We start from the raw sequence: 60,948 nt of genomic DNA, 5'->3' as shown, positions 1-60,948 counted from the left end.
CTATTCTATTTTATTTTGTTAGTATGTTTGGTTTTGTTCTCTGTCTCCCCCTTTTAGACTGTGAGCCCACTGTTGGGTAGCGACTGTCTCTATAAGTTGCCAACTTATACTTCCCAAGCGCTTAGTACAGTGCTCTGCACACAGTAAGCGCTCAATAAATACGATTGATTGATTGATTGATCGTTGGTGAAGGTATCTGATCAAAGACTCACCTAGAACATTCTGTGAGGTGTACAGGCCCAGCAGGAATACTGAAAAACAGCTGCCAATGTAAGCTACAGAGATTGAAGTGGCTAAACCATTGCTACCACCAGTCTGGTCATGGTGCTAAAACACAGTGTCAGCACTATGCTCTGGTCACTTTGGAGACATGTAGGCACTTGTTTTAGTGCCCCAGTATTGGGTGGAGGCTTGAGCCTTAATAATCATGATATTTGTAAAGTGCTTACTATGTGCCAGGCACTGTCCAAAGCTCTGGGGTGGAGACATGCAAATAGGATTGGACACAGTCCCTGTCCCACATGGGCTCATGATCTTAATCCTCATTTTACAGATGAGGTAACTGAGGCACAGAGAAGTGAAGTGACTTACCCAAGCTCACACCGCAGACAAGCGGCAGAGCTTGAATTAGAACCCAGGTCCTTCTGAGTCCCAGGCCCTTGCTGTATCCATTAAGCCATGCTGCCATGTAATAAAGATCATCTTCCAGATGAGTAGACTTGGTCCTTCTTTTCACAATCTGTTTAACTCTTTGGAGCCTACTTATTTATGGCCCTGAGCACTTTCTCCACTTTTCCATCCCACCCCTCTTCTCTAAGATGGCTCAGCGGCTGTACTGCCTTTGGGCTGATTCCTCAGAAGTAACTATTCCAATAAACGTTGAGAACAGGGAACCAGTGGCTGCTCTCATTGCCACTGTGTTGTGGTAGTCAAGGCTCTATTACTAAGTAACATATTCCACTTCGATGAATCGGTAGTATTTATTGAGTACCTACTGTGTGCAAAGCACACACTAACTGCATGCTTGGGAGAGGGCAATACGATTGTCATAACATAAATAATAAATAATGATAGCATTTGTTAAGAGTTTACTATGTGTCAAGCACTTTTCTAAGCACGGGGGCAGATACAAGGTAATAAGGTTATCCCATGTGGGGCTCACAATTGTAATCTCCATTTTACAGACGAGGTAACCGAGGCACAGAGAAGTTAAGTGACTTGCCCAAAGTCACACAGCAGACAAGTGGTGGAGCCGGGATTAAGACCCATGACCTCTGACTCTCAAGCCCGGGCTCTTTCCACCAACCATGTTTCATCTTGATTCTTGAGGCAGAAACACACTAGAACTAAAAACTTTGTTTCTAAGACTATTTCCCATTGAGCTACAGCCTTCCCAAAACTAGAACACTGAGAAAGTGAACTGCAGCCTACAATTTTTGAAAATGAATTTTCAAATTGAAATTATGACTGACCAGCTAAGCTCCTTGTGGGCAGGAATTGCATCTGCTGTATTGTACTCTTCCAAGCACTTAGTACAGTGCTCTGCACATTCATTCATTCATTCATTCAATCATATTTATGGAGCACTTACTGTGTGCAGAGCACCACAAGTTGGCAACATATAGAGATAATCCCTACCCAACAACGGGCTCACAGTTTAGAAGGGGGAGACAGACAACAAAACAAAACACATGGGAAGCACTCAATTAATTCCACTGATTGATTGACCATTCACATGTAGCAATAATTGTTCCACAACAAGAAAGGAAAACTTACCTTCTTTTGATGTTTTTAAAAGAACAAAATTAAAAAAAAAAATAACCAGGAGCTAGATATCAGAGTGCCCTAAAAGTAGATACGGATATGGAACAAACACAAACGCACAACCCAAATAAAACTAGACAGAGCACAAATGAAAAGGAACTTATAAAAATGCACAAGCACACGAGGAGAAATAAACATTTTACAGTGGAAAGGGATAATGGTAGTAAAGTCACTGAAGTTAAGAAAGTTAACCTTGGAAGAATTCATAAAAGAGGTGAATTTTTCATGTTGAAATTTACAAGCCGAAGGAGGGAGTTGAGAATTCTGATGCATGTAGTTCACAGAATGGGAAAGTCAAACAGGGAACAATAATGGGGTTTTTTTTTGCTGGAGCAAAGAGCTCCAGCAGTCTTGTACCAAGAGATGAAGGCACTTAAGTCAGGGTGGACCAGTTTGGGTTTTATCACACTGGTAATTGGAGACACAACCTGGTTTTCCTGTTCCAGGAGCTTTGTGGACTAGTGGGACGGCTACTGATCTGCAAGTCAGGAGTCTTCATTCATTTATTCATTCATTCATTGAATCGTATTTATTGAGCACTCACTCACTGAATGCAGAGCACTGTATTAAGCACTTGGAAAGTACAATTCTGCAACAGATAAAGACAATCCCTACCCAACAATGGGCTCACAGTCTAGAAGGGGGAGACAGACAACAAAACAAAACAAGTAGATAGACTTGAATAGCATCAAAATAGATAGAATTGTAGATATATACACATCAGTAATAAAATAAATAGAATAATATGTACAAATATGCACAAGTGCTGTGGGGCGGGGAAGGGGGTAGAGCAGTGGGAGGGAGTAGGGGTGATGGGGAGGGGAGGAGGAGCAGAGGAAAAGGGGGGCTGAGTCTGGGAAGATCTCCTGGAAGAGATGAGCTCTCAATAGGGCTTTGAAGGGGGAAGAGAGCTAATTTGGTGGATGTGAGGAGGGAGAGCATGCGAGGCCAGAGGTAGGGCATGGGCCGGGGGGTGATGGCGGAACAGGCAAGAACAAGGCATAGTTGAGCCCACTGTTGGGTAGGGACTGTCTCTATATGTTACCAACTTGTACTTCCCAAGCGCTTAGTACAGTGCTCTGCACACAGTAAGCGCTCAATAAATACGATTGATTGAGGAGGTTAGCGGCAGAGGAGTGGAGTGTGCGGGCTGGGCTGTAGAAGGAGCGAAGGGAAGTGAGGGAGGAGGGGGCAAGGTGATGGAGAGCTTTGAAGCCAATAGTGAGGAGTCTTCGGTTCTAATACTGGCTCCATCACTGTGACTCAGTTTCCTCATCTGTGAGAGGGACAGGGTCTGTATCCAACGTGATTAACTTGTAGATCTACCCCAGTGTTTAATACAGTGCTTGGCACATAGTAAATGCTTAATGATACCATTAACAAAAATATGGGAAAGGACCCAGATGGAGAAAAAACAGATGTGTGGAAGCAGTAGGCTAAAATTTACAACTAGAAAAGATTGTAATGATACTTGTCTCATTTATAGTTCATAGCATTAATGGACAGCTAAACTACATGGTAAGGAAGTGAATGTGAGCTGCTCTTGGGTAGGTAGGAGAGAGAGGTCTCAATAGAAGTGAATGCATGCCTCAGAGCTCACTTAGCTTACAGCTGGCCTTCCTCTTTGACAGAGAAATCCTGTCTTTGTGAAAGTGAGGCTGAACCCGACTCCCCTCCATACTGTTTGCACATGAAGATATATATCCCGTACTGAGCTAAAGGACTTTTTTATGGTATTTGTTGAGCGTTTACTATATGGCAGGCACTGTACTGTACTAAGCGCTGGGGTACGTACAAACTAATCAGGTTGGAAACAGTCCCTGTCCCACATAGGGCTCACAGTCTTAATTGCCATTTTCCAGATCAATCAATCAATTGGTAGTACTTAATTGTATCTACAGATGAGGCAACTGAGGCACAGAGGAGCTAGTGCCTTGCTCAAGGTCGCATGGCAGACTTGTTTCATACAGGACTTGTCTCTACTTTCAAACTTATGTCTCTGATCTCTGCAAATAATGATGGCATTTGTTAAGCGCTCACCATTCATTTCATTCAGTCATATTTATTGAGCACTTCCTGTGTGCAGGTGCAGAACACTGTACTAAGCGCTTGGGAAGTACAAATCGGCAACATATAGAGACGGTCCCTACCCAACAGTGGGCTCACAGTCTAGTATGTGCCAAGCATTGTTCTAAGCACTGGATCCTTTGCTTGAGGACAAAAATCCTGCTCCTGGATGCTCCTGGGAAGCAGCGTGGTTCAGTGGAAAGAGCACGGGCTTTGGAGTCAGAGGTCATGGGTTCAAGTCCCTGCACCGCCAGCTGTCAGCTGTGTGACTTTGGGCAAGTCACTTAACTTCTCTGTGCCTCAGTTCCCTCATCTGTAAAATGGGGATTAAAACTGTGATCTCTCTGTGGGACAACCTGATCATCTTGTACCTCGTAACTTCCCCAGTGCTTAGAACAGTGCTTTGCACAAAGTAAGCACTTAACAAATACCATCTTCATCTGGAAGGTCGGTCTGTTGCAGTGTTTTACCATCTGTTCACTGCTTCATGGCATTATTTGAGACTGGGCTTCGCTGTGTGGTTAAATCAATCATTCTTCTCCCTCTTCTCTTTCCCCTTCCCTACACCCCCCACCTCACTTGCCTGTATCCCCTTTCAGTTCCTCACTTGGCAGATGTTTGGGTATCCTGCTGTCATCATGCAGCTCACATATTCTGTCCCACGAAGCTGTGATGCTATGAGCAGCAGCGTGGTTTAGCAGCTGGACTTTGGAGTCAGAGGTCATGGGTTCAAATTCCATCCCTGACAATTGTCAGCTGTGTGACTTTGGGCAAGTCACTTAACTTCTCTGTGCCTCAGTTACCTCATCTGTAAAATGGGGATTAAGACTGTGAGCCCCCTTTGGGACAACCTGATCATCTTGTAGCTTCCCCAGCGCTCAGAACAGTGCTTTGCACATAGTAAGTGCTTAATAAATTCCATTATTATTATTATTATTATGAGCAAACCTTACATGCTGGTAGGCTTACTATAGGCCAGGTCCTCTTCACAGAGAATAGGAAAAAACCGATTCGGAATCTGCCCTTCTCCACACAGATCCGTAGATGTCAGGAATGGTTCATGTGTTGCCGGGAAGATTGGCTCTGGCCCAACCCAGGCCTTTTTCTTCTGCAACACAAAACTGAACGAAACAGACAAAAAACTGCATGGGACAATTCGGTTAAGGGAAATATAAACCCATTTGTTTCTGAAGACCTACACATAAGATTCTAAGAATGGGTTGTTTTTAAGTGAATCTACACCCAAGAGCCTTTGTTGACATTTTGGAGTAGGTTTTTTTTTTTTTAAAAAAAAGCCCTATTTTTATGGAATACTTTAAAATTGTGTCTGAAAAGGAACTTTGGGGTCACAAACTACCATTTGTTAGCATCTTAAATAAGGGATCGTTTTTGTTAAAAAAATTGGAATAATGTTACACCCATCAACTCTGAGTTATAAACTTTCGGTGATGGAGATTATTATTATTATAAACAATATTATGAACAGATATTATAAACAATATTTGTTTACTATGAGCCAAGAACCGTACTGGGTGCTGGGATAGATGCAAGATAATCAGTCCCTGTCCCACATGTTTATGGGTTGCCTGGAAAAAATGCCAGGTAAAATAAACATTTTTTCCCTAGGTTCCCATTCACTACATATAGATCTTCAAACACACATTTAATATGTTTTCTTGAGCTGCAGAGTGAGAATACCCATGGTATAAAATTCTCATCATAGACTTTAGCCTATTTAGTCTGGTTTCCCTATTTGCAGTCAATCATTACAATTTATAGAACACTTACTCTGTATGGAGTATGGTATTGAGTGCTTGGGAGAGCACAATAGAGTCAGTGAACATGTTCCTGGTCTTCATAAAGTTTATTCTAGTTGGGGAGACAGATTAAAACAAATCACAAGTTGGAGGAAGAAACAGAGTTTAAAGGACGGTACATAAATGTTGCGATGAGTGTTGTGGGTGGGGCAGAGGACCCAAATGCTTAGGAGAAGCAGAAATGCTGAAGTGGTGATAGTCAGTCAGTTGTATTTATTGAGCCCTTACTGTGTACAGAGCACTGTACTAAGCATTTGGGAGGCACAGTATAACAATATAATTGAACATTCCCTGCCCACAGTGAGCAGTAGATGGGTAAATAGAGTAGGGAGGTAAGAGATTAGTTAGGAGGGTTTCCCGGAGGAGCTGTAATTTTAGTAAGGTTTTGAAGATAGGGAGAGCAGTTGCCTGACAGATATCAAGGGGGAGGGAGGTTTTTTATGGTATTTCTTAAGCACTTGCTATGTACCAGGTACTGTCCTATGCAGTAGGGTAGATACAGGAGAAGCAGCATGGCTCAGTGGAAAGAGCAGGGGCTTTGGAGTCAGAGGTCATGGGTTCAAATTCTGGCCCTGCCAATTGTCAGCTGTGGGACCTTGGGCAAGTCACTTAACTTCTCTGTGACTCAGGTACCTCATCTGGAAAATGGGGATTAAGACTGTGAGACCCATGTGGGACAACCTGATTACCTTGTATCTCCCCCAGTGCTTAGAACAGTGTTTGGCACATAGTAAGCACTTAACAAATACCAAAATTATTATTATTATTATTGTTCATTCAATAGTATTTATTGAGTTCTTACTGTGTGCAGAGCACTGTACTAAGCGCTTGGGAAGTACAAGTTGGCATTATACAAGGCAATTGGATTGGGTATTGTTCCTGTCCCACTTGGGGCTTACAGATTTATATGCCCATTTTACAGATGAGGTCACTGAGGCTCAGAAAAGTTAAGTAACTTGCCCAAGGTCACACAGCAGACATGTGACAGAGGTAGGACTAGAACCCAGGCCCTTCCGAATCCCAGGCCCGTGCTCCATCCACTGGGCCATGCTGCTTCTCTTAGGTCATGTTGCTTCCCTAGATAGGAGGGAGGGTGAGAGCAAAAGCTCAGCAGTGAGAGAGATAAGAATGAGGCACAGTGAGTTCATTGGTTTGAGAAAAGCAATGTGTGTGAGCTGGGTTGTAGTGAGAGAGGAGAGAAGACAGTTGGGGGGTGGAGACACCTGATTGAGAGCCTTTAAGCCAATGCTGGTTGACTCCATTTTCTCTTACTCAAACCCTCTTCCCTCCAGTGCAGTGTCACCAAGGATGACTTAAAGTCTCACAGAGATGTCAGACACCCACCACACAGCCCAGAGAAGCCATGCCTCTCTATCCCTCTCACCTTCAGTCATCCCCCTCGCACGAATCTGTAATATATTTATTTATTTATTTATTCATTCATTCATTCAATTGTATTTATTGAGTGCTTACTGCGTGCAGAGCACTGTACTAAGTGCTTGGGAAGGACAAGTTGGCAACATGTAGAGACGGTCCCTACCCAACAATGGGCTCACAGTCTAGAAGGGGGAGACAGACAACAAAACAAAACATATTAACAAAATAAAATTAATAGAATAGCAAATATGTACAAGTAAAATAAATAGATTAATAAATCTGTACAAACATATATACAGGTGCTGTGGGGAGGGGAAGGAGGTAGGGCGGGGGGGATGGGGAGGGGGAGAGGAAGGAGGGGGCTCAGTCTGGGAAGGCCTCCTGGAGGAGGTGAGCTCTCAGTAGGGCTTTGAAGAGAGGAAGAGAGTTAGCTTGGCGGATGTGTGGAGGGAGGGCATTCCAGGCCAGGGGAAGGACGTGGGCCTTGGGTCGATGGCAAGACAGGAGAGAACGAGGTACAGTGAGGAGGTTAGCGGCAGAGGAGTGGAGGGTGCGGGCTGGGCTGTAGAAGGAAAGAAGGGAGGTGAGGTAGGAGGGGGCGAGGTGATGGAGAACCTTGAAGCCGAGAGTGAGGAGTTTTTGCCTGATGTGTAGGTTGACTGGTAGCCATTGGATATTTTTGAGGAGGGGAGTAACATGCCCAGAGCATTTCTGCACAAAGTGTCTGTCTCCCCCTCTAGACTGTAAGCTTACGGTGGGCAGGGGATGTGTCTATTGTTGTTTATATTCTCCCAGGTGCTCATACAGTGCTCTGTGCCCAATAAGTGCTCAATAAATACTATTGAATGAATAATGAATGAATGAATGAAAGAACGAACCTGAGCTGCACAGTCAAAGCCTGTTGTGGATGCAGGGCTGGGAGGGATAGTGTCCTTCTCCCAGGTGGGAAGATATGTATGTCCCCGGAGGCCTTACTGCTACCCCCTTGAGAAAGATGCAGTGCTCCTGTCCTTTGCTGGCCAGTCTGCTCAGCAAGGAAGAGATCACAGGGCTGTTGAACACCACCCTCTCACACGCCTAGGGCAAGGGGAGGGAAGGGGTTGGAAGGTGAGAGTAACCTTTGTTCATACAGCCCTAGCATGTTATTCTTTCCTTCTCCCCTCTTCTCTCCCTCCTTTCCCTGCCTCCTCCCCTTGCCTATCCTTCCTCTTCCTTACTCTGCTATTTCCCCTTCCTCTCCCCTTTTTTAAATGGCATTTATTAAGTGCTTACTGTGTGCAAAGCACTGTTCTAAGCGATGGGGAGGTTACTAGGCGATCAGGTTGTCCCACAGGGAGCTCACAGTCTTAATCCCCATTTTACAGATGCAGTAACTGAGGCACAGAGAAGTTAAGTAACTTCCCCAAAGTCACACAGCTGCAAATTGGCAGAGCCGGGATTTGAACCTATGACCTCTGGCTCCAAAGCCCGGGCTCTTTCCACTGAGCCATACTGCTTCCCTTCAGTTCCTCTCTCCTATCCCGTTAGCAGCAACAGCTGTCCCTTCGAAGCAGCTACACAGTGCAATGACATCATCACACTGAGCCATGTGTAGTGTGGCATAATGTTGTCGCTTGCTGTGTGGAAGGTCCCAGAAAATTGAGTAGCTCTGGGCTCCTGAGGAGGGAAGAGGTTAATTTTGCCCAGCTCAGTGCTTAGAACAGTGCTCAGCACATAGAAAGTGCTTAACAAATACCATTATTATTATTATTGTTATTATTATTATTACCACCTAGCAGACAAGGTGTATGATTGGGAGATGAGGTCATGGATTCTAATTCCTGCTCAGCCACTTTTCTGCAATGTGGCCCTGGACAAGTCACTTCACTTCTCAGCTGCCTCAGTTGCCTCATCTGTAAACTGAAGATTAAGACTGTGAACCTTATGAGGATAGGGACTATGTCCACCCCAGCTCTTAGTTCAGTGTCCTGCACATAAATACCAGAATTATTATTATTTAAACTGTTAGATTCAAAACGACATAATCTAGGTACATGAGGGCTTAAATAGCATGATTGGCTCTTTGTGCACTACTTGCTCCAAGTTTCCATTTTGTGTGGCTCTTTTACACTACCAATCAAATGTATTTGATAGAGAAGCAGTGTGGCTCAGTGGAAAGAGCCCGGGCTTGGGAGTCAGAGGTCTTGGGTTCTAATCCCGGCTCCGCCACTTGTCGGCTGTGTGACTTTGGGCAAGTCACTTAACTTCTCTGGGCCTCAGTTACCTCATCTGTAAAATGGGGATTAAGATTGTGAGCCCCACATGGGACAACCTGATCACCTTGTATTCCCCCAGCACTTAGAACAGTGCTTTGCACATAGTAAGTGCTTAACAAATACCATCATTATTATTATTATTTATTCAGCACTTACTGTGTGCAGAGCACTGTACTAAGTGCTTGGGAGGGTACAATATAATAATAGACACATTCCCTGCCCACAATGAGCTTACAGTCTGTAATGGAAGACAGACATTAATATAAATAAATTACAAATATGTACATAAGTGCTGTGCGGCTGAGAGGAGCATGAATAAAGGGAGCAAAGCAGGGTGATGTAGAAAGGAGTGGGAGAAAAGGAAAGGCACATATGCATTTCCAACTCCTATTTTATCCTACAGTTAATTATCCCAGGGATTTGGGAAGAAGACTGTCCTGGGTCTCCTAGTCAGAAGGAGCCCAGTGTCAAGGAATACTGCTATTAGAGTGGACTGTAATGGCCCTTGTGGGTATTGAACACTCAGGAACACATGACATGAAATGTATGTGGGCACACAGCATTACTGCATGGAGTCATATGTAACATTTTTCAGATGTCAACAAGAATCTAGTCATTCTCTGGAGAGGACCCTGACCCTGGGTTTTTTTTCTTTCTTTTAAAATCTCCAGAGAAGGAAACCTTTACAATTCCCTTTGGCAATGTATTTCAGTGTTTCAGAGCCCTAATAGGTCTGGAAGTACTTAACGACTGCCTGATTTTTAAAAAATGGTATTTATTGAGAGCTTACTGTGTACTGTATTATTTTACTAAGTGCATGGGAGAGTACAGTATAACAAAACTGGTAGACATGTTTCCTGTCTACAAGGAGCTTACAGTATTTAGGGGGGAGAGACAGACATTAATATAATTGAATCAATTACAGATGCGTTCAAAAGTGTCGTGCTACTGCTTAGAGGATTTAAGCACTTGATAATTTGAGGGAGAATTTCCTGTCCCAGAAACAGTTAAGTTGATTTTGGGCTTTTGGAGTCTAACCAGGAAACCTGGAAGAAATGTCATTTCACATCTTCCTCTCCATCTGCTTAACCACATTGCCACAGTAGAGCAGAGTCTTCTTGAGTTTAACTGCTTTTCATTTCTTAGAAATCTAAGAACATCAACAACGCAGTTACTGGCTTAGAGGCAACAGTGGTCTGCTCAGACTAGTGTTTTTCCTCTGATAGTATCCCCAGGGGTTGTTTGGAGATACAGTGTTGTTCTTCTTGACCTCCGAGCCACTTACACAACAGCTGAAAAATGTGAAGTCCGCAGGTCCTCCCTCCCACACTTCCCATGCATCTCAAATCCATGTTTTAGTAATGAAGAGAACTATGTTTCACCTCTTCCATAAAGATTCTGAGGTGAACAAGGTTAATGACACTTGAAATACCTTTGAGATCCAAGGAATGCTATGGGGTTGGTGGGGGAGAGAGTTGGGGGGAGGGTATGTGTTTGTGTGTGGGGGGGGGGAGGCAGCATGGTGTAGTGGATAGAGCATGGGTCTGAGAGTTAGAAGGTCATGGGTTCTAATCCCGGCTCTGACACTTGTCTGCTGTGTGACCTTGGGCAAGTCATTTGATTTCTCTGGGCCTCAGTTACCTCATCTGTAAAATGGGGATTGAAACATTGAGCCTCTTGTGGGAAAGGGACTGTATCCAATCCAATTTGCTTATATCCACCCCCTCGCTTAATACAATGTCTGGAACCTAGTAAGCACGTAACAAATACCACAATTATTATTATTACTGTTAATAATAATAGTAATACTTTGCACCCATGTAATACATTTACTAGAAACTATTTGAGAATTAGTCATCAGATCAGTGTTTACAAGTAAAGTGTTAGAATAACATTGACATTTTAAAGGTCAAAATCCACATTAGTAGGTTTTGATGTGTTTAAAGGATATTACTTAAACAAATACCCTTCATACATTCATCACACCCTAACCTGATGTCTTCTGACATAACCCGTACTCCTCCTGAACTCAGGTTTTTGAAGAACTAGAGAACGGCTTCTTCCTGGAAGTGTTTTCTCTCCAACTTCTTTGTTTTGACTTTAATGGCTGTCCTATCTGGCACTGCTGGCTTAAAATTAGTTTTCCAGGCTGTGCTCTCATTAGCTGGAGACCTTTGTGCCCCTTTCCCTCAAACCCATCCTCCTTGTTCTCGTGGACTGACGCTCAGGGGACCACTGCTTTGCCTGAGTTTTGGAGAGCATTTCCTCCTGCCTCTCTGCCCTGCGGCCTCACAGAGCGAAGCAGGGAAACCGATTCCTGATGAGCCCCAGAGAAAACTGGACTTGGGCTCCGTGATTTACGAAGGGGTCCAATACCGCAGGTGAGTGATGGAGAGCGCTCATAAAACTGATCATTCATGTTAAGGTCCAGCTGTTGAGTTTATGGGCTAAGTCATTTTTTTCTTGGCTGGTGGGGAAGGAAAAAAATCTGAAGGTTTTATGACAGGCAAACCACAGGGTGTCTATGTACTTCCATTAAAACCAAACACCCGAAGAAAGCGAATTTGTTTTTTGCGCCAATGATGTTTAGATGTCACTTTGTAGGCCAGCTGATGATCCTGACAAGTGAACCACAAAGGAAATAGGAATCCTATCCAATTCTTGAGAAGCACTGTGTGTGGCCTAGTGGATAGAGCATGGGCCTGGGAATCAGAAGGATCTAGGTTCTAATCCTGACTCCACCACTTGCCTGCTGTGTGACCTTGGGCAAGTCACTTCACTTTTCTGTGCTTCAGTTACCTCGTCTGTAAAATGGGGATCAAGACTGTGAACCCAATGTGGGAGAGGGACTGTGTCCAACCTGATTATCTTGTACCTACCCCAGTGCTAAGTACAGTTCTTGGTACATAGTAAGCACTGAACAAATACCAGAAAAAGTCTTGATTTATCTTTTAAAAAAAAAACCTCTCATGTGACATGTGGAAATGATGCATCACTCCTTCCCTGCACTCTTTAACTCTATTCCAACCAGGATTTCAGGGATTAAAACAAAGTTTCAGTCCTTCACCCAGGTGAAGTTACTAAATGCCCTGCATTTGCCACAAAGTATTTAAAGGGAATATTTTATTGACACTCCTACCCCTTGGAAGTCCCCAGATGAGGCCCAGCAATGAGGCCTAGGGGCTTGGTGTGAACATTTGTCCACCTTACCCTGGTGAGGTAGTGCAATCCTGAGGGAAACTGAGACCTGAGAAGGTGCAGGGACTTATTTGAGAACATATGGTCAGTGGAAGGGCTAGCTCTAGAACTCTGCCACCTTGTCCTAAAGTAAGTGGCAGTGCTAGCTTTAGAACTCCACCATCATGACTCAGTCCAGAGATCTAATCAGTTGATCACAGTGCCTCTGTACCTTACAAGAGTATAGGACTTGTTATCTTACAGCCAAATCACTATTCCTCAGTCTGTGAGCTCGTTCTGGGCAGGGAATCTGTCTTTCATTATACTGTACTTTCTCAAGTTCTTTGTACAGTGCCTTGCACACAGTAAGAGCTCAATAAATAAGATTGAATGAATACATGAATGAATGATGATGCCTTCAAGGGTAAGGAGAAAATTGCAATCCTCCATTCTTTCAGGCATTCAATTGTGTTTATTGAGCACTTACTGTGTGCAGTGCACTATACTAAGCACTTGGAAAAGTACAATACAGCAACAGACTGGCAATCCCTGCTCATAATGAGCTCACAGTCTTGGGTGGGGGGAGACAGGCATCAGTACAAATAAACAGACATCAATATAAATAAATACAGTTACAGCTGTATACGTAACTGCTGTGGGGTGGGGAGGTGAAGGAAGAGCAAAGGGAGCATGTCAGGGTGACGCAGAAGGGAGTGGGAGATGAGGAAATGTGTGTTTAAGTCTCTTGGAGGCCTCTTGGAGGAAATGTGTCTTTCAGTAAGACTTTGAAGGTGGGGAGAGTGATTGCCTGGTGGATTTGAGGAGGAAGGGCATTCCAGGCCAGAGGTAGGATGTGGGGCAGGGGTTGGTGGTGAGATGGGCAAGATGGAGGCACAGTGACAAGGTTAGCACCAGAGGAGCGAAGTGTACAGGCTGGGATGTAGAAGGAGAGAAGCAAGGTGAGGTAGGAGTGGGCAAGGTGATGGAGAACTTCGAAGACAATAGTGAAGAGTTTTTGTTTGATATGGAGGTGGATAAACAACCACTGGAGATTTTGAGGAGTGGGGTGACATGTCCTGGACATTTCTATATAAAGAAGATCCAGGCACTGTAAGCTTGTTGTGGGCAGAGATCATGTCTCCTCTTCCACTAACCTCCTCACTGTACCTCATTCTCACCTGTCCTGCTATTGACCCCTGGCCCACGTCCTCCCCCCGGCCTGGAATGCCCTCCCTCTGCACATCCACCAAGCTAGCTCTCTTCCTCCCTTCAAAGCCCTATTGAGACCTCACCTCTTCCAGGAGGCCTTCCCAGACTGAGCCCCCTTTTTCCTCTCCTCCTCCCCATCCCCCCCGCCCTACCTCCTTCCGCTCCCAACGGCACCTGTATATATGTTTGTACAGATTTATTACTCTATTTATTTTACTTGTACATATTTACTATTCTATTTATTTTGTTAATGATGTGCACCTAGCTTTACTTCTATTTATTCTGATTTGACACCTGTCCACATGTTTTGTTTTGTTGTCTGTCTCCCTCTTCTAGACTGTGAGCCCGTTGTTGGGTAGGGACCGTCTCTATATGTTGCCAACTTGTACTTCCCAAGTGCTTAGTACAGTGCTCTGCACACAGTAAGTGCTCAATAAATATGATTGAATGAATAAATGAATGACTACCAACTCTGTTATTTTGTACTCTCCTAAGCCCTTAGTACAGTGCTCTGAACACAGTAAGCACTCACTAAATATTACTGATTGAATCTACATGATCTGATTTGAAATTCAATTGACCTCAGAGATGCACACATGAGTGGCATCGTCTCTGGTACCAGCTGGTGCCAGCTGGGGCTTCTCTAAGCCATTCATTCATTCATTCATTCAATCATACTTTTTGAGCACTTACTGTGTGCACAGCACTGAACTAAGCTTGGGAGAGTACAATATAAAAATAAACAAATTCCCTGTCTAGCTTCCTTGTCCTTCTCCCCTGGCATACCTCCCAAGTACAGTCCACTTTCTCCCCCTTTTTATGGTATTTATTAATAATAATAATAATAATTGTGGTATTTGTTAAGCACTTACTATGTGACAGGCACTGTATAAGCGCTGGGGTAGATACAACCTAATCATGTCCCACAAGGGGCTTACAGTCTTAATCCCCATTTTACAAATGAAGTAACCGAGGCACAGAGAAGTTAAGTGGCTTGCCCAGGATCACACAGCAGATGAGAGGTGGAGCCAGGATTAGAATCCAGGTCCTCTCATTCCCAAGCCCATGCTCTTTCCACTAAGCCATGCTACTTCTCCTTGTCTCCGTGTGTGTCCCTGGGCTGCTGTGACCAACCACCTCTAGTCTTAGCCTGAGGACTGGCCCTCAGATTCACCCACAGGTCTGTGATTTCCGAGGCTCACCCTTCCTTCCTATGGCTCAACAACTTCTGAACCAGGCTAACCTGGTCTCAACTCAAATGTGAACACTATGATTGAGAAGCAATGGGGCCTACTGGAAAGACAGCGGGCTTGGTAGTCAGAAGGACCCGGGTTCTTTTCCATGACCGTAGGCAAGTCACTTAACTTCTCTTTGCCTCATTCACCTCATCTGTAAAATGGGGATGAAGACTATGAGCCCCATGTGGGACATGGACTGTATTCAACCTGATTCACTTGTAATAATAATAATAATAATAGTGAAGCACTGTTCTAAGTACTGGGGTGCTTTTAGACTGTGAGCCCACTGTTGGGTAGGGACTGTCTCTATATGTTGCCAATTTGTACTTCCCAAGAGCTTAGTACAGTGCTCTGCACATAGTAAGCGCTCAATAAATACGATTGATGATGATGATGATGATACAAGGTGATAAGGTTGTCCCACGTGGGGCTCACAGTTATTCATTCATTCATTCATGCGTATTTATTGAGCGCTTACTGTGTGCAGAGCACTGTACTAAGCACTTGGGAAGTACAAGTTGGCAACATAGAGAGAGGGTCCCTACCCAACAGTGGGCTCACAGTCTAGAAGGGGGAGACAGAGAACAAAACAAAACATATTAACAATGAGATAACTGAGGCTCAGAGAAGTGAAGTGACTTGCCCAAAGTCACACAGCTGACAAGCGGCAGAGCTAGGATTTGAACCCATGACCTCTGACTCCCAAGCCCGGACTCTTTCCACCGAGCCATGCTGCCTCTCCCCAGGGCTTAATACAGTGCCTGGAACATATTAAGCACTTAACAAATGCCATAAAAAGTCACAGATCATTTATAATAATAATAATGAAATTTAATAAGTGCTTACTATGTGCAAAGCACTGTTCTAAGCACTGGGGAGGTTACAAGGTGATCAGGTTGTCCCACGGAGGGCTCACAGTCTTCACCCCCATTTTACAGATGAGGGAACTGAGACACAGAGAAGTTAAGTGACTTGCCCAAAGTCACACAGCTGACAATTGGCGGAGCCGGGATTTGAACCCATGACCTCTGACTCCACAGCCCGTGCTCTTTCCACTGAGCCACGCTGCTTCTCTAATTTGATTAACTCAATCCATCAGTGGTATTTATTTTTTTCATGAATGTGGTTCATCAGATTTAAAACCAAAATAGCCATTCTCAGTATTACTGACAAGATTGCACACGGCCCAAAGAGAGCTTGTTGCTGTTGTCTTATGCTGTTGAGTCGTGTCCAACCCATAGCTACGCCATGGGCGCATCCCTTCCAGAACCCCCCGACTCCATCTGCAATCATTGTGGTAGGGTATCCTTAGAGTTTTCTTGGTAAAAATATGGAAGTGGCTTACTATTGCCTCCTTCCGTGCAGTAAACCTGAGTTTCCACCCTCAACTCTCTCCCTTGCTGCTGCTGCCCAGCACAGGAGAGTTTTGACTTGTAGCAGATTGCCTTCCACTCTCTAGCCACTGCCCAAGATAGGAATGGAATGAATAGGCCTCTGCTTGACTCTCCCTCCCATAGTCAAGACTGATAGAGAACTGGAAACTCTCCAGATGTGATCCAGGGAGGGGACAAAGAGAGCTAGGTTCTCTAAAATATGTTGAGAACGTCCTTGAAAACATCTTTTCACGGACATGTACCGTTGTGTGTATTTTTTTTTCATTACAAGGGAAAAAGGAATTCCATTAGTTGATGTTAGTGTCCAATAGCATACTTTGCAAACACTGAGATAATAATAGTAATAATAATGATGGCATTTATTAGGCGCTTACTATGTGCAGAGCACTGTTCTAAGCTCTGAGGAGGTTACAAGGCAATCAGATTGTCCCACGGTGGGCTCACAGTCTTAATCCCCATTTTACAGATGAGATAACTGAGGCCCAGAGAAGTGAAGTGACCGGGCACTTAAAAAAGTAAATTCAAAACAAACAGCTCTCCCATCATCACCTGTCAATCAGTCAATCAAATAATCAATCGTGTTTATTAAGCATTTACTGTGCACAGAGCACTGTACTGATCGCTTGGAAGAGTGCGATAGAATTTGTAGACACGATCCTTGCCCTTGAGGTGCTTACAATTTAGGGGGGAGACAGACATTGAGATAAATTACACCTAGGGGAAGTGACAGAATATAGTGACAAGTTCATAAATTTTCTGGGGGTGGAGGTGGGGTAAGGATCCAAGTGTTGAACCCTTGCAAAGTGTGAGACATTTCTAATCCAATGGACAAGTGATTCCCCCTGAATCAATTGATCGTATTTATTGTGCACTTATTGGGCACAGAGTACTGTATGAGTGCTTGGGAGAGTATAAATAACAATAAACAGACACATTCCCTGTCCACAGTGAGCTTACATTTAGAGGGGAAGACAGACAATATAAATAAATAAATTACAGACATATACGTAAACGGTGGGGCTGGGAGTGTTGTGGAGTGAAGGTGGTGAATAAAGGGTGGCCTAGTGGATAGAGCACAGACCTGGGCATCAGAAGGACCTGGGTTCTAATCCTGGCTCTGCCAGTTGTCTGCTGTGAGACTTTGGGCAAGTCACTTCACTTCTTTGGGCCTCAGTTACCTCAGCTGTAAAATGGGGATTAAGACTGTAAGCTCCATGAGGCACAAGGATTGTGTCCAACCTGATATGCCTGTATCTACCCCAGCACTTAGAACAGTGCCTGGCACATAGTAAGTGCTTAATAAATCCCATTAAAAAAAAAGGGAGGAAGTCAGGGCAACGCAGAAGGGAGTGAGAGAATAGGAATGGGGGGCTTAGTTAGGGAAGGCTTCCTGGAGGAGATGTATCTTCAATAAAGCTTTGAAGGCGGAGAGAGTAATTGTCTGATGTGAAAAGGGAGGGATTTACAGGCCTGAAGCAGGATGTGGGCGAGAGGTGAGTGGCAAGATAGAAGAGATGGAGGTAGAGTGAGTAGGTCGGCATTAGAGGAGTGAAGAGGAGAGCAGTGAGGTGAGGTAGGAGGGGGCCAGGTGATTGAATGCTTTAAAGCTAATGTTAAGGGTTTCCATTTGATGCAGAGGTGGATAGGAAACCACTGGAGGTTCTTGAGGAGTGGAGAAATATGGACTGAGCTTTTTTTTTTTTTAATGATCCGGACAGCAGACTGAAGTATGGACTGGAGTTGGGAGAGACAGGAGGCAGGGAGATCAAGCATGGAGGCTGATACAGTAATCAAGGCAGGATTGGATAAGTGCTTGGATTAACACGGCAGCATTTGGATAGAGAGGAAAGGGCAGATTTTAGCTATGTTGTGATGGTCGAACCAACAGGATTTAATGATAGACTGAAAATGTAGGTTGAATGAGAGAGAGGAGTCAAGCAGAATGCCAAGGTTAAGGGCTTGTGAGACAGGAAGGATGGTGGTGCCATCTACAGTGATGGGAAAGTCAAGGGAAGGACAGGGTTTGGATGGAAAGATAAAGAGTTCAGGATTGGAGATGTGGATTTGGGTATCATCTACAGAGAGGTGGTAGTTGAAGCCTTGGGACTGAATGAGTTCTCTAAGGGGGTTGGTGTAGTTGGAGAATAGAAGGGGACCCAGAACTGAACCTTGAAGGACACCCACAGTTACGGGGTGGGAGGCAGAGGAGAGGCCTGCAAAAGACAATGAGAACGATCAACCAGAGATAGGAGATAGAGATTGAATTATACCCTTTTTTGTTTATCACAGTTTTGTGCTATTTTTGTATGTCACATTTGATAATAAAAATGAATTGGCTTTTCTGAAAAATGAATGATGGGAACTGGATAATTGTAGCTTAATTTATTGCTCAGATTGCAGAAAATCAGCTAGAAATACAGAAAATAAATGTTCTGGCAGTTGGGTGTATTTGTATCTTTGCAATGTCAATTTACAAATATTTGGGACATGTAGTATTTGGGACGTATTCATGGGAGGTTTAATTGTAATCAAATGTTACAGTGATTAGCAGAGACTTCTTTATTACTCCTTCAACTGGAACTGGAACTTCTACAAAATGTGTAATTACCCTGGCATTAAATGAGAGATGTTCTGTCAATTTTCCTGCTGCCATGATTCCCCAGAATTCTTCATCAGACGAAAATGCAATTGTTAGTGAAATACTATGACTCCTTCTGTTTGTCTTTGTACCAGTTTAGACCAGAGATTGAATTTCGACAGAAAAAAAAGTCCCCAGTAACTAACGTCTCATTTCCATGCCAAGACCGAATCATTAGCTGCTGGTTTCCTCTTGAGCACACCGCAGGACAACCCAGCATGCTTTTCACTAAGCACAGCAGATTTCCTTCGTAATGAGAGCTTTGGTGGCATGTTGGTCACTAGACTGTGAGTTTGTTATGAGCTAAGCAGCGGATCTGAATCCCGGAGGACAGATTGGAATGGTCCATTTAATAATAATAATAACTGTGGTATTTTTTAAGAGCTCACTGTGTGCCAGGCACTGTACCGAGTGCTGGGGTGGATACAAGCAAATTCGGTTGGACATAGTCCCTGTCCCTCGTGGGGCTCACAGTCTCAATCCCCATTTTACAGATGAGGGAACTGAGGCACACAGAAAAGTGAAGTGACTTCCTCAAGGTCACTCAGCAGTGTGTGGCATGAATCAGCTATGGTAGCCATGGAGACGGGCCACCCACTCACCCCTGCGGTCTGATAAAGGGAGTTCTACATAGCACGTAGCTCTTTGTTCTGATCCCATCTGTGGGGTTGACCAGTAAACATTCCGGGTGGGCATTAACTAGCCCTGCTTCCTACCTGCTAATCCCCTTCTACAACCCAGGCCTCACACTTTGCTCTTTAACACCAACCTCCTCACTGAACCTCGATTTCTTCTGTCTTTATCATCGACCTCTTGTCTACGTCCTCCCTCTGGCCTGGAATTCCCTCTCCCTTCATATCTGCCAGGCCACCACTCTCCGCATCTTCAAAACTCTACTAAAATCACATCTCCTCCAAGAGGTCTTCCCTAACTAATCTCCCATTGCCCCACCCTATTCTCCCTATTCACCCTATTGCCTAGTATCTGTACCCCTCAAGTACTCTGATAATAATAATCATAATAATAATAATGATGGCATTTATTAAGCGCTTACTATGTGCAAAGCACTGTTCTAAGCGCTGGGGAGGTTACAAGGTGATCAGGTTGTCCCACGGTGGGAGCTCACAGTCTTAATCCCCATTTTACCCAAAGTCTTGCCCAAAGTCACACAGCTGACAATTGGCAGAGCAGGGATTTGAACCCATGCCCACTGACTCCAAAGCCCGTGCTCTTTCCACTGTGCCACGCTCTCAGACACATAGCCTTTTGTCCGTACCTTCATAATCTGCCGTCTCCCTAACTGCAATTTATTGTCATGTCTGTCTGTAAGTGCCTTGTGGTCATCGATCACATCTACTGACTCTATTGTATTGTACTCCCCGAAGAGTTTAGTACAGTGCTGGGCATAGAGTAAGTGCTCAATAAATTCCATTAATTTGTTGCAAATGGTATTTGTTAAGTGCTTACTATGTGCCAGGCGCTGTACTAAGTGCTGGGGGAAGTGCCAGGATGACGTGATTGAGGCCCAGAGAAGTGGAGAGACTTATCCAAGGTCACCCAGCAGACCAGGGACAAAGCTGGAATTAGAACTCGGGTCCTTTTGACTTCCAGACCTGGGATCTAGCCACTGGGCCTTGCTGCTTCTCTTGGTAGAGTATTCCCCTTCCTCCCTCTAGCCCCAGGGTAGTTGGCCAGACTAGGAACGGAGCTCAGTTCTTCCTCAGCCTGGCTTCCTCTCTCTTTTTTCTATTTCTTTGAAAGGGCATTTTCCTAAGCGCTTACTTACTATGTATCAAGCATTGTTCTAAGCCCTGCAGTAGCTACAAGTGAATTGGGTTGGGCACAGTCCCTGTCCTACCTGGGGCATACAGTCTTAATCCCCATTTTACAGATGATGTCACTGAGGCACTGAGAAGTTGGGTGACTGGCCCAAAGTCACACAGCAGACAAGTGGCAGAACTAGGATTAGAACCCACGTCCTCTGACTCCCGTCTGTGCTCTTTCCACTAAGCCACTTTGTTTCTCATGCTGCATGGTAGATGCCTAGTTCAGTGGTCCTACTGAGAGCTGACCTCCTCCAGGAGGCCTTCCCAGACTGAACCCCCTCCTTCCTCTCCCCCTCCTCCTCCTCCCTATCCCCCCCACCCTACCTCCTTCTCCTCCCCACAGCACCTGTATATATGTTTGTACAGGTTTATTACTCTATTCATTTTACTTGTACATATTTACTATTCTATTTATTTTATTTTGTTAATATGTTTTGTTGTCTGTCTCCCCCTTCTAGACTGTGAGCCCGCTGTTGGGTAGGGACTGTCTCTATATGTTGCCGACTTGTACTTCCGAAGTGCTTAGTACAGTGCTCTGCACACAGTAAGTGCTCAATAAATACGATTGAATGAATGAATGAATGAATGAATAAAGTAAGTGCTCAATAAATACGAATGAATGAATGAATGAATGAATAAAAGGTCATCAGGTTGGACACAGTCCATGTCCCACATGGTACTCGCAGTCAAAGTCCCCATTTTATAGAGGAGGGAACTGAGGCCCAGAGAAGTGAAATGAGTTGCCCAAGGCCACACAGCAGACAAGTGGTGGAGTCAGGATTAGAACCCAGGTCCTTCTGACTCCCAGATACATGTTCTATCTTCTAGGCCATGCTGCTTCCCTGAGTGATTCCATACCCACAATGTATCTCATCTAGTGGCGATATCCCATTGTTGGGCAGGGACCGTCTCTATATGTTGCCGACTTGTACTTCCCAAATGCTTAGTACAGTGCTCTGCTCACAGTAAGCGCTCAATAAATACGATTGAATGAATGAATAATGATATAGTGGCATGCTGATCCCTCGTAATCAGGCCTGAGTTAGGGTTTAAAGTAGATGAGGTTAGCCTGATCAAACTGCTGTTTGCCCACGGTCATGCCCGTAGCCTTGCCCACATCCATGCCCATATACATGCTGTTTTGAACGTTAGCATCTGGCCTTCCATCACCCAGAGCTCTCTGTGTCCTTGCAGCCCATAGCCTAGGTGGGGGGCATTTAGCAGATTCCTGTGGGCTGAGCTGGAGCTTGTATGTCAGGTAGGCGTGCCCAGCTTTGGCCCCGGTGGGCCGCTGACTGAACCTGGGCCGAGATCCAGAGAACTTCCCCTTTCATGATGCTGCTGCCCCAGATGCCATCTCTGCTAAGTCCTCTTTTCCTTTCCTTCAACTCTCTTCTGTATCTCCCTGACTTGCTCCCTTTATTCACTCCCTGCCCAAGCCCCACAGCGCTTATTCATTCATTCAATCATATTTATTGAGCGCTTACTGTGTGCAGAGCATTGTACTAAGCGCTTGGGAAGTACAAGTTGGCAACATATAGAGACGGTCCCTACCCAACAGTGGGCTCACAGTCCAGAAGGGACTAGACCAGAGGAGGGAAATGTGCGGGCTGGGTTGTAGAAGGAAAGAAGGGAGGTGAGGTAGGAGGGGGCCAGGTGACGGACTGCTTTAAAGCCAACAGTGAGGAGTTCAAGTGCAAGGATGGATAGAAGAAATTCATGTTGGACACAGTATCTGTCCTTTGTGGGGCTCGGTCTCAATCCCCATTTTCCAGATGAGGTAACTGAGGCACTTAGAATAATAATAATAATAATAATAATGGCATTTATTAAGTGCTTACTATGTTCAAAGCACTGTTCTAAGCGCTGGGGAGGTTACAAGGTGATCAGGTTGTCCCACGGGGGGCTCACAGTCTTAATCCCCATTTTACAGATGAGGGAACTGAGGCACAGAGAAGTGAAGTGACTTGCCCAAAGTCACACAGCTGACAATTGGCAGAGTCAGCATTTGAACCCATGACCTCTGACTCCAAAGCCCGTGCTCTTTCCACTGAGCCATGCTGCTTCTCTAAGAAGTGAAGTATATATCTGTAATTTATTTATTTATTTATATTTATGTCTATCCCCCCTCTAGACTGTAAGCTCGTTGTGGGCAGGGAATGTGTCTGTTATATTGTTATATATTGTACTCTCCCAATCTCTTAATACAGTGCTCTGCACATAGTAAGAGCTCAATAAATACAATTGACGGGTTGACTGATTCTGCGGGATGGATCTCGGGGTGGGGGTGAGGGCCTGAGAGTGGAGCTTGAGGTCCCAGAAAGCCAGAGCCGGTGACTTCAAGATTCCCAGGGGCAGAGGGGATCGTCTCATGGGGAAACGGGAGAGGGAGGAAACTGAGTCAGAGAGGGGGAGGTAGAGCGGTGTTGTGGAAGAAGGCTCTCCTGGAAGCTGGAGGGCCCGGATTCAAGCCCAGGCTCTGTCACCAGCTGGCTGCATGACCTTGGGCAAATCACTTCAATAGAAATAGTAATAATATTTATGAAGTATTTGTTGCGTGCAGAGGACTACACTAAGAACTGAGAGAGACTATACAGGTGGGAATTAGATATGGTTCCCGTCTCTCTGGGGGCTTGTACTCTATGAAATCTCTCTAGGCCTCAGGCTTTTCATCTACGAAATGGAGATTAAAATGTCTGCTTTTCTATCTACCCCTCAGGGTTTTGGTGAGAGCAAAAATGAGATAAGTAATGTGGAAACACTTTAGAAATAAAAATGTTAGCTGTAAACCAAAACCAAGATATTGGAGGCCCGGGGCCACGATGAACTTTAGCCCACAGAGAAACCAAGGTAGGAAAATAGAATTTGTATTGTTCCCTTTCTCCTTTCCTTCCAGGGGATCATAAATCAGAAAACTTTCTCGACAATGCCCAAGAATGGCAAGATTGTGGCCAAATGGAAAGTGTATGGGACTGAGAGTCTTTTTTTATGGTATTTGTTAAGTGCTAACTATGTGCCAGGCACTGTTCCAAGTGCTGGGGTAGATACAAGATAATCAGGTTTGACACAGCCCACGTCTCACATGGGGCTCACAGTCTTAATCCTCATGTTACAGATGAGGTAACTGAGACACAGAGAAGTGAAGTTACTAGTCCAAGGTCACACAGCAGACAAGTGGAAGAGCAGGGATTAGAATTCAGATCTCTGTGACTCCCAAGTCCGTGCTCTATCCACTAGACCCTGCTGTTTCTCAGTCTTCGTAATAATAATAATTGTTATATTATGTGCTTATAATATAAGCAGCGTGGCTCAGCGGAAAGAGCACAGGCTTGGGAGTCAGAGGTCATGGGTTCTAATCCCAGCTCCGCCACCTGTCAGCTGTGTGACTTTGGGCAAGTCACTTAACTTCTTTGTGCCTCAGTTACCTCATCTGTAAAATGGGGATTAAGATTGTGAGCTTCATGTGGGACAACCCGATCACCTTGTATCCTCCCCAGCGCTTAGAACAGTGCTTTGCACATAGTAAGTGCTTAACAAATACCAAAATTATTATTATTATTATTATTATTGTTATTATTATTATATGTCAAGCACTAAGCAGGTCAGGCATAGTCCCTGTCCCACATGGGGCTCACAGCCTAAAGGGGAAGGAGGGAAGGTTCTGAATCCCATTTTACAGATGAGGAAATTGAAGCACTGAGAAGTTAAGTTGCCAAGAAGTTATGTTGCCAACTTGTACTTCCCAAGCGCTTAGTACAGTGCTCTGCACACAGTAAGCGCTCAATAAATACAATTGACTGATTGACTGATTAAGTGATAAGAGCCAGAGCCAGAGTTAGAACCCAGGTCCTCTGACTTCCAGAGCTGTGCTCTTTCTACTAGATCACTCTGCATCTTCTAATTTCAGCTCTGCCCCTTGCCTGCCCCGTGGCCTTGGACCAGTCACTTAACTACTTGGTGCAGGAGTTTCTCCATCCATAAAATGGGGATTAAATAAGCGCTCTCCCTCCCCCTTAAACTATGTGTCCCATGTGAGGCAGAAATTTTATTTGACCTGATTCTAGACTGTGAGCCCACTGTTGGGTAGGGACCATCTCTACATGTTGCCAACTTGTGCTTCCCAAGCGCTTAGTACAGTGCTCTGCACACAGTAAGTGCTCAATAAATACAATTGATTGATTGATTGTCTTGCATCTACCTCAGCGCTCAGTACAGTGCTTGGCACATCGTAAGTGCTTAACAAATACCATTAGCTTGTTGTGGTCAGAGAATTTGTCTACTAACTCGGTTCTGTTGTGCTCTCCCAAGCGCTTAGTACAGTGCTCTGCCCAGAAGCAGCGTGGCTCAGTGGAAAGAGCACGGGCTTTGGAGTCAGAAGTCATGGGTTCAAATCCTGGCTCCACCAACTGTCAACTGTGTGACTTTGGGCAAGTCACTTAACTTCTCTGGGCCTCAGTTACCTCATCTGTAAAATGGGGATTAAAATGTGAGCCCCCGTGGGACAACCTGATCACTCTGTAACCTCCCCAGTGCTTAGAACGGTGCTTTGCACATAGTAAGCGCTTAACAAATACCATCATCATCATTATCATCTTAAACACAGTTTTTTCTTCTGCTCAAGCCAAAGCAATACTGCCCTGTGCCTACGCTGCTTGTTTCAAACCACAGCAAGGGGGTCGTTCTCTGGCTGCATCCCGCCCAGGTACTGAGTAGGTTGCCCCTCGCGCTCCCCCTCGCCCCCCATCCCACACAGCCCCAAAGCAGATCACCCCCAAAGGAACTCTTTTGTGAAACTCCTGCACAGGCTGGTGAGGAACTGCGGGTTAAAGTACAAAGGGTTGGTCTGCTAATCCCTTACCAAGAGACCAGATAGGACCACAGGAGGAGTTTCTGATTGAGATGGAAACAGGCACATAAACCTTCCCTAGTCTTTGCTTGATTAGGATAGATATATGAGAGCTGGGAACTGGGCTGACCAGATGCTGGACCATATGACGAACACAGAGTATTCTGGTATAGTATAAAAACTGGGCATTTATATGGTACAGCTGGCTATGCATAATCTTCTCCTAATTTATAAGGCTGGAGCATCTGGTCCATTGCTGCCACTCTTTCTGATTTTCCAGTAGCCTTATCCCTGTATCCCTGGCTAACAACACAGCCCCAAGGGAGAAAGACCGTGGCTGGTGAAATATTGACTGGACCCCCTCCCCTCCCGCCCCTCAGGAAGGGGAGAAACTTTACCTGTGTTGGTCCTTGGCCCTTTGAATTAATAATATTATTCTTATATTTGTTAAGCACTTACCACGTACCTAAGCACTGGGCTAGATACAAGTTAATGCAAGGCTAGATACAAGGAGAAGCAGCATGGCTCGGTTTAAAGAGCCTGGGCTTTGGAGTCAGAGTTCATGGGTTCAAATCCCGGCTCCGCCACTTGCCAGCTGTGTGACTCTGGGCAAGTCACTTCACTTCTCTGTGCCTCAGTTACCTCATCTGTAAAATGATGTAAAATGTACTAAGCACTTAGTACAGTGTTTTGCACACAGTAAGTGCTCAATAAATACGATTGATTGATTAAAATGGGGGTTAAGACTGCAAGTACCCCGTGAGACAACCTGATCACCTTGTAACCTCCCCAGTGCTTAGAACAGTGCTTTGCACATAGTAAGTGCTTAATAAATGCTATCATTATTATTATTAAGTTAATGAGGTTTGACATAGTCCTTGTCCCACATGAGACTCACATTACCTTGGGCAGGTCACTTAACTTCTCTGTGCCTCAGTTATCTTATTTGTACAACGGAGATTAAATCCTCCTCTCTTCAATATAAACTGAGCCCCTATGGGAAAGGGACTTTGTCCAAGCTGACTTTCTTGTATTTACACCATTGCTTAGTACAGTGCCTGGCATATAGAAAGTGCCAAACAAGTACCATAAATGCCCATCACCCAAAAAAAAAAAAAAGGCACTGAATTACCTTTTTACAGATGAGGAAACAAACACAGAGAAGTGAAGTGACTTTCCCAAGGTCACACAGCAGGCAAGTGTCAGAGCTCATATTAGAACCCAGGTCCTCCGACTCTCAGGCCTGTTCTCTTTCCAAAGAGCCATGCTGTTTCCATCTTGAATCTTGAGATTGAAAGGTGAATCATCTCTTTTCAGGGCTCCACCCTGCTGCTATCTCAGAGGCAGCCCCGCCACTGGTGAGGGTTGTTTTTTCTCTGTTCTCTTCTTCGACTTTGGGTCAGTCAGTCATATTTATTGAGCGCTTACTGTTTGCAGAACACTGTACTAAGCACTAGGGAGAACACAATATAATAGAATTGGTAGACACATTTCCTGCTCACAGCAAGCTTAATCAATCAATCAATCAATCGTATTTATTGAGCGCTTACTATGTGCAGAGCACTGTACTAAGCGCTTGGGAAGTACAAATTGGCAACATATAGAGACAGTCCCTACCCAACAGTGGGCTCACAGTCTAAAAGGGGGAGACAGAGAACAAAACCAAACATGCTAACAAAATAAAATAAATAGAATAGATATGTACAAGTAAATTAAATAAATAAATAAATAGAGTAATAAATATGTACAAACATATATACATATATACAGGTACTGTGGGGAAGGGAAGGAGGTAAGATGGGGGGATGCAGAGGGGGACGAGGGGGAGAGGAAGGAAGGGGCTCAGTCTGGGAAGGCCTCTTGGAGGAGGTGAGCTCTCAGCAGGGCTCAGCTTACAGTCTAGAGGGGGAGACAGGCATTAATCTAAATAATAAATTACAGATATGTACATAAGTGCTGTGGGGCTGGGAGGGGGGTTGAGAAGGAGCCCCGGGCAAGTCTGAAATTGATGGTGGGTAGAATGCAGAGTTCCAATCAGAGCAGGTCTCAGTTCCCTGTTCTGTGGGCCAGGCCCAACTCTTTATTCCCAGCAGCTGCCCGCTTCCCTTCCCGTAATGGTAATTGTCTTGATGATGGCAAGAGCAACCGACAAGCTGTGGTCTGGAGGCTTCAAGACTGAGACCTTGGGCAAAATGCCACCAACTGTCTGCTGCATGATTTTGGACGAGTCACGTCATTTCTCTGTGCCTCAGCTACTTCATCTGTAAAATGGAAATTAAAACTGTTAGCTCCGCATGGGACAGGACTGTGGCCAAACTGACTAACTTGTATCTACCCCAGCATTTAGTACAGTGCCTGGAACATAGTAAGTGCTTAACATATATCATTAAAAAAAAAAAAAGGAATGGATTATAGAGCCTGGGTTTTAAAGATCCCTCCCTGCTACTCCCTGACAGTCAAGTAGGGCCTGGACACAGTGCAGGGAGCCTCTAGGCAGAGACAGGGGCCAGCACACTGCAAAGGGCATGGGAAAGTATTTTTACATGTAGGACCCCTTTTCGGATGAAAACCTTCAGCAAAGTGCCACAGCTAAGCCTTAGAGGTGGTGGACTTGGCAGCTACTATGATCCAGAAATATAACAGGGTTCCTGCTGTCTGTCCTCCTCACAGAATAGTTTAAGTGGCTCTTTTTCTTTTTTTGAACGACATTTGTTAAGCACTTACTATGTTCCAGGCACTGTAATAAGCACTGGGGTAGATACAAGCTAATTAAGTTGGACACAGTCCATGTCTCCATGTCACAGTTTTAATCCCTATTTCATAGATAAGGTAACTGAGACCCAGAAAAGTGAAGTGACTTGCCCAAGGTCACATAGCAGATAAATGGCAGAGCTGGGATTAGAACCCACCACCTTCTGATACCCAGGCCTGTGTTCTATCCACCAGGCCATTTGGCTTCTCCTTTGGTCAGAAACCTTCACCACAGAGGCCCAGCTCAAGCAGACACTCCTCTTCTTGCAGAATCAATCAATCGTATTTATTGAGCACTTACTGTGTGCAGAGCACTGTACTAAGAGCTTGGGAAGTACAAGTTGGCAACATATAGAGACAGTCCCCACCCAACAGTGGGCTCACAGTCTAAAAGGGGGAGACAGAGAACAAAACCAAACATACTAACAAAATAAAATAAATAGAATAGATATGTACAAGTAAAATAAATAAATAAATAGAGTAATAAATATGTACAAACATATATACATATATACAGTGCTGTGGGGAAGGGAAGGAGGTAAGATGGGGGGATGGAGAGGGGGACGAGGGGGAGAGGAAGGAAGGGGCTCAGTCTGGGAAGGCTTCCTGGAGGAGGTGAGCTCTCAATAGGGCCTTGAAGGGAGGAAGAGAGCTAGCTTGGTGGATGGGCAGAGGGAGGGCATTCCAGGCCCGGGGGATGACGTGGGCCCGGAGAACTGGAACAAGAACCCAGGTCCCTGAATTCCCGGGGTGGTGTTCTTTCCACTGGACCATCAGCAAGGCTGAGTTGTGCTAATGGTAGAATCAACAGTGAAAGCCAGAAGATGTCAAGTACAGGTGTCAGAGGACATGAGATCTAACCCCAGCTCCTCCACTTGTCTGCTCTGTCTAACTGTCTAACTCCTCTGGACCTCAATTTCCCATCTGTAAAATGGGGATTCAATACCAGTTCTCCCTCCTGCTTGGACCGTAAACCTCACGTGGAATGGGAACTGGGCCCAACCTGATTATCTTTTACTTATCCCGGGGCTTAGTACGATGCTTGGCTCATTGTAAGTGTTTCACAAATACCATAATTATTATTCCTAAAACCAGTAAGTGATGCTCTTTGTTTCAGTCCCAGTTCATCTTGACACTGGAGCTTGTAGATTTATTTAAGGAGTAACCTATCCCGAGCCCACCTGCAGGATCATACTACTCTGAGGATATTTGTTCATAGTGGGCAGGGATTATCACCCTTTATTATTGTATTGTACTTTCCCAATCGCTTAGTATGGTGCTGTGCACACAGTGAGTGCTTAATAAATATGATTGAATGAATGAATGAATGAATTTGGACACTAGACCCGTGGTCTACGTTTTGCAGTTTTCCCAGGCGGGAGTGGGAAACATCAGGAATGTCAATCTGCCCATTCCCCTACCTCCTACTGATGTCACTTACGCTCTCTGGACCTCAGTTTCCCCATCTGTAAAATGGGGATAAAATACCTGCTCTCCCTCCATTTTAGACTGGGAGTCCTGAGTGGAAAAGGACCATGGGCAAGTCACTTAACTTCTCAGTGCCTCAGTTACCTCATCTGCAAAATGGGGATTAAGACTGTGAGCCCCATGTGGGACATGGAAAGTGTCCAACAGGATTAACTGATAACTACCCCAGTGCTTAGTACAGCGCCTGGCACATAGTAATTGCTTAACAAATACTATAGAAAACAAATAAAACAAAAAACTGGTCTGATCTGATTATCTTGCACCTACCCCAGTGCTTAGCAAATGTCTGGCATATAGCAATAAATACCAGCATTGTGTTATTATTAAGGTTCTACTTTTAGCAATTGTGTAGCGTAGAGCTAAGGAAGTGTCTTTCAATAGTTTCAGCAAGTAGTCTAATCCATTTCCTGAGCTGTGTCAAAGAAGGAAAGGTGTTTTCAATATGACACTGAACCACACAGATCATGTTTCATAAACAAAAATCTCCCATCAGAATGGGACACTTTCCAGGCTCTGAATTTAGGGAAACAAACCACGCCTGAGTTTTATTCAGGGTCTGCCACATCTCCTGAGTCATTTATTTCTTCAGGAGTCAAACTGCCAAAAGATTTGGGGGGAAAGCACACACATAAAAGCAGAGGTCATGAAATCAGGGCCAGGACTGGTAAAGGGCAAGTTTCCACCTTGCTAATCTACGACTTCAAATGAAATGCTTCCAGGCAACCTGTGTTGCTTTGATTTTTCCATTTAAAACACTGATTTATGATCTGCCCCTCCTGCTCCCTCCTCTGACTGGTTTTCTCAGGCAGGCTCTGATTGGTGAGAAAATGTGTCCCGGGACTGATCATTTCCAGACTACCAGCCCTGTGTCCTTTCTGTAGCAAAAACAAAAACTCTGGGAAAAAGGGATATCAGAAACTACCAGAAGTGGAAGGGGAAGCAACATGGCTGAGATTAGTAGAGATTGGGTTGAAAGGAGAGAGAGGTGTTTTCCTTTCCTTACAAGCTTGGCAGGGTTTCAATACCTGTTAAAGTCCAATAGTAAACTGCAAACGAGTGGGAGGGAAAGCACAAAACATTCTCCAGCCCCCGCCCAAAGATTGGAGCGTTTTGTTAAGCACAGGGGACCAGAGGGTTACGATGAACCAAATCACAAAGTTCTGCCAAAAACCTGCGGCTTTATTCCCTGCTGAGAGCAAGGTCGGAGCCAGAGAGCATTTGGATCCCAGGTTTTCAGCTTCTGGGTTGTCTCTGGGTAGAGGGGAGGTGGGAGTTCTCCCCCCGGCAAGGCCTAAGACAGATTTTCCGAATCCTCGTGGAAAACCCACACGGGAACCTCCACCTACTCTTCTTCCTCCTCCAGCCCTGCCTCTTTATCACCAGAAATGCCCATACTGAGCATTAGTAGACTTGATAAAGGGAATAATTACTTTGAAAATCCCCATTTAAAAATGGCTAATTTGGGGGGAATTGGTCACACACGAGGATCACTGTCCATCGTGTTGGATTAGTTTCATGTTACTTCCATCATCATCATCATCATCAATCGTATTTATTGAGCGCTTACTATGTGCAGAGCACTGTACTAAGCTCTTGGGAAGTACAAATTGGCAACACATAGAGACAGTCCCTACCCAACAGTGGGCTCACAGTCTAAAAGCGGGAGACAGAGAACAAAACCAAACATACCAACAAAATAAAATAAATAGGATAGATATGTACAAGTAAAATAAATAAATAAATAAATAGAGTAATAAATATGTACAACCATATATACATATATACAGGTGCTGTGGGGAAGGGAAGGAGGTAAGATGGGGGGATGGAGAGGGGGACAAGGGGGAGAGGAAGGATGAACACTATCTTCAAGACCTAAATGGTTGGAGTCTCCATTAGAAAATTTGGGGCTTTGGTGGCATGGAATACCAGTTTTGAAATCCAGCAGTGCCTTGCAAGCTATAAAGTGGTTTTGCCTTATACAATTAATCGAGAGTTCACTCCTGGGAAAAATGATTTCCCAAACAGTGGTTGGTAGTATGCGAACATCAGTAATAACAGTACTGTTGCAATAAAATAATGCTCTGACGGCTGAATGAGAGCATTGTTGAACTTGGCCAACACTGACAGATGGAAATAGCTAGTCATTCCTTATTTCTCTGAGTTTTTGTTCCATGATGAAGTAGTGCATATCTTACACAAAGGTATTATATTTATTAAAATTCTAGCCCTATATAAAAGCTATTTAAAGGACATGTGAAAGAATGATTTGATCACATTCAAAGTCCTCCCCATAAAAATGAAAAGGGATGCAGGAGAAATCCTAAAAAAAATCTGTCTGATCCCCAGGGAACATTGATTTATAATACTAATGAAAACTGTGGTATTTGTTAAGCACTTACTAGAAGCAGCATGGAGAAGCAGCATGGCTCAATGGAAAGAGCACAGGCTTGGGAGTCACAGGTCAAGGGTTCTAATCCCAGCTCTGCCACTTGTCAGCTGTGTGACTTTGGGCAAGTCACTTAACTTCTCTGTGCCTCAGTTACCTCATCTATAAAATGGAGATTAAGATGGTGAGCCCCAGGCGGGACAACCTGCTCACCTTGTATCCTCCCCAGTGCTTAGAACAGTGCTTTGCACATAGTAAGCGCTTAACAAATGCCATCATTATAGTATTATACACCAAGTACTATAGTAAGTGCTTGTGCAGGAATAATATATGCAGATCGGACCCAGTCTGTCTAACACAAGACTCACAGTCTACAGGGGAGGGAGAACAGGTATTTTATCCCCATTTTACCAATGAGGAAACTGAAGAACAGGGAAGTTAAGCGGATTGCCCAATGTTACCTGGTAGGCAAATGGCAGAGGAGAGATTAGAAGCCAGATCTCCTAACTCCCACTAGACTATTCTGCTTCAGTTCTATGAGGTAGGGTCATGTACCAGGGGAATGTTACCAGGGAGAAGCAGCATTGCTCGGTGGAAAGAGCACGGGCTTTGGAATTAGAGGTCATGGGTTCAAATCCTGACTCTGCCAATTGTCAGCTGTGTGACTTTGGGCAGGTCAGTCAACTTCTCTGTGCCTCAGTTAGCTCATCGTAAAATGGGGATTAAGACTGTGAGCCCCATGAGGGACCATCTGATCACCTTGTAACCTCCCCAGCGCTTAGAACAGTGCTTTGCACATAGGAAGCACTTAATAAATGCCATTATTATTATTATTATTTTTACCAGAGGGGCTCATGGGAGGCTGCTCCAGGCCCTGTGGACTTTAGGTGTCCTTTCTCTTAGTCCTCTGTAGCCCTGTTGCTTTCTCTTTAGCCAACATGCCAGGCACAAGCATATGTGCTCCTTGGCCCTTCTCAACTTTGACCTGGAGTGGAGCATTAATCCTCAAGCTGCCAAGCAAGTTTTGGCCTCTTGGAATCTTGCTGGGCCGTGCAACTGATCAGGGAGTGTGGGTACATAGACTGAAGCCAGGAGTTTTTTTTTTATTCTTATGGCATTTGTTAAGTGCTTCTCCGCCTCCCCATCCCCCCGCCCTACCTCCTTCCCATCCCCACAGCACCTGTATGTATGTTTGTACAGATTTATTACTCTATTTATTTTACTTGTACGCATTTACTATTCAATTTATTTTGTTAATGATGTGCGTTTAGCTTTAATTCTATTTGTTCTGGCGACTTGACACATGTCCACGTGTTTTCTTTTGTTGTCTGTCTCCCTCTTCTAGACTGTGAGCCCACTGTTGGGTAGGGACCATCTCTATGTGCCAATTTGTACTTCCCAAGCGCTTCGTACAGTGCTCTGAATACAGTAAGCACTCAGTAAATACGATTGGATGAATGAATGAATGAAAGTGCTGCCTAAGAAGCAAACACTGCCTTAAGCAGTGGAGTAGGTACAAGTTAATTAGGTCAGAGGCACCGTACCACATAGGGCCCAAAATCTAAGTAGGAGGGAGAACAGGTATTTAATTCCTATTTTGTAGTTGAGGAAACTGAGGTACAGAGAAGTTAAGTGACTTGCCCAAGGTAATGCAGGAAACAGTTGACAGAGCCGGGATTAGAACCCAGGTCCTTCTGATTCCCAAGCCCAGGCTCTTTTCGCTAGGCCATGGTACTTCTCAGGATTGAAAAAAAGTTATATTAAACCTCAGAGAACACCTAATGCTCTCATTCTACCTGTCAACACTGTGGCAAAAATGTAAAATGTATTAAAAAAAACATAAAGTCCCAAACACTATCTTTAATATGAATTTGAGAGAGCAAGAAATGATATTAATGATGAAATTGAATTTAATGTTGTTCTTATCCAGTTTTTCAGCATACAGATGAATTTATACCTGTTTTCTTTCTTTAGGTTCTGGGACACTAGTAGTGCTGGACCAAAATGAAAGTGGCATTGGCCTTTTCAGAAGGTAACCTGGTTCTGTAACCAGGGCAGAAGAAATAAACTGCATTCTTAGCAAAGGTATAAATAAAGATGTCTGTCTTCATAATATGCTGCCTAAAGTGGCCTACGTTTGAATTAGTGACAACCAATGGACCTTAAAGTAAGTCATGACATTCCTTTATTTTGTATCATTAAATATGCCCCCCCAAAACCCCAAATATAGTGTATAACAGACCATTTGAGGCTTTTTTGTAGCATCCTCTAATAAATCAATTCCAGCCCACCTCGCACCCTCTGCTCCTCTGCCGCTAATCTCTTCACCGTACCTTGTTCTCGCCTGTCCCGCCATCGACCCCCGGCCCACGTCATCCCCCGGGCCTGGAATGCCCTCCCTCTGCCCATCCTCCAAGCTAGCTCTCTTCCTCCCTTCAAGGCCCTACTGAGAGCTCACCTCCTCCAGGAGGCCTTCCCAGACTGAGCCCCTTCCTTCCTCTCCCCCTCGTCTCCCTCTCCATCCCCCACATCTTACCTCCTTCCCTTCCCCACAGCACCTGTATATATGTATATATGTTTGTACATATTTATTACTCTATTTATTTATTTATTTATCTTACTTGTACATATCTATTCTATTTATTTTATTTTGTTAGTATGTTTGGTTTTGTTCTCTGTCTCCCCCTTTTAGACTGTGAGCCCACTGTTGGGTAGGGACTGTCTGTATATGTTGCCAACTTGTACTTCCCAAGCGCTTAGTACAGTGCTCTGCACACAGTAAGCGCTCAATAAATACGATTGATGATGATGATGATTTGAGGCTTTTTTGTAGCATCCTCTAAAAAATCAATTCCAGTGCCCAATTACATTTGTGGGTGTCATTTCTAGACTATGAGCCCATTGTTGGGTAGGGACCGTCTCTTTATGTTGCCAATTCGTACTTCCCAAGTGCTTAGTACAGTGCTCTGCACATAGTAAGCACTCAATAAGATAACTACTGTTATCAGTGTCCTAATTTCATTCCCAGTGAACTTCCCTGTTGCCTTTTCCTACTCCCACAAGCAACCGTGTGGCCTAATGGATAGAGCCCGGACCTGAGAGACAGAAGGACATGGGTTCTAATCCGGATTCTGCCTCGTGTCTGGTGTGTGACCTTGGACAAGTCACTTCACTTCTCTGGGCCTCAGTGACCTCATCTATAAAATGGGAATTAAGAGTGTGAGCCCAATGAGGGACAGAGGGACAATTCAATGTGTCCAAGACTGAACTCCTTATCTTCCTTCCCAAACCCTGCCCTCTCCTTGACTTTTCCGTCACTGTTGACGGCACTACCATCCTTCCCGTCTCACAAGCCCGCAACCTTGGTGACATCCTCGACTCCGCTCTCTCGTACACCCTACACATCCAATCTGTCACCAAAACCTGCCATTCTCACCTCCACACATCCGCCAAGCTAGCTCTTTTCCTCCCTTCCAAGCCCGCCTGAGAGCTCACCTCCTCCAAGAGGCCTTCCCAGACTGAGCCCCCCTTTTTCCTCTCCTCCTCCCCATCCCCCCCACCTCCTTCCCCTCCCCGCAGCACTTGTATATATTTGTACAGATTTATTACTCTATTTATTTTACTTGTACATATTTACTATTCTATTTATTTTGTTAATGATGTGCATAAAGCTTTAATTCTATTTGTTCTGATGATTTTGACACCTGTCTACATGTTTTGTTTCGTTGTCTGTTTCCCCCTTCTAGACTGTGAGCCTGTTGTTGAGTAGGAGCCGTCTCTATATTTTGCCAACTTGTGCTTCCCAAGCGCTTAGCACAGTGCTCTGCACACAGTAAGTGCTCAATAAATGCGATTGAATGAATGAATGAATGAATGAATGTACTTTTTCTTTGCCCTTGTGTTCACACTGACACATATTTATGTCACACTGCAGTTATTCCTGAGCTTCTCAATCTAGAAAATTTCCAGTTCAGAGTTCCAAAAACAGTTATTTTCTCACTCACTACTTATGGCTTAGGTTTTCAGAGACAGTAAAATGAAATCTAGAAAGAGATCCTTTAGAGTGTAAGCTAAACTATAAGCTATAAGCTAAACTAAACTATACTATAAGCTTATTGTGGATAGGGAATGTGTCTGTTCTATTATTATATTGTACCTTCCCAAGTTCTTAGTCCAGAGCTCTGCACAAAGTAAGCTCTCAATAAATATGATTGATTAATGGATTCAATACCAGATGAATTCTATGCCTGTGGGACATTGGATAGACATAAAGACTTCTGTTCCCGATTGCTGTTTTTCTCCTTTTTTTTTTTTTACACTACCATCTTCATTTCTAAGCTCCTTTAGGGCAGTGATCATGTCTGTTTACTGCACTCCTTCTAGAGTTTAGTACAGTGGTTACTACTCAGTAGGTGCTCAATAAATACTATTGATCGTTCAATAGATTGGATATCACTTTAAAAACAATTGATTTTTCCCTTTTGTCAGTCTGGCAATCTGTTTTTATTCGAGATTTATTTGTTGAAATGGAAATGAATCCACTGCATTACGTTGCCATCTTTACTTCAAGACAACTTTGTTAAGAAGCAGCCTGGTCTAGTGGATAGAGCATTGTCCTGGAAGTCCGAAGGACTCGGATTGTAATCCCAGCTCCACCACTTGTAGGTCATTTGACCTTGGGCAAATCACTTAACTTCCCTGGGCCTCAGTTACCTCATCTGTAAAATGGGGATTAAGATTGTGAGCTCCATGTGGGACAGGGACTCTGTCCAACCTAATTAGCTTGTATCTATCCCAGTGCTTTGTACAGTTCCTGGTACCTAGTAAGCACTTAACAAATTCTATAAAACAAGTGGTAGCCTGTCTGGGGAATAATTAGCTACTACTAATGTTCATTAATTTCCACATATGGATTAATAGAGGATGAGGAGGAGAAGGAGAAGAGAGCAGCTGTAGGGAGAAGGGGCTTTAAAGCGGCAACCCATGACCCTAAATCTAGGAAGAACTGTTCAGAGGACAGGTTAGCTGTAGCCAATTATGATATTTTCTTAAGTGCTTACTATGTGCCCAGCACTGCATTGACCTCTGGGGTAGACACAAGCTTTGGTGGGGCTCCCAATCTAAGAGGGAGAGACCACAGGCATTTAATCTCCATTTCACAGATGAGGAAACTGAGGCAGAGAATAGTGAAGTTCCTTGCCCAAGGTCACACAGCAGATGTGATGAAGTTCTGCCAGGCCGTGTGTGGTTTGGCTGTGGTCATAACTGAGAGGCAGCTGGGGTAACTCCTGCAGAGGAGTAATAATACTAATGATGGTATTTGTTAAGCGCTTACTATGTGCAAAGCACTGTTCTAAGCGCTGGAGGGATACAGGGTGATCAGGTTGTCCCATGGGGCGCTCACAGTCTTAATCCCCATTTTCCAGATGAGGGAACTGAGGCCCAGAGAAGTTAAGTGACTTACCCAAAGTCCCACAGCTGACAATTGGCAGAGCCGGGATTTGAACCCATGACCTCTGACTCCCAAGCCCGTGCTCTGCAAACTGAGCCACGCTGCTTCTCTAGCCACGCTGCTACTCTAGTCAGTTCACTAAGTTCTGAGACATGTAGCCTCATTCTCTGCCTGTCCCAACCAAGTCAGGGCTGAGCGACTTCAAGGGCAGCCTCCCCTTAAAGATTCAGACACTCTGGGCATCGGGGCTGGGGTCAACAGCTTGCTGCCCTGTCTGGCACAGACCGCCTCATCCTGGTTGCAGAGCTGTGTTCATTTGGGAGGACATACTGTGTCTGATTTAACTTGAATCTACCCCAGTTCATAGAACAGAGCTTGACACACAGTAATAATAATAATAATAATGGCATTTATTAAGCACTTACTATGTGCAAAGCACTGTTCTAAGCGCTGGGGAGGTTACAAGGTGATAAAGTTGTCCCACAGGGGGCTCACAGTCTTAATCCCCATTTTCCAGATGAGGGAACTGAGGCCCAGAGAAGTGAAGTGACTTGCCCAAAGTCACACAGCTGACAATTGGAGGAACCGGGATTCGAACCCACGACCTCTGGCTCCAAAGCCCGGGCTCTTTCCGCTGAGCCACGCTGCTTCTCTTAAGCATGAGCTCGTTGTGGGCAGGGATTGTCTCTCTTTATTGCTGTACTGCATTTTCCCAAGCTCTTAGTCCAGTGCTCTGCACACAGTAAGCACTAATAAATACGATTGAATTGAATGAATAAATGAATAATAATGTACTGTTTGAGCATGTAGATTGCAAGTTACACTAAGGTTCTCTACTTAGTACAGTGCTCTGCACACAGTAAGCGCTAATAAATATGATTGGATTGAATGAATAATAATGTACTATTTGAGCATGTAGATTGCAGACTAAATTAGGGTTCTCTACTTCCAATACATTTCCCCCCATACGTAGTACAGTGCTTGCTCTGAAGGAGTATAGTAAGTGCTCAATAAATGCTATTTATTGAGTGCAGGAAAGCCCTCTTACTTATCTGGAGATGGGGAGAAAGTGTTGGAAACAGCAGGAAGGTGTAGGTGTGGCAGATTTAACACACTGACTAGGAAAACTGTTGTCTTTATTACCATGCACAGTAATGTTTGCAACGGTAATGTTTGCAATCAGTAGCAATTTTCCTTCTGTAGAGGATCACACTTTGCCCTTTCAATGTTAAGTGTTTTAATACTGATTTGATTTAAAATGAAATGCTGTCGTTTATAAGCCAGTTGATCTTCCATTTCAATTGGATCCAATTCATTCTACCAGGCTGCTGCATCCACTGTCTTCAACTTTGTAGCGACATCCAGAAATGTTCGAAGCCATAAAAAATACTGATTGCTTGAAACCACTGTGAATGCTGCCTTTCTTCCTTATCTAAAGGGAGGGATGGAAAGGGAAGTTAATGTGGTCATTTTAAAATCATTATGAAGTAACTCAAATGGTTTCCAGCATTGCAAATATAAAAATACGTGATTTCAAAAGATCCTGAATTTCTATAGGTTACTTGGTGCAATTCTCGTAATGCAAAGCAGACTGGATGAGGAAGTATGGTCACCTTTTGCAGAGCTGAATTTGGTCACTATCTCTGTAGCTGGCCAATGCCACTGACCACTTTAAAAGCCAAAGTGGTCGGTGTTGGGTAAAAATAAGCGATTTGCTGGTTCTTTAAGATTCTCTTTTCATTGATTCATTCAATCGTATTTATTGAGTGCTTACTGTATGCAGAGCACTATACTAAGCACTTGGGAAGTGCAAGTTCTTGAGTATAATGGTAGAAGGAAGCATCATGGCCTCTGCACGGATCTGGGAGCCAGAAGGACCTGGGTTCTAATCTCTGCCACTTGTCTGCTGTGTGACCTTGGGGAAGTCACTACGCTTCTCTGTGCCTCAGTTCCCCCATCTGTAAAATGGAATCAAGTATCAAGCTCACTCTCGGCTTCAAGGCTCTCCATCACCTCGCCCACTCCTACCTCACCTCCCTTCTCTCCTTCTCCAGCCCGGCCCGCACCCTCCGCTCCTCTGCCGCTAACCTCCTCACTGTACCTCGTTCTCGCCTGTCCCGCCATTGAACCCCGGCCCACGTCCTTCCCCTGGCCTGTAATGCCCTCCGTCCACACATCTGCCAAGCTAGCTCTCTTTCTCCCTTGAAATCCCTATTGAGAGCTCACCTCCCCCAGGAGGCCTTCCCAGACTGAGCCCCCTTTTTTCTCTCCACCTCCCCATCCCCCCTGCCCTACCTCCTTCCCCTCCCCACAGCACTTGTTTAGATATTTGTACATATTTATTACTCTATTTATTGTACTTTTACATATTTACTATTCTATTTATTTTGTTAATGATGTGCATACAGCATTAATTCTATTTGTTCTGACGATCTTGACACCTGTCTACATGTTTTGTTTTGTTGTCTGTCTCCCCCTTCTAGACTGTGAGTCCGTTGTTGGGTAGGGACCGTCTCTATATGTTGCCAACTTGTACTTCCCAAGCACTTAGTACAGTGCTCTGCATACAGTAAGCGCTCAATAAATACGATTGAAAATGAATGAATGAATGAAATTCACCTTCCCTCTTAGACCTAGGGCATGGCACATAGTAACATGGGGAAGCAGCGTGGCTCAGTGGAAAGAGCATGGGCTTTGGAGTCAGAGATCAGGAGTTCAAATCCCAGCTCTGCCCATTGTCAGCTGTGTGACTTTGGGCAAATTACTTAACTTCTCTGGGCCTCAGTTACCTCATCTGTGAAATGGGGATTAAGACTGTGAGCCCCCCGTGGGACAACTTGATCACCTTGTAACCTCCCCAGCGCTTATAACACTGCTTTGCACATAGTAAGCACTTAATAAATGTCATTATTATTAAAATTATTATTTTTATTGCCCATTATTATTATCAAACCCATTATTATTGGGTTTGCTAGTTAAGGATCTCAATGCAATTCATACCATTCCACTGGGGCTGAGCATGTCTCCTTGCTTTCCGGGCTATTGTGGTCTAAGAAGGACAGGTGCGTTTTAGCCCTGATACAGAAGCTGGACCATGGCGCCACATCATCTATGACAAAGACTGTGTCCGTCCCTTCATACACCTTTTTCTCCAGGGGGAAAGGCAACAGTCAATCAATGAGTGATATTTATTGAGTTCTCACTGCATGCAGAATACTGTGTTACACACTTAGAAGAAGACAATGTACAGAGTGAGCAGACAGGGGTTGCGAGGGGACACTAAAATAGAACTTAGATCCTGTTTGTGTAAGTCATGGCTGTCACTCACTGCAAATGCAAGGCCTCCAGGCCCAAGGAACTGTATGTCTGTGAAACAGCTTCCCAAGACCTGTTAGGATTGGAGTCACTTTGGCCCTGTTAGCCGAAGCTCTGGGAGAAAGGGAATAGCTGAGGCTCTGGATTGCGCAGGAGTAATGGAGATTGTGCTCAAGGGAAACATTGAAATGGCAACAGCTTAGTTCAGCCAGAGAGACTGCAAAGGAAATTACCTGAGTGGGAGAGGGAAAGAAACTGGATAGGAAGGACCTAGAGGTAAAGGAGCACGAAAGGGACCAATATAGTAGAGGGAAAAGGAACGGGGAGCAGGAAGTCTGAAGGGCACCTGAACAGGTCCAGGACCCTGGAAAACAAATGGGAAGCAGCAGCCTGGCCTTGTGGAAGAAGCATGGGCCTGAACGTCAGAGGATCTAGACTTTGAAACTAGCTCCTCCACTTGCCTGCTGTGTGACCCTGGACAAACCACTTAACTTTTCTGGGCCTCAGTTTCCTCACCTACAAAATGAAGGTAACTGTTCTTCCTCCTACTTAGACTGTAAGCTCTGTTTGGGGCAAGGGACTGTGTCCAAACCATGTCCAGTGAAAAGCAGTGTGGTTCAGTGGAAAGAGCACGGGTCTGGGTTCTAATCCTGGCTCCATCGCCTGTCTGCTATGTGACCCTGGACAAGTCACTTAAAGTCTCAGTGCCTCAGTTACCTCATCTGTTAAATGGAAATTAAGACTGTGAGCCACATGTAAGACAGGGACTGTGTCCAACCTGATCCTCTTGTATCTACTCCAGCACTTAGAACAGTGTTGGGCACATAGTAAGCACTGAACAAATACCATTAAAACACACACACACACACACACACACATCCCTCCCCCTGCAAGTGTGCCCCCCCACTGATTACCTTGTATCTACCCCAGCACGTAGTATATTGCTTGACACACAGTAATAATAATAAGAATTCATTCATTCAAACATATTTATTGAATGCTTACTATGTGCAGAGCACTGTACTAAGCACTTGGAAAGTACAGTTCGGTAAAGATAGAGACAATCCCTACAGAAACAACGGGCTCACAGTCTAGAAGGGGGAGACAGACAACAAAACAAAACAAGTAGACAGGCATCAATAGCATCAAAAATAGATAAATAGAATTATAAATATATACACATCGTTAATAAAATAGAGTAATAAATATGTACAAATATACACAAGTGCTGTGGGGCAGGGAAGGGGGTAGAGCAGAGGGAGGGAGTCGGGGAGATGGGGAGGGGAGGAGGAGCAGAGGAAAAGGGGGGCTCAGTCTGGGAAGGCCTCTTGGAGGAGGTGAGCTCTCAGCAGGGCTTTGAAGAGGGGACGAGAGCTAGTTTGCCAGATGTTTGGAGGGAGGGCATTCCAGGCCAGAGGTAGGATGTGGGCCAGGGGTTGATGGCGGGACAGGTGAGAACGAGGCACAGTGAGGAGGTTAGCAGCAGAGGAGCGGAATGTGCGGGCTGGGCTGTAGAACGAGAGAAGGGAGGTGAGGTAGGAGGGGCCAAGGTGATGGAGAGCTTTAAAGCCAATAGTGAGGAATAATAGCTATGGTATTTGTTAAGTGTTTACTATTTGCCAGACACTATACTAAGCACTGGGGTGGATACAAGCAAATTGGTTTTGACACAGTCCCTTGTCCCATGTGGGGCTCACAGTCAGATGAGGTAACTGAGGCCCAGAGAAGTGAAGTGAGTTGCCCAAAGTCACACAGCAGACAAGTGGTGGAGTCAGGATTAGAACTCAAGTCCTTCTGACTCCTAGGACCATGCTCTAACCACTAGGCAATGCTGCTTCTTATTGGACACAGTTTGGACACACTCCTTGCCCCACATGGGGCTTCCAGTCTAAGGAGGAGGAAGAATGTGTTGCAACCATATTATTATTATTAGAGAAACAAGTCTGGAAAATTGGTGTTTGGGAACCTTATGAGGCCTGGAAACACCAACAGTAGGAAAGCCCAGAGCAATCAAGAGAAAGGATCCAAATGGAAAGGAAGAACTAGTGGGGAAACAAGCAAACAAACCAAAGCTAGAGGGAAGAGGCAGCAGTAGGAAGTGAGAAGGCAAGAAAAGGCAGGGTCTTAGATTCTTCATGGATACTTCGTGATTTCAGCTGATATGAAGCTAGCACAAAACCTCCTGAAAAATGTGTCTTTTTCAGGAAAATTCCCAGTTTGAGAATCCACTGAGTGTCCTATTTTTGGTGGCTAGAAAGAAATGACTCACGGAAGTTAACAAAAAACCCCCCTCCTATTGGGAGTGGGTTGAGGAGATCAGAGGAAGTGTTTAGCTCTGATTCAGAGGATATGGGAGAAGGGAATGACCTGACTTATAAGGGGCAGCATGGCCTAGTGAGGAGCACGGTGGCCCAGTGGAAAGTTGTGTGGGCATGGGAGTTAGAAGAATTGGGTTCTAATCTTGGCTCTGCCACACACTCGCTGTGTGACCCTTGGCATGTCACTTCTCTGTGCGTCTGGTTTCTCAACTGTAAAATGAGGGTTCATACCTATTCTCCCTCCTACTGAGACTGTGAAGCCCATGTAGATCAGGGACTGTGTCCAACCTGATTATCTTGTATCTACCCCAGCACTTAGAACAGTGCTTGACACATAGTAAGTATTTAACCAAATACCATAACTATTATTGTAACGGGACGGGGTTGGTAAATGGGAACAGGACTAAAAAATTCAACATGTTTTTGTCAGTCTATAATTACCTTTTCCAATGAGTGATGAATCACAGATGTTTGATAGACTCGGAATGACAGGCTATGGTAGTTGCTCATTGGTATGTTGCTTCCATTTTTACTTTTATAAGGTGAATTTGGAGCCTGGAATGTCACCGATATGAGCCCATTGCTGCGTGACACTCTGATGTGGGACGGAGGACCTACTTTTGCTAGCATTAGAAAGGAGAAAGTTGACAAGGAATCACTCAGTCAATCAATGGCATTTGTTGCGAGCTTTCTGTGTGAAAGTCATGGTATTCTGTGCTTGGGAGAGTTTGTTGTTATTTTATGCTGTCAAGTCGTGTCCAACCCATAGCGATACCATAGACACATCTCTCCCAGAACGCTTCACTTCCATCTGCAATCATTCTGGTAGCATATCCATTGAATTTTCTTGGTAAAAATATGGAAGTGGTTTACCATTGTCTTGCGCTGTAAACAAGACTCTGACCTTGACTCTCTCCCATGCCACTGCTGCCTAGCTCAGGGGAGTTTTGACTTGTAGCAGATTGCCCTTCACTCACTAGCCACTTCTCAAGCTAGGAATGGAATGGATATGCCTCTGCTTGACTCTCCCTCCCATACTCAAGACTGGTAGAGTACTGGAAACTCTCTAGGTATGACCTTGAGAGGGGGCTTGGGAGAATACAAGGGAGTTAATGTCCTTGAAGAGCTTGCCATCTAATAGGAGAGACAGACATTACATAGATTACAGGTAGTGAGACACTACAGAGTGTAAAGATATAAATGCTACCTGGGAAGTACCTAGAGGGTGAGTCTTCTTGAGTGCAGAGGTTTGCATAAGAGCTGATGTGACAGCAGTGGGTGGGGAAATGAAAGATTAATCAGGGGAAACTTCTTGAAGGATATGCAATTTGAGAAGAGTTTTAAAATGACGAATTATGTACTAAACAGTGGTCATTCATTATCTAATTCTCAAGAGATGATGTCTTCAAAGGAGAGTGTGCTTATGAATTTCAGGGGTTGATTCGCTTTTCGGTTCAACTTGACCCTTGGGTTGAAGTGGCTCATAATTGTGTGTGTGTGTGTGTGTGTGTGTGTGTGTGTGTGTGTGTGTGTGTGTGGTTGCTTCAGAATCCTTCTTTAGCTACTTTCAAAAATTATTTGCCTTTGGGTCTTTTTAAACACCTTTGCAGATTTCCTCAACTGGGAAATTCCAAGGGAGTTTCTTTTTTCACATTCCACAGCTCACATAGCTCATTCTCAATAGGGTCATGTCCTTGGGAAGAGGGGATGAGGACCTATTTCATACAAAACCAAACAATAATGACAGTAATTGTGGTATTTGTTGTATACTATGGATACACGACCAGAACGATCGCAGATGGAGAGCGGGGCATTCTGGGAGAGATGTGTTCGTGGTGTCACTATGGGTCGGAAACGACTCGCCGGCATAAGACAAGACAATGAGCCAAGAAATGAGCTAAGTGCTAGGATAGAAACAATACCATCAGATCGGACACAGTCTCTTTCCAACAGGGGGCTCAAATAGCAAACGTTATTTCATTTTTCACATTGAATTTCAAATTTCAGGGTAAAGCTCCCAGCAGGTGCCACAGCTGAGACAGATTTCCTGACTGGACCAGTTGGAGGGCTGGGGTGTAGAGGCCAAGTCAGCCTGGTTCTATCTCATCACCACAAAAGAAGCAGCCAAAAAGTGTGTAGAGCAAGGGCCTGGGAGTAAGAAAGTCATGGGTTCTAATCCCGGCTCCACCACTTGTCTGCTGTGTGACCTTGGGTAGGTCACTTCACTTCTCTGGGGCCTCAATTACCTCTGGGAAATGGAGATTGAGACTTTGAGTTCCTTGTGGGACAAGGATCTTGACCGTGTCTAACCTGATTTGCTGGTATCTACCTCAGCACTTAGTACAGTGTCTGGTACATAGTAAGCACTTAACAAATACCACAATTATTATTATTATTATTATTAAAAAGACCAAGTTTAAAAGCAACTCCTTGCAGGGAGGAGGACACCAGGCCTTACAGATCACTGAAGTGAAAAATGAATATAATGCCTCTTTCATCTCCACTTTAAACAATTAATAAGCAGTTCACCTACAAAATGGTTATGACAAAACAGAGTTTCTTTAGATTCTCCTCTGACCATCAGAACTGACAAAAGTAAAATTAAAAAAACTGGTTCCTGCATTTTTTATGTGAGGTGCTTTAAGTAGCCACTGTAGTAAGGCAAATGCCAAAATATAAACGTAAGATAGCTAAAATTGTCATCTTTTTCCATATATATCCCCATGAAGGAAATCAGTACACCCAAGAGGAAATCTGTGGAGCGAAGAAGGAAAGTATGGAGGTCAATAGAATGTCACAGACAATGAACTATCACATGATTCAAGTCATTTTTTTTTAAATGGTGTTTGTTAAGCTTTTATTATGTGCCAGGCACTGTTTTATAAACTCTGGGATAGATACAAGATAGTCAGGTTGCACACAGTCCCCGTCCCACATAGGGCTCACAGTCTTAGTCCCCATTTTACAAATGAGGGCACTGCGGCACAGAAAAGTTAAGTGACTTGACCAAGGTCACATAGCAGACAAGTGGCAACAGCTGGGATTAGAACTAAGGTCCTCTGACTCCTGGGCTCAGTCTCCTTCCACCAGGCCATAGTGATTCTTTTTTAACGGAAAGAAAGTCTCCAAGACCAGCAACCCATGAACAATTGAACTACCCAACCTGGCTTTCAATAGTTTTTAAATTCTGGAAGAGGTTACCCAAGCCGTAATTTGAAATGATCCAGAATGAATAAATGCAATTTCTCATGAAATAATGACCTCACAAGGAAAAAAATAAGAGGAAAGGGAAATAAGCCTGTGAAGGGAACTTGAGACCAGATTAAGGCACTAGTTAAGAGGAGCAGCAGTAACAGGTGGCAAAGTCCATTTATTTATGTTGTGAATCCCATGTGGGACTGGGACTGTGCCAAACCTGATTCCCTTCTGTGTACCCCAGTTCTTAGCACAGTGCTTGGCATAAGTAGTTGCTCAACAAATACCATAGTTATTATTAGTACATGCTTGTCCCCATTCTTGTGGCTTAGTATTTTCTGTCTGTTACAAGCTCTCCAAGTGTTCTTTCTCTCAGTTTCTGTCATTCATCAATCAATCAACTGTATTGATTGAGCGCTTACTGGGGACAGAGCACTGTACTAATTCATACCATTTGTTTAATAATATCTGTTAAGTGCTTACTATGTTTCAGGCACTGTACTAAACACTGGAATAGGTACAAGCTAACACGTTGGACACGGTCCATGTCCCACATGGGCTTACAGTCTAAATCCCCATTTCATAGATGAGGTAACTGAGGCACAGAGGAGTTAAGTGACTTGCCCAAGGTCACACAGCAGGTTAATAGAGGAGCTGGGGATTAGAATCCCCAGGCCCATTATCTATCCACTAGGCCAAACTGCTTCTTTTTTATCTCTGAAAACCAAGTTTCTGATGTTCTGCTATATGTCAAAGGAAACCTACAGGAAATTCATTCATTCATTCATTCAATCGTATTTATTGAGCACTTACTATGTGCAGAGCACTGTACTAAGCGCTTGGGAAGTACAAGTTGGCAACCTATAGAGACAGTCCCTACCCAACAGTGGGCTCACAGTCTAGAGGAAATGTGTTTCCTCTGTCAAAATAATCAAATGTAAACCTGCTTCCTCAACTGTATAGGTGATGCAGGGCTGTCTGCTGTCTGTTGTTCATTTAAGGGCAATCAAGAACACGTAAAGTTCAGAGTGGGAGTTGTGGAGTTGGGGGATTATAGCTCATAAACTCTACCCAGGTATGATCCAGCCTTGTTGAAATTCTGGGAGTGAATATTTCAGACTTAGTTTATCACACTTATTCTAGTAACTGGTGAACAACTCCTGAATTTGCACCCAGCTGACAGCTTTATTTTCATATTTATTTATTTATTTTACTTGTACATATCTATTCTATTTATTTTATTTTGTTAGTATGTTTGGTTTTGTTCTCTGTCTCCCCCTTTTAGACTGTGAGCCCACTGTTGGGTAGGGACTGTTTCTATATGTTGCCAACTTGTACTTCCCAAGCGCTTAGTACAGTGCTCTGCACACAGTAAGCGCTCAATAAATACGATTGATTAATTGATTGATTTCCGTTCTTCAGAGAATCAATGTCGCATTCCACAAAGGATAGGAGTTTCAGGCAGGGCTGTGCCCAGCTCCTGCAAGACAGGTAGTTTAGGACTCTATTTTTGCACTGAGGATCCTGCTTGTCTAATTACTTACGTAGTTTGAGGGAGACTCAATCACCATCTCTGCTCTGGCTGTGGACGAAGACTGCATTAATGCTGGTGACCTCAAGCTGAACAGCCACTTCTTTACTTCAGGGATCTTTCAATAGTTTACAGTTTTCTTTCACTATCATAGACTCCTTGTTTTGATGGAAAACAGAGGATATGAAGCCTGGTGGCCTCCACGTAGCATTGCTTACTCTGCCCCCAAGTTGATTCATTTATGCTCTGGGATCAGAGTGTTAGCTGGCAATCCGTAGGCTAACCTCCATTACACTGCTTTCTCACTTAATAATAATGGTATTTGTTAAGCACTTATTATGCGCAAAGCATTGTTCTAAGCACTGGGGAGGTTACAAGGTAATCAGGTTGTCCCATGGGGGGCTCACGGTTTTAATCCCCATTTTACAGATGAGGTAACTGAGGCCCAGAGAAGTGTAGTGATTTGCCCAAGGTCACACAGCTGACAGTTGGCGGAGCCGGGATTTGAACCCATGACCTCTGACTCCAAAACCCGTGCTCTTTTGACTGAGCCACGCTGCTTCACTTAGACCTGTCAGTCATGTCTGCTGATGGTAATCACTGCGGAATCCTTTCTCCCACATAGAGGCTTACTTCAGTCCCCAGGATTGATAGAAAGAGGATGTAGGAAAATATAAGCAAAAGTAATTGCCAGTATAGAGTGCTTTTTTTTCCTGACAAAAAACCCACCAGAACTGTTGACTTCCACGTCCACGCTTGTGTACCAGAAGGAGAGGGCAACAAAAAACTCAAGTTCCAGGCAAGCGTTATCTGGGCAAGCCTCTGGAACCACTGAAACTAGAATTTGGCTGGGAGTTCTGCACCCATCCCAAAAAGCATACCTCCAATCTTCTCTGCTTGTCAGTCCCCAGGGTAAATCCTTCACCATAAACTTTGGGGCAGGTCCAGACAAACCTGGATTTTTTATGGTATTTGTTTAGTATTTACTAGTGCTGAAGTGGACACAATTTAATTTGGTTGGTTGCAGTCCATGTCCCAAATTGGGCTCTCATTCTTACTCCCCATTATATAGATGAGGTAACTGAGGCACAGAAAAGATAAGTGACTTGCCCAAGGTCACATAGAAGACAAGTAGCAGAGTCAGGATTAGAATTCAGGTTCTTTGACTCCCAGAAGAACCTGGGCTATGAGAAGCAGCATGGACTAGTAGATAGAGCCCAGACTTGGGAGTCAGAAGGATCTGGGTTCTAATCCCAGCTCCACCACATGTCTGCTATGTGTCCTTTGCCAAGTCACTTCACTTCTCTTTGCCTCAGTTCCCTAATCTGTAAAATGGGGATTAAAATTGTGAACCCATGTGGGACAGGAACTATGTCCAACCCGATTTGCTTGTATCTAACCCAGCGCTTGGAACAGCAGCTGGCACATAGAAAGCACTTAACAAATACCACAATTATTATTATCCCAGACCTGTGCTCTACCCACTAGGCCACGCTGCTTTTAGGATGTGTGCTTGCTTACCTGACTGCCAAAGTGAGTGGGTAACTAACAGTCCAAACCTAGTACGTGGGTAAATGTCATCGAAGCAGCTGGGCTGGCCCACCCTGGTGCCTCTCAGACAGGCCTGATCTAGCTCTAATAATAATAATAACAATGATATTCCTCCTTGAGACCTTAAGTAGGACCAGGTTCTACCCAGAGGACAAAATCCAGTGAGCCATCTAAGGAAAACCACTCAGTAGTTCTAAGGATTTGTTTAGGATAGCCACTGTCTGAACTCTGGATCCTGGACTTCCCCCCTTTGCCAACCCTGAAATATCAGACATAAGTTACATGTGTTTGCAGGTTATGCAAAATAACCTCATGATGACATATGGACCTTCTGTGTAAATATTCAGAAAGTATCACTTTTTATGACATTTGTTAATAATAATAATGATAATAATAATAATAATAATAATAATGATGTGGCAGAAATTGTACTAAGCACTGAGGTAGATGTAAGCTAATCAATATGGACACAGTCCATGTCCTAAATGGGGCTCACAGTCTTAATCCACATTATACAGGTGAAGTAACTGTGGTAAAGAGAAGTGAAGTGACTTGCCCAGGGTCACACAGCAGATAAATGGTGGAGCCAGGATTAGAAACCAGGTCCTTCTGATTCCCAGGCCTGTGGTCTATCCACTAAGCCATGCTGCTTCTCTGGAGAAGACTACTGACTTCCATGCTCTACTCCAAAATACTCATCTTCCCTTCCAGGTCCCTAAAAGCACGGGAGCTGCTTCTGAGCTGAAGGAACCAAGGAGTAAGGAAGCTGGGAATTTCAAGAAAAATAATTTGTTAACAATGTCTGGTGTCGTGTAGCCACTGACCAGATCAGCTGAAAACAAGGCTTCCAGTATAAAAGCAGGCAAGGACCCTCCCTAGCAGCATATCTCAAAAGCAGCCACTCTACTGGGACTTCAGAGAGAATGGGGTAGGAAAATACAGCAAGAAAGAGGCACATACAACAGAGACAATTGTTTCAGAATGAAGGGGAGAGAGGGACTTTGAGGCAGAGACTGATGGAGGCAAAAAGAGGTGGTAAGAGAGGCAGGAAGACATTGTCAGAAATTTAGGCTGAGAGGATGATGATGATGATAGCATTTGTTGAGCACTTCCTTTGTGCCATGCACTGTACTAAGCACTGGGATAGATAGATACAAGATAATCAGGCTGAAAATAGTCCCTGTACCACTTGAATTTCACAGCTAAGAGGGAGGGAGAACGGGTATTTAATACCCATTTTACAGATGTCAAAACTCAGGCACAGAGATGTTAACTGACCTACTTTCCCAAGGTTACACAGAAGCCTAGTGGCGGGTCCAAAATTTGAATCTCAGTCTCCTGACTTATCAGGCCTGTGCTCTTTCCACTAGGCCATGCTGCTTATCTAACAGAGAGGATTTCAAAATACTGTGAATGCTTCGCAGGTTTCTGTTAATTTTTCATTATCAACCCGGTTTTAAAAAGGTGTGGCCACCAAAGTATGACATCTGAATATGAGAGATAACAAAATTTTCTTGGAGAATTAGTGCTCTAGAGTTGAATCGTACAGCATGTACATGCACTGAACACAAAGCTCTCTGTGCTCCCTAGACCTGCTGTTGGTTAGTGGAGCGAGAGCTGCTCTGGAAATCTGGAGAATTGGGTTCTAGCTCTAGTTCTGCCTGTAGCTGTGTAATGGGGGTGAATATCAATCAATCAATCAACCATATTTATTGAGCACTTACAGTGGGCAGAGCACTGTACAAAAAACTTGGGAGAGTACAATATAACAGAGTTGATAGACACGTTCTCTCCCCACAGTGAGCTTACCGTCTAGAGGGGGAGACAGATGTTAATATAAATAAATAACTCCCAAATATTTACACTGTAGGACTGAGGGAGGGGTGAATGAAGGGCATACATCTAAGTGCAAGGGTAAAGCAGAAGGGAGAGCGAGAGCCCCACGTAGGGCAGGGACTGTGTCCAACCTGATTATCTGGCATCTACCCTAGTGCTCAGAACAGTGCTTGGCACATAGTAAGTGATTAACAAGTACAATAATAATAATAATAACAACAACAACAATTATTATTATGAGGAAATGAGGGTTTAGGGAAGACCTCTTGGAGGAGACATACTTTTAATGAATTTTTGACGTGGGGAAAGTGATCGTCTGTCGGATATGAAGAAGGAGGGTGTTCCAGACCAGAGACAAGATGTGGGGGAGAGGCAGGCAGAGAGATGGGTGAGATGGAGGTATTAGGTTGGCATTAGAGGAACAAAGTGTGCGACTGGGTTGTAGTGGAAGAGCAGAGAGGTACGGTAGGAGTGGTTAAGGTGATTGAGTGCTTTAAAGCTGAGGGTAAGGAATTTCTTTTTAATCTGGAGATGGATGGGCAAGAACTGGAGATTCTTGAGGAGTGGGGAACATGGACTAAATGGTTTTGTAGAAAATTGATCTGGACAGCAGAGTGACGTATGGACTGGAATGACGAGAGACAGGAGGAAGAGAAGTCAGCAAGGAGACTGAGACAGTAATCAGTCTGAGATAGAATAAGTGCTTGTATTAACCTAGTAGCTATTTGGATGCAGAGGAAAGGGCTGATTTTAGTGATATTGTGAAGGTTGAACCGACAGGATTTAGTGACAGATTCAGTATGCGGGTTGTATGAGAGAGATAAGTCGAGGATAACAACAACGTTACAGGCTTATGAGACAACGAGGGTGGTGATGTGATGGGGAAGTCGGGGGAGGACAGGGTTTGGGTGGAAAGATAAGGAGTTCTGTTTGGACATGTTAAGTCTGAGGTATTGGCAGGTCATCCACCTTGTGAAAATACGAGATTGCAGAGAAGTAGAAAGATCAAGTCTGGAGATGTAGATATGAGAATCATTCACCTATAAAGATGGTAGTGGAAGCCATGGGAACTAATGAGTTCTCTAAGAGAGTGGGTGTAGATGAAGAATAGAAGGGGACCCAGAACTGAGCCCCGATTCACTCCTACCTTTAGGAGGTGGGAAGCAGAAGAGGAGCCTGCAAAAGGGACTGAGGAGCAGTGGCCAGAGAGATAGGAGGAGAACTAGGAGAGGGCAGTTCCAGAGAAGCCAAGGTGGGATAACGTTTCCAGGAGAAGAGGGTGGTCCACAGTGTTGAAGGCAGATTAGAGGTTGAGGAGGCTTAATATAACACACATATATTTCATAACATACTGCACTCCATCCCACCTACTTCCCACCTTGCTCTAGCCCTGACACCCTCATCAACGTAGATGTCACCACTAGCCCCTCTGTCTCACAAGCCTGTAACCCTGGCATTAGCAGGTACTATAATAATAATAATAAAAAGATCCTTGACTCATCTCTCCCCTTAAATCTTCATATTCAGTTTGCCATCAAATCCTGTTTGCCACCTCTCTAAAATCTGCACCTTCTTCTCCATCCAAACTACTACTACACTGATGCAAGCACTTATTTCCCATCTTGACTCCTACATCAGCCTCCTTGCTGACCTCTCTGCCACCTGTCTCTCCCCTCTCTGGTCCATATTTCACTCTGCTGACTGGGTTATTTTTCTTAAAAAAAAAAAGTTCAGTCCATATTATCCTCATTCCTCAAAAATCTCCAGTGATTGGCCATCCACCTCCAGTTCAAAAAGAAACTCCTTGCTGGCTTTAAGGCATTCAGCCAGCTCTCCCCTTCCTATCTTCCCTCGTTGATTTCCTACTACAACCCAGACTGCACGCTTTGCTCCACTAACACCAGCCTACTCACTGTACTTAGTTCTCAACTGTCAGTCAATCAATCAATCATATTTTTTGAGTGCTCACTGTGTGCGGAGCATTCTACCAAGTAGTTAGGAAAAACGCTTAGTATCCCACCTCCAACTGCGTCCTCACAACCTCCCTCTAGCCTGGAACCCCCTCCATCTTCATACTTGACAGATCACCACTCCCCCCACCTTTAATGTCTTATTAAAAAATTTACATCCCTTCCAAGGGGGCTTTCCTAAGACCTCCTTTCCCCATCTCCCATGTCACCTATGCACTCATATCTGTATTCCTTTAGAATGTGGCATTCATCCAAACTTCAGCTCCACAGTATTTATGTACATAACTTTAAACTATTCCATTTACACCATCTTTAATTTATTTTATTATCTCTCTCCTCGTCAATAAGCTCCTCTTTTGTATTACAACAAAATGCAACTCTTTTGTATTGTACTTTCCCAAGAGTTTAGTACAGTGCATCATACACAGTAAGCACTGAATGAATACCATTGATTGAATGATCAAGAGTGTGAGAGCACAAGTTTTCAGTCCTGAAATCTCAGGCGGAGGCTCGTCATTATTCCTGTAACGAGATTCCATCATCACCAATCTGTGCTTTCTACAACTACTGAAGTTCAAGGTAGAATTGTAGCAAAAGATTCTCAGTCAGTTCTCTTCATATTCCAGAGTGATTAACTCAAATAATTATTTTTTAATTTGTTTTGTAGATTTCAGTTTGATCCTCACCCTGTCAGTTCATTTACATATCCTTAACAAATTAGTGGTGTAAATGATACAGCTAGATTTTGGCTCTCATAATTCTAGATTGGAATATCATAATATAAACTTGCAGAGCAGCTCTTAGAGGTGAAAACTTCATATTATTATCATTATTATATTTGATAAGTGCGTACTGTGGGTCAAGCATTGCTTTAAGTGCTGGGGTAGATAGGAATTAATGAGGTTAGACACAGTCCCTGTCCCACATGGGGCTCACAGTCTAAACAGGAGGGAGAACAGACACTGAATCCCCATTTAAAAGGTCAAGAAAGTGAGGCACAGAGAAGTTAAGGGACTTTCCCAAAGCCGTATAGCAGGTAACTGGTGGGCCTGGGATTAGGATCAGATCCTTTGACTCACAGGCCCGTTAGCTATAGAGAAAATATTTCCAGGCACTGCAAACATTGTCTTGTCTTATGCCGTTGAGTCATTTCCAACCCAGAGCGACACCACGTACACATCTCTCCCAGAAAGCCCTGCTCTCCATCAGCAATCATCCGGTAGTGTATCCATAGAATTTTTTTGGTAAAAATGCAGAAGTCGTTTACCATTGCCTCCTTTCATGCAGTAAACTTGAGGCTCTGCCCTCGACTCTCTCCCCTGCCACTGCTGCCCACTCTCTAGCCACTGGCCAACTGCAAACTTTAAGCATGATAACACAACAAGAGACAACCCGTTTTTGTGTACATTGTGGCCAGACAGGGGCTCTGTTACTGGGCTGTTGAGCTACACGTGCACTCATAGTTAGAAGACATGTCTACCAACTCTGTTGTACTCTCCCAAGTGCTTAGTACAGTGCTCTGCATACGGTAAGCGCTCAATAAATAATATTGATCGATAATCAAGGGTGTCTTCACCACCAGTAATGTCTTCTTTAAATTCAAAGGACAACTATATCTATTCACTTATTCATTCAATTGTATTTATGGAGCACTTACTGTGTGCAGAGCATTGTACTAAGCACTTATATATATGCATATATACATTTACTATTTTCTAAATGTGCTTCACCTTTCAAATACTCATTCAAAAAGCAACTCTGGTGCTTGGCCTAGTGGCAAGAGCACAGGTTTGGGAGTCAGAGGACATGGGTTCTAATCCAGGCTCCACCGCTTGTCTGCTGTGTGACCTTGGAAAAGTTGCTTAACTTCTCTGTATCTCTATTACCTCATCTGTAAAATGGGGATTAAAACTGTAAACCCCATGTGGGACAGGGACTGTGTCCAACCTGATTACCTTGTATCTATCAGAGTGCTTAGAACAGTGCTTGGCACAGAGTAAGTGCTTAACAAATACCATTTTATTATTATTATTATTGTTATTAATATAAAACTGCAAAATGAAGTAGCCAGGGGGTCATAGAGAGCATCCCCTACCCACCAAAGCTAGCAGACTTACTGTCCCACCAGGGGTTGAACCGGCTGCTGATGGACCAGCCTGAAGAGACACCAGCTAAGGAAGCTCTCACCCGCCCATAATAAGGATCCCAAACAGCAGAGGTCTCATTTGTCAGGTCACAAAAATCTTCGTGAATGCCCCAGCATTCCTCCTTGTTCTTCCAGTTCTGCCCATACCTTTGGGAGGAAGAAAGTGGAAATCTGAGGCCATTCCCCCATTTAGGCTGGGGTCTGTCTTTGAGAACATTAAACTCTTAAACCCCTGCCCTGGAGTGTCAACACCATAATAGAAATCACCTTGTCTTCCATTTGGGCTATTAGAGTCATTTGAGTTCTGTGGTCTATTTGTGCCAATTTGTTGAAGCTGAGGTGTTCAACCAATCCCAACCCCTTGAAGTCACAGGACCACCTCTGCCAGTCAACCCCTCTCCCTCCCCCCCACCAACACACCTGTCCCCCAGATCCCCCTCTGGTCCAGGCCTGTCCCCCTAGCTTTGTATCCCAAAAGGTGACAACTGAAGGCCAGGGAAGGAGATGGTGAGATGATGAGGTGTGGAAGGGACTGGGAAAATGAGGCAGGTGGGGGTGAGTATGGAGGGTAAGATGCCGGGGGTTGGGGGGGGGGGGGCAGGAAAACCATGAGCTGGGAATGAGAGAGGATGGGGTGAGGGAGGAGGTAGGGCCAGATAGGGGTCATGGTGGGGTTCACTCACCTGGTAAAACTGGAAATCTGAAGAGAAATCACTTGGATAAGAAGTGAGTTCCACCAGGCTGTCTTAGGACCGGAGCATTTAGTATTCTCTGCATTTTTTACACAAACACAAGTGCTTGTTCTGGCTTCCTAGCCACCTTCCATTTTGGGCAGTGACCTTCTGCTTCAGTAAGTTCCCCTAAGGCATCAACACTATGCGGAAGTCTGCATTTCCTGTCACTCAGCTGTAGTGTAACGCTGCTGGGCTCTGACAACTCACTGCTTCGCTTAAATAAAGTGTGTTTACTGACTTTAGAGGGTATCCTAAACGTCCATTCTCAGGGCAGTTTCATCTTTATCTTATTGATTTTGGAAATTTAATGCAAAATCCTAGAAACCTTCCAGAGGAGATTACATCATAAACATAATAACAATGACATTTGTTAAGTGTTTATTATGGTCAAACACTGTTCTAATTGCTGGGGTAGATACAAGTTAACCAGGTTGGTCACAATTCTATCTCACATGAGCTTCACAGTCTAAGTAGGAGGGAGAACCGGTAATGAATCTCCAGTTTACAGTTGAGGAAACTGAGGCACAGAGAAGTTAAGTGATTTGCCCAAGGTCACACAGCAGGCAAGTGGAAGATCTGGGATTAGAACCTAGGTCCTCTAACTCCCAGGACCATACTCTTTCCAATAGGCCATGCCACCTTAAGTGTCCTACTATACGCAAGGAATCTGAACATGTGCTGCAATAGACGGGATTGTGCCCAGGAAAATGAGTTCTCGATATGCCCCATATATATAATATACTCTCTGTAGTTGTATCTGGTTCAGAAAATATGAGTGAGGCATTTTATCTAATTGCAGCCCTTTTTTAAACACATTTTCAAGGAAAATCCACCCCAACCCCATCCCACAATATTCCTGTTTTTCCTCTGTAAAGGGGGACAATGCTACTTGTCATTTAGCCATTGCCCTGGCATGTAGTGAATAATAAGAAGCTTGCACTTCCAGGGAATCTTATGCTCTATGCATAACAGCCTTGGACGAAAAATGCTGTACCACAACATATTTACTACTACTACTAGTACTATTGCTACTGCTACAATTTTCGGGGTTGCAGCTCCGGGGGCACAGCACTGAAGGAGAATGTGGCTTCTAGGTACTCTCTCACAGATCCACTGATTGAATATAGCATCATCTGTACAAATACCAGATAACTTTCCCTGTTATGCTTCAAGATGAGGTTCAAACTACATTTTCTGTGGTCTGGGAAACTCCATAACTAATCACTGATAAATTTTACAGCCAAGAAAAAAAAATTAAAATCAGCAAGGAATAAAATACAATGGAATGGCTGAAAAGCAGCAGCTGATAAGAGCTGGAATCTCCCAGTACATTTAGGGCCAAGTTTGCCATGACTCTCGAAACTGTCTGTTGATCAACTCCCGGAAGAAAATGCGGTGACTCATTTTCAACCTAAGGAGCGTCCAGTATTCAGCTAGCTGAAGGCAGAGACTGAGAGGCAGAGGAGTCAGGGAAAGCAAGATAAGAGAACTCAGCTCCCCCTCTGAAAATAGGCTGATATGCCCAGCTATGTCAACAACTGGAAAAACCATCTGAAACACATTAGAGGGCAGTTTAAAAGTCAGTCATATTTATTGAGCACTTACTGTATGCTGCTCACTGTTCTAAGCACTTGGAAGAGTGCAGTGTAACAGAATTGGTAGATACTGTTAAAGATCATTTCTGCCAAAGTCTCACTGGCCAAAGTCAGTGAGAAATAGTGGATTGAATCACAACTTTGACTATCACCCAGAGACTGAAAATTCATTCCTAACTCCTGCTTGCATAGCACCTAGTTACATATTCTTACCACTTCAATCAATCAATCAATCAATCGTATTTATTGAGCATTTACTGTGTGCAGAGCACTGTACTAAGCGCTTGGGAAGTAAAGGTTGGCAACATATAGAGATGGTCCCCACCATTTCCTTGTCTGTAGTTCATTTTAATGTCCGTCTCCCCCTGTAGACTGCTGAGCTCCTCCTGGGAAAGTATCAAGTCTAACAACTCTATTTCATTGTACTCTCCCAAGTGCTTTATCCAGTACTCTGCCCATGGTGAGTGCTTATTTATCAATTTATTATTGATAATAATTATAATATTATCACTGTTTTATTTTTTATCAATAAATACTATTGATGATTGATTTATTCATTGATTGATGAGAAGAGAAGCAGAGAAGCAGTGTGGCTCGGTGGAAAGAGCTCGTGCTTGGGAGTCAGAGGTCATGGGTTCTAATCCTAGCTCCACCACTTCTCTGCTGTGTGACCTTGGGCAAGTCACTTCACTTCTCTGTGCCTCAGTGACCTCATCTGTAAAATGGGGATTAAGACTGTGAGCCCCACATGGGACTACCTGATTACCTTTTATCTACTGCAGCACTTAGAAGTGTGCTTGGCATATAGTAAGCGCTTAACAAATACCATCATTATTATTATTGATTAGGCCCCAGATAATGATGCATGTCATCATTTATCTCCTGCAAACTTTCTCTGTTGCTCATAATTGGAAATTGTTTATTCATGCCTCACCAACACAGATTGTTTTTGTTGCTGTCATCGTATGTTTTTGAGTCTTGTCCAAACCATAGCGATTTCATGGACACATCTCCCCCAGAAAGCCACACCTCCATCTGCAATCGTTTTGGTAGTGTATCCATAAAGTTTTCTTGGTAAAAATATGGAAGTGGTTTACCACTGCCTCCTTCTGTGCAGTAAACTCGAGTCTTCGCCCTCGACTCTCTCCCATGCTGCTGCTGCCTAGCACAGGTGAATTTTGACTTGTAACAGATTGCCTTCTACTCACTAGCCACTGCCCACCAACACAGATTTCAAAAGACTATGACTGGACTACGAACCCGTTGTTGGGTAGGAATTGTCTCTGTTGCTGAATTGTACTTCCCAAGTGCTTGGTACAGTGCTCTGCCCACAATAAGCACTCAATAAATATGATTGAACGAATGAAAGAATGCAATAGAGTTGGTAGACGTGATCCCTGCCCAAAAGGAGCTCAAAGTTTAGTGGCAGGAACCTTTCATAAACTATTTGTCAAAAGAATCCTGTGAATGTTCTTCCACTGATTAAAACTTCAAATAATGGCATTTAGACCATTTAGCTGCCTGAATAATAACAATAATAATAAAAATACTGGTATTTGTGCCAAGCTCTGTAATATACACTAGGGGTAAATGCAAGGTAACTGGTTGTCTCAGCCAAGGTCTAAACACCTCACAGGAAGGAATAAAGAGAAAAAAAAATGGTGAGAAGGGTCTTCACTCTATATACATTTTCCTGGGCATTTTTGAAGGGCTTAGGAGTGCAAGGTAAAGAGGGAGAAAAAAGGATATATTTCTCTCTGTGAGAGGTTGGAGACAGTGGATTTGGGGATTCCTCTAACTAGCCTCAATGCTAGTTCCCCAACAGCCCCAGTGCCCATGACTCGCTTTCAACAGCCACAAGTCAGTCAAGGAGTTGCAGACTCAGAGGAAACAAAGCACAGAAAGAGGGCTTTCAACTATGTGAAGAGACTTACATTTTGTACTGTACGAAGTAGACTGCTTTGTGGCTGGCATGAGTTCGCTTAATCTTCCAGTGCAAAGTATTGTTGAAATTGAATGACTGGAATTCTACATCATGAGGTTGAATGAATTCTGGGATTGTTCGACTTTCTGAAATGAGAATGGGAAAAGCACACCAAATATGAAAGTATAAAATGTGACTCATTAGTTATGATGGCTTAGGACTTCATCATTTCCAACCCTTGAGGGAATACAAAAAAGTAAAATCCTTCCACTCAAGAAATTCACACTTGTGAGAAAGAGCTTTGTCTTTGTTTCCATATTATGCAATGCATACACTTATCCCTGTATTCAGATGGGAGATCAGTATTGACAGTGTTACTCCTTGCTTAACATTACTATAGTCTTGAAAATACAATCTTTAGGGAGACTGTTATGCACATCCAATTTAATCACCATAACTAACCTATACTGGGAGCTTAGTTTTAAGGGAAATTTTTAACAGTAAAAGGATATGCTATATCTGAACAACACATGTTTTAATAAGTGAGGTAAATGATTTAAATATACCAGTAATAACTGTGAAGTTTGATTGAGGTGGTGGATGCTGGCAGAAAATGTCCAATTAAGTATCCAGATTATTGTTCTTCCAAGTTTTTTACTATTACTGCTACTGCTCAGAATTTCACTGTCACTTGCAGTTCATTTTGGGCCATTAATGCAGAATGATACAATCATAACAAGTTAAAAATCTTCAGGGAACATTTACACTTTACTCCTTATAGAAGACAGCATACACTCAAACAGTAATTCAGTAGTATTTATTGAGCACCTTCTGTGTGCAGAGCATATTACTAACTGCTTGGGAAAGTATAATGGAAGTGGAAGATATAATCTCAGCCCTCAAGGAGTTAAAATCTAACAAAGGGAGACAGACATAAAATAATTGATGGATAGCAGAAAGAAGGACTGGAAATAGGGATATCAATAAGTAATAATAATATTAATAATGGTATTTGTTAAGTTCTTACTATGTGCCAAGCACTCTTGCCTAGAACACATAAATTGATAAATATTAAAGTTCAATAGGAC

At 44.0% G+C, this 60,948-nt stretch overlaps 1 protein-coding gene and 2 non-coding genes across 3 annotated transcripts in view; all 3 read right to left on the bottom strand.

Moving 5' to 3' along the window:
• Positions 1-16,393: 16,393 nt before the first annotated feature.
• Positions 16,394-16,531, bottom strand: LOC119924885. Its single transcript, XR_005449565.1, has one exon. It is a non-coding gene; the product is annotated as a small nucleolar RNA SNORA7 (small nucleolar RNA).
• Positions 16,532-38,937: 22,406 nt separating this feature from the next.
• Positions 38,938-60,948, bottom strand: part of IL22RA2 (interleukin 22 receptor subunit alpha 2) — a 25,823-nt gene continuing 3,812 nt past the window's right edge. Inside the window, exons 2-6 of the mRNA XM_038762412.1 lie at positions 59,871-60,006; positions 55,579-55,754; positions 43,820-44,001; positions 40,746-40,894; positions 38,938-39,177 (exon numbers count right to left, since the gene is read on the bottom strand). Of these exons, the coding sequence (XP_038618340.1) occupies position 39,177; positions 40,746-40,894; positions 43,820-44,001; positions 55,579-55,754; positions 59,871-60,006 (644 nt within the window). The 3' untranslated portion in view covers positions 38,938-39,176. The remainder of the gene's footprint in view (positions 39,178-40,745; positions 40,895-43,819; positions 44,002-55,578; positions 55,755-59,870; positions 60,007-60,948) is intronic.
• On the bottom strand, positions 44,329-44,466 carry LOC119923446. Its single transcript, XR_005448864.1, has one exon. It is a non-coding gene; the product is annotated as a small nucleolar RNA SNORA7 (small nucleolar RNA).

The sequence above is a fragment of the Tachyglossus aculeatus genome, chromosome 2, assembly GCF_015852505.1.
Source record: "Tachyglossus aculeatus isolate mTacAcu1 chromosome 2, mTacAcu1.pri, whole genome shotgun sequence".
Taxonomy (NCBI): domain Eukaryota; kingdom Metazoa; phylum Chordata; class Mammalia; order Monotremata; family Tachyglossidae; genus Tachyglossus; species Tachyglossus aculeatus.
This window is presented reverse-complemented; position numbering and strand designations above follow the sequence as displayed.